Below are 72,089 nucleotides of genomic sequence, written 5' to 3'. Positions count from 1 at the left end.
TTCTCGATCATGACTTTCTTCGATTTGCTCTCTATAACATCTCATGCATTCAGGATAATTACCAGCACCAATAATATCAATATTGTTCTTCAATTCATCAAGTTCCTCTGTAAATCTTTCATTTTCTTCACGAAGATCACATTCAAGTGCCTTTGGCTCAGGAGTTACTTCAGTATCCTTTTCAGATGTGCATTCAACAGTTGCAGTGAAAGCTTTGTTCTCTTGATCCTTGGAATAATTAGAGCTATCATCATTATTTTGTTCTCTATTCTCTACACATTTCTGTGATTTTTGAGAAGGAGAATATGCATCTTTAGAAGAAATCCTTTTCTTTTGTCTTAATAACTTTCTAAATTATCGTGCGGCTGTATCGACACTACAATCCTCAGTTTTTGCATCACAAGAATTTTCTGCCGAAGAACTAGTCTTAGTTACAGCTCTAAGGATAATACCCTCTTCATTCTTGAATTGGTATTCAAGGTCAAAGATCTTTAATTTACCAACTAGAGCGATTCGTATCTTGGTGGTAAAGACTAGACCTGGTAACGGGCCGGGTTAGAGCCAACCCTATGCGGATTAGGTGGGTTGCGGGTTTCCTTAGGCCAACCCTAACCCGACCTGTTTAGCCTACGGGTCCGTATATCCCAACCATAACCCTAGGCGGGTTAGCTCAGCGGGTTGACGGGTTGGCCCTGGATATAGTAGGCGTCCAGTATTCCAACACAAAAAGACCAAAAAATAAAGGTGTGGGTGGACAGTTTCGAACCCAGCACTCCTGGATGGTGAGGTAACACCACGGCCACGGTAACAACGTTTTGGTTCGTGCTAAATTTTAATTAGTATTATAATTATTTAAGAATGACTTGTGTTGATTTATATATACTAACGTCCAACACCTAACAGGAAACCCTGATTCTTTTTAATCTCATTTCCCATCTCGCCTTACTTTCTCTATCACAGCGTTTTCTCTCCCTTTTTTATCCCTACATACGGATCTTCATTAATACACCTCTCAATTCTCAAGTATATCATCTCTTCTTTTCTATAAACAGATCTTGATCTACAATCATTCAAGTCTCAACTTGGTTTTTCTCACTTTTGTTCTTATCTCCATTACCATCTCAAATCATGTACGACTATGAACATGTCATATGTTTTTTTCTTTTTAAATTAATCAACATCAACAACCTTGCTCACTGTTATCTCGATATTATTGTGGTGATGTTGAATCGTTGATAATGAATCAATAGATGATTATCTTTTTTTAAATTGATTTCAATTTTTACTGATTTGGGTTTGTATAATATGTGAATAAAATCAATTAATTGATAAATTAAAATTATGAATCAAGGATTTTGTTTTTTAAATGTATATGTGACTGTCGGAATCAATTTCTTTGTTTTAGATCTAACATACTCGTTCAGGATTACAGTAGAATTTCTAATTATGGTTGGTATCGCATCCTTTTAAGAAAAATGAGCCTAAACCTTGATAAATCAGTGGTACATTTTACCCTAAATACCTAAACGCAACAATCTAAGAACAATGACGGGTTCGCGGGTTAACTCGTGGGTTAGGCGGGTTCAACCCGTTTTCCAGCGGGATCTCAAATCATCAACCCTAACCCGACTTGTTCAGTAAGCGGGATGAAGCGGGTCGGGTTTACACGGGTCGGGTTAGGGTTGACCCGCAGGTTTGAACCCTAATTTCCACCTCTAGTAAAGACTTTAGAGTTTTACACACAATATCTTTATCTGAAATAGTTTTTCCTAAAGCGTAAAAGGCATCCACTATTTCAGAAAGTTTTTGATCAAACTCATAAAAGGTATCGTCTTCATCCATACGAAGGTTTTCCCATTTAGAAGATAGGGTTTGACGCCTAGCTTCTTTTTCAGAGGCATTTCCTTCAAATACGATATTAAGAATATCCCAAGCCTCCTATGATGTTTTACACCTGGTTACATAATGATGGAGGTCTCGAGTTATAGCATGGATAATGGCGTTCAACCCATAGGAATTTTGCTTCGAAAGCAATTTTTCTTTATTATTGAATTCTTTCAATTCCTTTAGTCTAAACTCAGTGGTTGAGTTGTTGACCAGTACTTTTGGGTGTTCATACTCATCAATAACTAAAACCCAAGTGTTAAAGTCGTGAGATTGAAGAAAAGACTGTATAGCCATTTTCCACCATAGATAGTTTGAGCCATCAAACCCTGGAGGTACGTTAACTGAATCAACCATTTGATTCAAAACTTATAGGTTGGATAACGCCAAACACAGATTGTTAGATCTTTTCGTGTTGCCCGCTCTGATACCAATTGAAAAGACGAGGGTACCCAAATACACCACAATCTTTTGTTTCGATCACAACCTATACAAGACCCATTGTGTATAAACCTCTTGGAGCAACAATCACTCAAGAAATATTTCAACATAGTGTCCACTTGAAATAGGGTTAGTCCGAACTGGCCTAACACGTGAATAATTATATCAGACAAGTGGAGAAATCCAATAAACTTTGTGTGATCATCCATGGATATGAAATCGAGACAATATTACAACAAAGTGTTCACTTGATAATAGTACGATATAACCGAAACCTTATAAGATAAATATCAAGTGCCTAGTTAACATACAACTGTAATTACTTTAATTATAATATAAAAATAATTATAATGCGGAAATAAAATAAATCACACACCATAATTTTGTTAACAAGGAAAACTACAATCTTGTAGAAAACCCCGGGACCTAGTCCAGATTTGAATACTCAATGAATTAAGACGCTACAAAAACTAAACCTGCAACTTCGTGTAGACAATATTAAGTAAACTAAAATCCTAGGTACTCAGATTCATAAGTATTCCTGTTTTGATAATATCTAGAAGAACCGAAGTTCTCTATAGATATTTGTTTTGATAATATCTAGCAGAACCGAAGTTCTCAATAGATATTTGATATTAGATATCCTAGCAGAACATGTGTTCTATTAGGAGTAAATATAATATATCTTCTTAATGGTTCAATCTTTCAATCAGACAAGATTCCTTTTTATCGTATTCCAAACAGTAAAGGATAAACTTTTTGGTAACAAAACTCACTTTATAATCACAATACCGAAATATATGATATAAGCACAGTTGAGGATCTTCTATTTTTAAGACCTGTTACCAGATCCGAAGTTCCTCGGTTACAAGATCAAACAAGACAATGATTACCGAAATAATCAATCTTGATTACAAGGTTTATGATAAAATCACAAACTACTTGTTGATCTTAAAAAGGGTTTTGTTTGTTGAAAATAAGCAACCTCTTTAATCCCGTAAAATCAAGTCACAAAAAGTTACACCAAGATCAAAACACAAGAAAAAAAGTCTTCAAATCTTCAAAGTCTTCAATCTTCGATTTAATCTTCAAAATAAAAACCTGCAAAAACAAACTTGATTCCTTATAGATTTGTCGCACAAAACGGAGTCTGTTAACCATGGAAAATCAATGAATCTATCTTATGGATCTAGAATAACTTAGATCCGTAGAAACTTTAAATCCTTGATCTAGTTTGAGTGAGCCTTATATCAGAAGAGAAGGTTCTCAAGAATAAACAAACTAGGTGCAATCAAAGATTCAACAGCCGTTAGTCAATCAAATCAATAATCGAAAACTAAAATAACAATGCAATCACCTAGTTTCCCACCAACGGTACTAATAGATCTTCTCAATCCCAAAGAAGTCTTTAAACTGAGCGGTCGTAAGAGATGTCGCCTAATTAGGTTACTTTCCTCTCTGAATAGGCGGCTCCACCAGTAAATACACAACTAGGTAGTTTTGGTGTCTCTGAGGATTAGTTTGCTCGAAATGCAAACTTTGATATTTATAGACCAAGGAAGTTTGGGCACCAAGGAATTTCTAAAACCGAAAATATTCTCAAGATATGCAATATATTTCCAAATTCGGTTTCCACATATATATGGTATTTGACTTTTATTTGGTGCACATGTCCATAGGATCGGTTCCCAATAGCTAAAAACGTGTTGCACATGTTCATAGGATCCGCTCCCCAATAACAAAACTTGTTGCAATGTTCATAGGATCTGTTCCCCAATAACAAAACTTGTTGCACATGTTCATAGGATCCGTTCCCCTTTTGCACCTCTTACAAGGATCGATTCCCCTTTTGTGATCAGTTGTACCTCTTACTAGGATCGGTTCCCCTTTGCCTAGAGTTGGTCATACCAATTACAACAAATCGATCATACCATCTCAGGTGATTACTTAAGATCGGTATAAAAAGTCATACCAATACAAAAGTCAGGCCTTGTGAATAGTTTTACCAAGAACATAAATAAGTCATGAGCGGTTATACTAATCACACATATTGGTAGTTCAAAAGATATGCAATGAATAACAATACTAATAAGCCTAGCTATTTCCCTTTCGATTCAGAAAATAAGTTCATGAATTTACTTCCTTTAAACGAATGCAAAACATTGTTTCCTAGGATGAAATCTTCACCTCATACCCAAACATAATCACAATAGCTTTCAAATGGTTATGTCAATGTCATATATACGAAGTTCAAAGTATAAACATTATACTTAGTAATTCAATAAATTCCTTGACACTTAGATCATAATAATATAACTTTGCATGTTATGTTTTTAATCTAAAATATTTGAAAGACACAAGATAGATATGGAACAAGTCAAGTCATAGTTACTAACCTCAAGCTAAAAGATGATGTCTTTGTTGTCTTTAATCCATCTTCAGATCTTTGTGAGTAACTGGAGCACAATACTTCTATCATTTCTAGTCTAACCTATCAAAGTTGACTGTAGTTTACATATTAAGCGACTCGAGTTTTGGAACTAAATATGATAACTAATCTTGACATACCAACGCTTGGTGGGTTCAACCGAGCAATGCTCTAATTGTCTGATTGGTCAAAAATCATGTTCATGTCTCCTTGAAGGATCCAGGGTATGTTTTTTTTATTAACATGATCTGAAATTTCACTGAGATAGTCCTGGGCTATGTTTCTATTTGATGGGTAAGGACTGCCATAAAAAGAAGTTATTAACCACTTTTTTGATTCAGGGTTGGTCTGTACTAGGATATTAATCATGTTGATATTCCACTGGATTATTTCGAAATGAAATCCATTTATCCATGCTACATCTAAACCTCTTTCCAAGCCAACAGGGTTAACAATGTGAATGTTTGGGTAATCTTTTAGGAGAAATTTCACTAAACGTGGCTGAGACTTTGTTTCAGAGAGAAAAATAATTTCAGGCTTAGCAGTATTGATGATTTGTTGTAAATGGTTTTGGGTAAAAGGGTTGCCACAAACTTGCACATTCCATGCTATCAATTTCATAATTGATAAGAAGATTTAGAAATATGTTTCTATGGTTATTGTATTTCTATGTTCATAAGATACAGAAGTTTAAACCTAAGTTTTAACTAGGTTAAAAGCATGATAATTAATAAGTATATGAAGTATAACACAAGATTAACTAAAGATTATGTAGTGTTGAAGTAAATATACGAAAAAAATTCAAGTAAATATCAAATAATGTGTAAGAGATCCGAATTTTATGAGAAGTACCTGTGTCTCCTCCTGTTGCTTTGAAGGGGTTAACTCTGGGAATGGAATTGGGAGATAGGCACTTGTCTGAGCTTCATGTTCTAGAATGTTTGACCCATATTGATTAATTTTAAAAAGCTTTCCATCCACCGAAGGAAAGGAGCAAAAATTTTCCGATTAAGAAGAAGATATGAAATCTGAAATCGATATTTTAAAAGCTGATTTTGGCTGAGTTGCTGGAGTCTGAAAAGATGATGCAATGCAGATTTGATTATCAGGCTTTGATAAGGGGGAGACTACAGAAATTGATAGAGAGGATGAAGAAACAGAAATTGGGGATTCAAATGAATTCCTAGCATTTTAGAATAATGAAAATGATAGCCTTCTACCCACTAAAGGAGTCATGTACAAGGCCGGACCCATTCTGAAGCTCCGATTCAGACATTCTTGACTCTTCAATGACTCTGAAGGTTTCGGAGTTAGAAGATCGGAACGATTCATCTTCCAATTCGGGCAATGGAATAAAGTTCTCAGGGGAATTAAAAGGGAATGTTATTTTTTCTAAAACAGATGAAGATACTAGAGGGGATATCTTCATCAATGACAACCGGTCCTAAGACTTTATAAGATTGGTGATTAGCTTGAGTACAAATTTTATCATTCACATAGGTCCTAAAGATGTCATTAGAAGTTTCACGCACACCAGGCCGGTTAAGGTATGTCTCTACATGCATTGTCACTCCGTAGCTATTGAATTTGTCTTTTGGATTCCATATTTGAACTAGCACATCATTCAACCAGTTCATATCATCACTCGGGTAAGGTGAGTTAACTGAAATATCATAAATGTTTTCTAGTGGTCTACCATTGAGGATATCACAGTTAGCATAGGCAGTGACTACAAACTTTGGAAGGAATATTTAAGTAGTTAAAGTAAATGGAACTGACAGGATAATTTCCCACTTTAACTAAAAGATGATATATAAGAGGTTTCTCTATGTTCACCCAAACTAACACTCTTGCAGGCAATCTGGTGTTGAGATTTCAGAACTAGTACACACTTTATGACTTCTATGCTCATGCGCATTTGAAATGGTAGCCAAAATCGGGATCTCGTTAACTTTATCAGTGGATATACTTCCTTGCTATTTTACATTAGATAATCGGAAGAGGTACAAAATAGTTCGGTTTATAAGTTGGTTAAGTAATCGGGCCAAACTGTGCTTCCTAATTTGAACTTTATTAAGAATTTGAGGTTTTTGTATCAGATTTTTTCAGTATGGAGTTTTAATGAATCCCAATTTTGACTGTTTTTTTTTGTCAGTTTAGTCACCTTGGTATCCTTCCTATGTTAAGAATATTAGTTACACGCTTAACCCTAACGTTACAATAAAAAGATCTTAAAAGGTTTCATTTTCCCGAAGCATTTCCTCCCTTTGGAGAAGACACCTCTCCTCATCTAATCGATATGGGATAAAGGCTTAGTCTTTGGGGTTTGGGCATACCACTAGCTTATGCAAACTGGCATTCCTTGACCACATGCACCAATCTAATGAGTATCCAATGGAACAGAATCTGATTCTGGCAAGTGTCATGACCTCTATCATTCTGGCAAGTAATGAGTCCGATAATACAATTGGAATTTGAGCAACCCTGCGCAATATGTTGAAGAACTGCTGAAGTAGCTATGAATATCACTGCTTCGGGGGATTATAACCATGCAAAAACTCGAGTTAGTAATTGATATATCTGCAGCAATGTTTTGAAAAGGAACTTCACTGGGTTTTGTTTCTTGTTCAGAGAGTATATAAAGAACAAAAGAAAATGACCAATCAGCAGAAGTGACCTGCAAAAAAACAGAAGATAGATCTTTGGGGAGAGAGACAGTAGACTGCTTATAAGTCGAGTGACTCGAGTCAGTTTTGATCCAACAAGTAGGCCAAAATTCTACAAACAAACCCCCCCATAAAATTCAAAGTCCAATTTCAAACTTTACGAAACCTGTTTTGAGGCATACTGATTTTTTTCGAGGCATACTGAATAATGCCAAAATAAGGTCACTAAATAAAAAACATCATCACCCCTTATCTACCATTTTTGATAATGGCATAACCACCCTCATTTAATTAGTGTTAATTATTATGATTAGTTTTAATAATAATAATTAATCAGGTTCGTTAATGATTGACTAAGTTAAGTTGTTAGTTAGTTGAAAAAAATCTGATTTCTAAGTAAGAGTGGGTTTTTGAGAGAGGAAGAATAAGTGGAAAAAAATAGGGTTTCTGAGATTTGGGGATTTGAAGCGAAATCCAGAGGACGAATTCATTAATGAAGAACCTTCTGCTAATAATACACAGGTATACTCGTAACGACGTCTAATCTCTCTTTTTTAGCTCAAAAAAATGAAATTTTCCAAACTTCTTCGGAGTTCAATACTTGGTTCGGTTGAAATATAAGAGTCGAACTTTTCACGGGAAGAACAGTTCGGCATGTTCGATATAAGGTTCGGCTAATAATTCAAAGTTCGCCTAAAGTATATACTAAGTTCGGCCAATAACTAAAAAAGTTTGAGACACACAGTGTGATGTTCGGCTAAAACCTATACAAGTTAAATCAGCCGAACCGTATTGCATTAAACTCCGCCAAGCTTACATGTTCGGCTGAAAACATTAACAGTTGAATGCGACGAACTTCGTTGAACCCTAATTCGGCTGAAAATTGAATTACTAATTCCAGCCGAACTGATCTTCCACATAGCAAAAACAAAATAAGAAAATGTCTAAGTTCGTCTGTTTTTATCGCAAATTTTTGGGCCGAACCAACTTTTGATAATCAAAGAAACCCTATTCTGTCGATCAAACTAAGCAATAATGGTTAAAATCTAGATGGGTTTTGTGAAATACCTTCTAATATACATTATGGGGTGGTTTATGGAGGGGGTTCGGCTGTTGAAAATGGAAAAAGAAAAAGAAAAAGAAAGAAAGAAGAAAGAATAAGAAATGTGTCGACTGATTCTAGGTTTTGATTAGTTTTAGTTTAGAGTTTTAATTTAATTAAGCATATTTCAATAATTTAATTTATTTTAGTTTAAGTTCTTAATTAAATTGAATATTTAAGTAATTTAATGTAATTAGAGGGTAACCTAGTAAATTTGGTACGCTTAGACACCCCTTATAAAGATATCCTAGATGGCATCATCATTTAGTATGCCTCAAAAATATTGAGTATGCCTCAAAACAGGTTTCACTCACCTTCTTATTTGTCGATGTATTATGCTCAACTTAATCCATTCAAGTCTAAAAACTGATGGAAGAACTTAAACACTAAAATAGCAAACCAGACCACCGGAAATATGAAATGACTGTTTAAGCTTTTGGAATTTCTTCCATTCGGACAGGTAATAACTAAACTTGTGAAATCTCAAAATCCTAAAGTGTGCTAACTGCAGTGAGAGACTGCAACAACAACTATATCTTTATGAAGAAAGAATAAAAAGATTGATTCATCATTAGGTACTGCTTAAGAGACAACAAACATATATTTACGGAACACAGCTACATAGACAAAGCAATCATGAAATTCACATAATTAAACACCTGCAAGATGCACATTGAAGAGAGTAATAAGAGGGGGGGAAATGCAATACTGCTTTCATTACAACGTGCACAAACCATTAGATTTGAACTTCGTTCAATGCTTGATAGATCCATCCTCATCCTCTTCAATATCCCAACTCAAATCCTCATCTTCATCAGCAGTACTCAACCGTTTGCGCAATTCATCCCTATGGCTGCTACTAATAGTCGCTTTCTTCTCATCACCACTGCCAACATCTCCAATCTCATCCCAACCAAGATCTTCTTCCTCGGATACAACCACCTGACCAGAAATTCCTGAAAGTTCACTGGACTTGACAGATTCACCAGATTCATTTTTCCCTTCCACAATCACCTTTTCATCTGATTTCGTTCCAGATTTGTCATTACTTTCTGATTCTAATTCTTCTACTTTTCCTCCAGGTGCCATTTTCTCCTCAGACTCATTTTTGCCATCGACTTCCTCTGCAGGAGCCTTATCTTCACTCTTTCTATCAGCAACCTTCGAATTCTCAACCTGTAATTCTTCAACACTCTTATTCTCAGTTACAGCAATCCCACTCTGTAGTTCCTTAGTTTCTTTCTTCTCCAAATCTTCAGCAACTGAAGAATCCACCCTAGATTCGGATTTATTAGAGCTCTCATCATCATCAACATCCCAACTCAAGTCTTCCTCGTCATCCACTGAAATCGCTCTCTTTACAAGATTAGCTCTGGCATCTTCAACTTGCTTAAGTTTATAAACTCTAAAATAATACCTACTCCAAAATGTCTCACTATCAATAACGCTAGGAACAAGTTTCGAATAAATCCCTTCCATAACATTATTCTCGTCAAGTAAATTCTCGATCTCTTCACCTTTCTCTTCTAAATCAAATCCTAATTTCCATTTCTTAAACTCATCCAAATCAATTAACTCTTCCGTATAAGTATTCATATCATTCTGAATCGCATACACATTCGCTTCAAATCTACTACTATACGTTCTCGAATTCCTAATATTATTATTACGTTCTTGATTATTACTATCAAAATTATTCGATGCATTTTCGAAATCAGCAGAAAGAATGACACCTTTACCTTGAGAAATAATCTCAGCTGTTCCACGCCAAACCGATTCAAGTGATCCTTGAGCTACAGATGCTCCAGCTTCAATTGAAACAGGAATTTCTTTGACAGCACGACTAGCAACTTCACGAATAGCAACCGTTTCATTCTTTAATCCAACACTAAATTCTTCTAGATCTCGTTTATATGTTTGAATCACTGATTCAGATTTTGTCGTTAAAGTTTTCATTAATCCTCCAAAACTCCAAGTATTACCAATAGAAGAATCTGAGTGAGAATCGATTGAAGAATCTGATTGATCTTGAACATTTTCTTGTTTGGGTGATTCAGATGAATCATTTCTTCTGAGATCTGATGGATCGGATGGTTGTTGATCTTCTGAGAATACAGATTTGAAGAAATCCATAGAGAAAGGATCGGCTACAGAGAATACGGTTTTGATTGATGAAAGGGAGAAGAGAAAGCAGTGGGTAACCAAATGATGCCCTATTTTCTAATAGCGCCACTTATCATTGCTATGATGATCTATCAAAAGTAGGGCTGCACAAACCCGACTCAACCCACCGACCCAACCCACACCCGCCTAAAATTACCTACATCCGACCCAACCCATCTAGGAGCGGGTCGACTATGGGTCACAACATCAAAACCCGTAGTATTGTGGGTCGACTATGGATCAAAGCTTTCCTCACCCGACCCAACCCACCCACCCACCTAAATATTTCTTAGTTAATATCAACCCTTAGATTACCTATCCTAGATGAATCACAGCCGTTGAAGTAGTGATATATAATGCCTAAACCTAAATTGCTAACTTCACTTCAGTCTTCACTTCTTCAATCACTTCCTTGAATAGTCTTTTATCTTTTGAGCTTCGAACAATTGAACTCATTTCTTGTAATTTGTATGCACTTTGCAACTTTGCACCAACTTCTTACTTCTCTGGATTATAATTATCATTTGTTTACACTTGACTTGGGGTCAGTTCTTTAATTGTCATCTGTAAGAGTCTTAGGTTAGTCTGTAACTTTTTTTTTTGATGTAATGTAACTGTAATGTGTATTTTATGGTGGGTAACCCACCACCCACCGACCCATTGTAATGTGGGTCGGGTGAAAACCGACCCATTGTTATGTTGGGTTGGTTGTGGGTGACAACTTCTGCTACCCACCATCAGTGGGTTGGGTGGTGGGTGAGGCCAAACCCGGCCCAAACCGACCCATGTGCAGCCCTAATCAAAAGAACGCAGTCGGTGACTAGCCAATTTGTAGGAATGTGGTTAAGCTTCATATCGGCTAGATTTGGCTGCTCGATAAGACAAAAAGCATTGCAGATAAGAAAAAAACGTTGTCTATTTTTTAATATTACTTCACTCTAAATATATCTCACATGTGAACTAGTATCAAGATAATTTCGCTCAATGATTCAATGCGGAGAAAATCAGCTTTTCGCAGTCCGTCAGCGCAAGCAAAATGGTATAGCGTGGAATGTTCCACGTTATCTGCATCGAATGAAAAACCGCAGCTTGTCAGCGCGGAATTGTACAGCGTAGCACTTCTGCGCTGAATGAAAATACGTAGAGTTTGACCATTTTTTCCCTACACCTAGTTTACATCATCATTAATTATATGTTTATTTAATCATGTTCTCTCACACTCCCTTTACACCATCAATGAATATGTTTTCAAATTTTGAATTTCGAAATGTTTGACAATTTGATCCAACAGTTGTTTGTTTCAAATTTTGAAAATTTACCAAACTAAGTAATTCTTTCATTACTTTGCAAAACAATGTTACAATGTTTTTTGAAGAAATTTAAAAGGTACACTAAAATTAAAATTCTACTTCTAAAAATTGAAAAAGTACATTGAAATTAAAATTCTACTTCTAAATTAACTTTAAAATTCTACTTCTAAATAACATAATTTATTACTAATAAATCATTTTAATTTAGGGGATAGGTTATATGCCATTACGGACCAAAATTTCGTTCTTCTATTTTTTGTAGAGGGTTTTCTCTTAATCCTCTACTTCATTTATATTTTGTCGTAGGATCTTCAAGTCAGCTTCTCTCTGTTTGGTTTGTGCCAAGATTGTAGTGTTTTCCATGTTCTTTTTTAAGTACTTTTCCTCTGTTTCATACTTGGAAACGCTTGTCTTGCGCTTTGTCAAAAAGTTCTATGAGCTTATCCATTTATTCACCTGCTCTCTTCGATGCTTTAGCCTCACGGAATGGGGAAGAAATGAAAAAGAAGTCGAGTTTTGTTGATAAAATGGGGATTTTGGCTGCGCTGAATGGTTCAGGGCAGTCGCGGAATGGTTAGGCGCAGTCAACCAGTTTGACTGGTCATGCGCTGTTCCATTCGGCGAAAAATAGAAAAAAAAACCCGTTGTTTGATTTAGGCAGCCTCGTTGTTTGGTTCTGTGACTAGCATACTAGATTAGCATTTCCATGGGACTTGGGAGGTTACTCTAGTTGTCAATCTAGATACTAGATTAGAAGACCATAAAACTTAGCCTTAGAGCAAGCACAATGGCGAGGCCAGGCCAGGTTACTTTTATGGTTTTTGGATAAGCCTGGAATGGGACAACACCAACCACTATGGGATTTGGCTATCTGGATTTGGAATCTAAGTTCCCTCCTGCCTAGTCATTGGGGGAAACTGAATACACGTATTTTAGAAGAAAAAAATGAAAACTTATTTTATGTGGGAAAGTATACCTAAAAAGGTTACCTGGGGGGAACTGGTATTTTTATAGAGGACGGAAATGTGGTTTCGGACAGTTTAGGCTTAGCCACATCATGATATATGTGGCATGCTAAAGCTTAAGTTATCTACTAGAATATGGAGAAAGTGAGCACCATAATAGTTGTTCTTCTCCACATTCTGGAGATTAAGCCACAATGTGCTTACTCTTAACCAAAATAAGTATTTTACTATGGAATGGGAGCATCTTTGAAGCTCAAGTCAAGTCTTAAAAAGATTGACACTTGAGAGTTAAAGAAATTTTCTACTAGAAAAATCTACTTCAATAACAAGTCTCACTTATTACTTATTTGGAGTGGGTGTCAATGAGAAATCAAAGACAACGTGAGAACCAAGAAGTAGACCAAAAGCTACAAGTAGAGGAGATTAAGACTGGGTTTGGTAATGCTTTTATTTTTTCAAAAGCACTTTCAAAACCTATATATGTCAATAATTTTTGAAATTGGTGTTTGGTAAAAAAAAGTTAAAGTGTTTTTTACCCAAAACGCTTCCCAAATTCCTCAATTATCAAAAGCTAGGGAGGAGGAGCTTTTAAAAGCTACAAAAGCATAAGTTTTGCTCCCACCTAAATTTAATGATTGATTTATCTTTTTTGTCCATATTTTATTTTATAAATGACAAAAGTTACCCTTAAACTTATATACAATCAATTTTTTATTTCTTATATTTTAGTCTTTAAATATTATTATTTTTTATTTTCAAACTATTTCATTTCATTTATCAATAATAAAAATAAAAAAAAAGTATTAAATAAAAAAATATATTAAATAATTATTTAATGAATTTTAGTTTGATTTTTTTGTTTGAAAATTATATATATATATATATATATATATATTAAAAAGTGATTAAGTAAAATAATTTTTTTAACAATCATAATAATAGTAATAATTAGTAAATTTAATATTATATATATTTATATTGAATAGTAAAATAAATTAATTATTTTTAGAATCAATAAATTTGAATAAAACTATTTTCAAATATATGTCTGTTTTTGTCATTTGCTACAACAACAATGGTTGAATTTGATATTTTACCAAACACACTTTAACTGCTTTTTTAATCAGCTTTAACTTTAGTTAATATTTTACCAAACATCAAACTGCTTTTTTCTCACAGCACAGCTCAGCAACGCACAGCAGAAAAGTGCTTTTACAAAAGCTGCAGCAATACCAAACTAAGCCTAAGGCTGACGAATACCCTCTAAGGTTCACGGTCAAAAACACAATCCGGCATGTCCTCAGAGAGAAAAAAAACTTGCCTATGACAGCATCATGTTTCGTCTCGCGAAAAAGACCACTGATGGACGATCAACATACCCATTTCATCTATCGTGGGAAATGATAAGGTTGAAGAAAATGAAATACTGAAAAAGAAGATAAAAAAGAAGTGACGACAATCAAACATAAAAATAATAACACTTATATAAACGACACTATCAAGAATATAAAACACGGTTTAGTTAATTTTGTCTATGTAAATGGCGGTCCAGATTTATCCTCACAAGAGATAAATCTAGGGATGTAATCATTTGTCATAGGCGTTGATTGTGATTGGGATTAGAAATACATCTAATGGACAAAAATTATCATGTCATAATTCTTCATAATAAATACTCTATTAATTTGCCATGATAATATTATATTAAATAAATGTCAAATTAAAAACGATAATATATATATAATTAAACTAGAAGGCACAATTGGGGGATACTAAAAAAAAGAACATTATGAAGTAATTGAAGTACCCCTTATCCAAGTGTGTTTGGGGGATATTTCAAATAATATATTTTGATTAGATGAAAAAAGAAGGATTTTGGAAGATTTTTATGATATGAGAAAGTGCTTAAATTGATTTTAATGATTCCTAATTGTAACCTTTTGTAGACAATCAAACTTTTATCTATGAAAAAACCCAAACCAAATCCCAATTCAAACACTTAGTCAATCAAATTTTGCATTTACAGAGCTACAATCGGTATTTTATTCATCAGACAAAACAATACCGACTGTTAAGCCGATACTGTAATTCAAATTCGATTTTTTTTTATTTAAATACAATTTCAACTTTTTTTTATAACCTAAATGGTTTTGATTATCATAATTCGCGTCGCTACTCAATATGATTTTTTTGATAACCTAAATCAAAAATCATTGATCATGATTTGTGTGATTTGTTTGATGGAGAAGAAAAGTGAAGGGGGATACTAAAAAAAAATAGGTTTTTAGTTTTTCTTTTTAATTTTTATTAGGGTAAGGATATTATGGTTATTTCACACTTAAAAAAAGGACCCCTTCACCAAAATACAACCTCATTTAACTTTAAGTATCCCCCAATTGCGCCTTCTTATTCTACTAATGATTATAATAAATATATTTTTGTTAGCTAATACGGCTTAGTTTGGTATTGCTGCGAGCTTTACAAAAATCCTTTTCCGATGTACAAAACTGTGTCGATCTATGCAACAACAAAACAAGCTACGTTCTATGCCGAGCTCTGTAAGAAAAAAAAACAATTGAATGGTTGCAAATTATAAACTAAAGCTAAAACTATTTTCAAAAACAATCAAATTGTGTCTGGGAAAATATCAAGTTCAACTATAATTAGTGAGAAAATGACAAAACCAGACATATCTCTGAAGATTGTTCATTCTATTTTATTGTGCTTAAAATAAATTAAATTTTGCAACTATTAGAGTACATATATGTAATATTAAATGTACTAATTAGTATTATCATTAAAAAGTATTATTTTTCTTAACCACTTTTTAAGAAACAATAATTGCTTAATATTTATTGTTGATAAATTAAAGTTATGCAACCCGAAAGGTCAAAATCTCTGGTTGCGTAACTGTGAAAAATTTATATGAAAATGTAGTTTGAAAAAAAATAATTCTGAAGAATAAAATATAAATGATGATTTTTGTCAGTTATAAAAAGATGGGATAGAATTGGAAAATAAAATTTGAAATTAGGGTTAACTATAGCATTTGCTTTTAAAGCTTTTAAAAGCTCCTTTTCCTCCACTATTTAAAATTGATAGATTTTGTAAGTGTTTTGCTTAAAAAACACTTTATGAAATCTTTGGCAAACACTATGATGAAAAAATAATGCTATAAGTATGTTTTCAAAGTATTTTTTTTTAAGAAAAAAAGAAGTACCAAACTTAGTTAGATTGGCTAATAATTATATAAGTGGACCATAGTGACGGAGGCAAGTATTGGTGCACCGTGAGTAATTTCACATCATCTCACGTATTTCTTGATAAATGGTTTAACGTTATTTTTATTCAATGACGATGGATAACAAAGTTTATTGTTAGTAGAGCGTATTGTTATCAGGTTAGGTACTTAACGTTTTGACTTACTAACTAATCATGGTTTTATTATTTTTATGTAACGAATAACCTCACATCTGGAAGCGTAATGTCGTAAAATGTAATGGTCTGACCCTCTACCGATAATGTCCTCACTTAGCCACTGCGATCATCTGACAATATGGGGTTTTCAATGGTCACCGTTGTGGTCATCCAACAACAACTTCTCAGGAGGTCACCCATCCCAAGATTACTCAATACCAAGCATGCTTAACTATAAAGATTTTTCGCCAACTATGAAGCCAATGATGCTGAAAAGGTCTCGGTGTTAGGAAATGAAAAACCATTACTTATATTCGATTTGACGAATCCTACCTGCCGAGTCGGATTACTATACTACCAGCAACTTAATTTGGAGCCGTCCTCAGCTCCGAAATATGTTCAATCCTAGACTCTGGCATTTTTTTTCCACTCATGACACCCTTTCCCAACACAATCCGTCAAGCATACTCTTTGACCCTCGACAGATAATCTGTGGTCGACTCTAATACCATTTGTAAGGACCTGATCCTCCGCCAATACTGTCTCCACATAGTCACTGCGGTTATCCGACAGTGTGGGATTTTCAACTGACACTGATGGGGTCATTAATCAGTAGTGTTCTGGGAGGTAGCCCATCCCTGGATTACTCTCGCCCGAGAACGCATAAATACAATGCTTTTTTATCAACTATGGATCCAACTATGTTGAAAAGGCCACCATATTACGAAAGGACAAGCCATTACCTATATCCCATTCAGTGAACTCTTCTTGCCGAATTGAATTACGTACATAATATATTTTGGAGTTTTGGAAAAATAGAACTACATCATATGTGAGTAAATGGTTGTCATCGGAGATGACTTAACATTTTATAATATAATAACTTAAGTGAATGAATTAGCTTTTTATTATGTCATTGAAATAGTAAGAACATACAATATGCTATGTATTGTTGAGCCAATTCTGAGTTTTTACTCTTTGTAGACTATTCTTAAAGGGTAAAAAAGTAACAAGGATCCGAACACTGTTAATATCTACAAAATTATTCTTGAGACGAATGAGTTCAGGTGTTGTAATTTTGTTACAACTTACATAGTTTAATTTTTTGGTTCTGCTCGGTTGTTGGGGTATGCGGCGCAATAAACCACATATGTATAGCTAAGGATAGTCCCTCATGGATTAAAGAGGAATACATGTGGAGATTAATAAGCTTGGGCATACCCATACATAACACCGAGGCCTTTTAGTTAAAAACCTTCACACCTCTTATCACAATGTGGTCAAGTTGGGATCGAGGTTATGTGGTGGGGCCCTGAGCAGCGTCTGATGGTCCGTGAAGATCCTAACAATTGGTATCATAGCCCATGGTTGGGGATAGAACCGAAACGTAAAATTGATTGTGGATGTCACCCGGTTTAGGGCGCAAGTGGATTCAGACTTAAGGTGGAGTAGGCAAGGCCCAAAGTTGAACTGACGCTCAAGGTAGAATTAGTGTCTCACCCATTAACTCATGTGGAGAAGGGCTCTAGATCGGTAAGGAAATGCTCAAGGTTGAATTGGCGCTCTAGGTGGAGTTAGTATCCCACACATAAACTCACAAGTGTATCAGGGTTCTAGGTGGGCAAGGAGATGCTCAAGGTGGAGTTAGTGCTTTCCTTCTCATTAACTCAAGGTGGAGTAGGATTCCAGGGCGCATAGTGACAATAATCATGATCGATGGTCAGCATATACAGATAGTAATCGTATGGTGTGGAGACTTATTGCACCGGTGAAGTGGTTTAATCTCGCCAAGGTGGAGATAGTTGGAGTATATGGCGCGATAAAACACACATGTATAGCTAGAGATAGTCCCACATGAAAGAAAGAGGAGTACATGTGGAGCTTAATAAGATTGGGCACCTATATACGTAGCACCAAGGCCTTTTAGATTAAAACCGAACACCTCTTTTCCAAAGGTGGTCAAGTAGGGACATCATCGGTGCTATGTGGTCGGGCCCATAGTGGGTTCCTATGGTCCATGAAGATCCTAACATCGTTCACTGAAATAAGGAAGATGCAGAAAGGTAATACCGTTTCAAAGGATCGATAAGATATCTTTGTAAACTAAAAAACATATCAAATAATGTTTTTTTGGGGAAAAAATATGTAAAAATTAATTCCGTTATAATTTCATGGTTGTCTTGAGGATACAACTCGGGAAAGGAAAGGCATAGTATGGGAGAATGTCAAGGCGAAACATGTTAGAAAGGATTTGTGGAGTGAAGAATAAGAATATATATCGGGTTTTCCTATACTTTTGTAATGATAAAAAGGGTAAACTTGATATTAATGAATATTATATTTAATATTCATATGTCGGAAAATGGGTAAATAAATACAACTTAACGGCACGGATTAAGCCCTAGTTTAAACCACAAAAGACTGTTTATGCCCTTCAAAATTCGAACAGACACACCGGTATAAAGAACAAGCCTAAGCCTGCAAAAAGATACTCCATAATGTATGTAGCTTAACAACAATATTCCTTAAATAGTACCTGATAGGTATGTCATATAAGTTTCGGTTGGTTACTTGATGAATAATGTTCTCTTATGAATCCTAATGAAGTTCTTCATTTACTTAATTTACTTATACTTTGTCCGAGACTGGTTTAGTAGAAAATAACTCAAGAAATAGAGTTGGTCTTCTAATAATAAGAAAAAGTTTGACATACCAACATTTGTGGTCATTCAACCGAGCAATGCTCTAATATCCACAATTTGCATTATAATGCTCATATACTTAAGCTTTTCACCACAATGAGTTTTTATGGGTACAAATGTGAGACTATAATCTCACGAGAACTAATAAACGACCAATTGAATGTCTCAGCCAAGACATGCCCAATATCTGTATTTTGGTCCAACGATCATTTGTAATCCTCTTTGAAGTATTTGTTGGATCGAGTATATGAGGAAGTAATTCAAGATACTTCGTCTATTCCATCATTTTCCAATAAAATTTTATATTTTTGCAGATTTGCTCCCACATTAGTGACCTTGCATACGTGTATTTCTCCCAATTTAATAAGTGCATTGTGAGAGGACGAGAGTACCAACTAGTCCACCAATATTTTATGTCAACCTATAAATGACACACCTTGAATGACCTTATAGGGAAAAATAAAGATAAACAATATAATATGGAAAATAAGCAAGGCACTCATAGAAGATTTTGTTAACGACAAAAACTGCAAGTGCAACAAAACCTTAAACTTCGTACAGTTTTAAATACTCATTGAACTAATCACTTACACTTTCGCCTACTATGCGCGACTTTTTTGTAGTGGAGTTAAGTTTGCACAAGACCCTAACTGGATGTGCAAAACCGGTCCAATCTCAAACTGACCACTGATAAAAGCTCGGCTAAAGATTTTAACAAATCATGACCGTTGATTAACAGTTCAGTTGATGGTTTTGGAGTCTAAGCCGTCCCGATAAACACGTTTCATGCGAACTATTGATTAGTTATATAACTGTTAACGAATTAGGACTAGTCAGTTATTTGAGTGGGAGTCAAACATAAAATTGGACATTTCAGGACTCTACGGTGAAGATGGTCAGGATTCAAACTCATAGTAAAATTGAACTCATAAATATAAAATCAAAGAGTCATTTATATTCGAATTATGTTGTCAATATTTCTCGAAAGACTTCTTTTCAAGATAAAATATCAAAAAGATGTGAAACTTCCTTTGATTTTCAGAACATATTTTCATCACATCTACTTATACGCATTTTATTTTCAGTCAGTTTATTCATAATTCTCTTAACGAATTAGTAAACTAGCAGTACGCGGGGCTACAATCAGAAACATCTACTCTAGTCACTGAAGCTAACATCAACAACTATTTTTTTAGGAGCTTATGAAAACGCGAGGGTATAACAACCACACCCAACTATTTCATTCGGCAATCTGTATGGAATAAACTCCGATATAAATCTGAGAGAACCAAGTTACCGAGTCTCAATCAGAATAAATACTAAAGAGCTTTATCTCTTTCTCAACATAATCAGTAAATCAAATTAACATATAGAAATCTATGAACCTGATTTTTATGAGAATGACTCGGATGGTACCAAAGACCATTGTCCGAGTGTCAATCAAGTCATATCCAACAAACAAGGTCGGATTTATCAACTATGATTGAACTACGCACAACCTATGATATTTCAATTATATAAACAAAATATAATGCAGAAAAGAAATAACACAAATACCAGAAATTTTGTTAACGAGGAAACCGCAAATGCAGATAAACCCCGGGACCTAGTCCAGACTTGAACACCACACTGTATTAAGCCGTTACAGACTCTAGCCTACTACAAGTTAAATTCATACTGGAATAGTTCAGTCCCAACCAAGTATTACACTGATTAAGGTACACGTAAGAGTACCTTAAGCCTCTTAAATCCCAATAGAACTCTGCGCACTTGACTCCCTTAGATGATCTCACCCACAACTAAGAGTTGTTACAACCCAAAGTAGAAGCCTTATAAAAAAATTTGTCTCCCACAAATAAGTCTATTCTGGTTGTTGTTTCCGTCTTAAGATAAAGATCAAGGTGTACATGAAACTCAACTAATAATCCGGTCTTATACTCCCGAAGAGAAACCTATAAATATTAGCCACCTCACAATAACCTAACTGATTAACAAAAGAAGTTATTGCGGAATCATAAGAGTCTGAGACGAAGAACTGTTGTGATTACTTTTTATATCTTATCTATCGGAGATAAATCTCGAGAAAATCTTAGAGAATATTAAACTCAATACAATAGAAAAATTAAGATCAGAATATGCAACTACAGAGAAAATAGTTGGATCTGGATTCGTAAATCCTAAATGAAGTCTTTAAGTCGTTAACCCTAATAATGGTTTTAAGAAGAACTGTAAACCTGGGTTAATGGAAAATCGACTCTAGTTTGCAACTAGGACACATGAGAGTGTCTGGATTAGGTTTCCCAGATGTTAGAGTTCTCCTTTATATAGCATTTCAAATCAAGGTTACTTCCAATCAAATCTAAGATAGCTTAGTAACAAAGCAATTAATATTTGCCGTTAGATAAACTTCTGATTTAAGATTCAAGCTAAGTCTGATTAGAAAATAAGCAATCAACCTCCACCATTAAATGGTATTATATTGATACACACAAATGAAATATACTTATATTTATCTATAATACAAAACAAAGCTAGGCTAAGTTTGCCTGTGTTAGTGGTGGTCAGGATTTGTTCTGACAAAGATAAATCAAGGGTTGTGGTTCTGCAGACCACCCATTACAACTCGCACGTGTGGCGGTCCATATTTGTTCTTGCAAGATACGAATCTACGGCTGTGGTTGATCACGCCAGTTCACCTCCTCCCCACTCCCTTCGTCCGAATTAATGCTTATTAGTTTTGCCCAAATACCCTCTTCGCTTAAAAGCATTCTGTGATCTCAATTCCCATTCATTTGCCAATTAGTATTCTCTGATCTTCAGCTTACCAAAAACCTAGGTATTGTCTCAATCGACTTTTGTTCACGAGACACTATTGTTCTATATTCATTTGATTTTATTGAAAGATGGGAAATCCCACTGGAGGAGGAACCAGATCTGTTTGGATTTCTTTACATCTCTTATTTTAGGCCATGTTCTTCTTCCCTTCAAATATAAGTTTGAGATTATTAATTGATGTTTATATTCTGATTGACTATTTATATGAAAGTGCAGAATGAAGATTGGGGTTCTTTATTAGAAGTTGTTTTCTTCTCAAGTTTAAGGTATATCTATTCTTAAATTTAGTAACATGCAATTTTTTTAGTTGATGCCATTACAAAATTTATGGTTGATCTGTTGATTTTTGTATGTGTTGTATTTATCTTCGTGGATTTTTAAGTGAATAATTATTTTCCGATGAAACTCTTGGTTGTTGTTGGAGACTCAAACTTTCTCATAGAATTAATCCATTAGCCAACACAAACAAAAGACTGTGGTATCTGACTCTTTACCTTTTCTTACGTAGCTAATTCTCTCAGCAATAACGGAAGAACTCAAAGCTTTTTCTTTAACAGAAATCGCTTTTCATTCCAAATCCGAGTGTTGCCTAACCATCCATGCCAAAGTAAGTCTATCTATCAGCAACTGCTCTTATAATTTTTCAATTAGAGTCTCAAATCTTGGTATTTATGGCAATACTTTTTACTAATTAAGCTATGTTTATGATGTGACCAATTTCTTGGAATACCAGTTTCTTGGAAGACCAATTTCTTGGAAGAACATCCAGGAGGAAAAGATGGTATATTAGAATCTAGAGGTAATTGTTTTATGGAATTACTTTGACTTTAATTTTAAGAACAACTTTAGATTTTTATTGGGGTTTATTTATTGTGGTTTTTGTAATGGTTTGATGGACTGTTAAGATACTAGGATGTCTGGATATGCCTCCCTACTTCTTTGCACCAGCTTTTACGTGTGTGGGTTTCGTAATGGCTTGTTAACCTAATTAACATTCACTTTTGTTGATTTGGAAGATGATGTTCTTAATCTTCCATTAAAGGGTTTCCCATGTACAATATTGAGAGAAATCGTGAGGCTATAAATTGCTGAAATAGAGAGGAGAGAGACAAATGTGACTACGTGTGTGGTAATTACTTTGACATTCATCCTTGGTTTCTCCTTTCCGTCGTCGGTATACCTTCTTAACTGTTCCTCACGAATCGGCTAGCCATTGGAAAAAAAACAATTTATGTTGCATAGAAGGTAATTTACCACATAACCTCTGTTATCTTTTAGGGTTCCCTCTGTATATTATTTTTACAGTACATGGTTTTAATAATTCTGATGAAATTCAGCTTCGAACTGATCCAATTAGTGTTGATTTAGGTGAAGCAGTCCTGAATGAAAAATTTATAATTTAGTCGTTTAAAGTAGAAAACAGTGTCTAAAACTAATATGTGTTAGACGTATGATAGATGTGACTGTGAAAATCCCCATCAATGACATGACATGTGACTTTGTTTCATACCAGTCATAAAATATCTTCCTTTTGCGTTTCAAAATGGATTCACTAAAAACCAGGCTGGCTAATATAGTGATATGCACTGATCTTTTTATTCCATATTTGGGTATGAATTTACTTTTTTTTTGTTACTTGCTTAATCAAACCCGATGTTATATGCGATATAGTTCTTGGTTGTCTCAATTGTGCAAGAATGTTGAGTAAGCTGCGAAGTTGATGAGAAAGATAAGTGCAAAAGGTTTTTTGTATGATCTCATTACATACTCAAGGCTATCAGGAAAGTTGACAAGGAAAATATACATATATTGATTTAAGGATAGATTGGCATGTCGCTTCTCTCCTGATTTACTCACACACATTTTGATATTAAAGGTCAACATTGAAAAGAAAATAAAAACACTACTCTTTTGAAAGATAAACGGTCCTTAAAAGTCCACTTGCACAAATATTCGAGAGCCACTTGAAGCTAATGAACTCTATGGCCCTTTATGCGCAAAGATGAAAATTGATACTCAAAAAAGGTGGGGTCCTGTATTTGATGTTGAAATAACCTGCTGAGTGAGTGAATATAAATCTAATCTGTCCGGTCTAATGGGATTGAATATAAGTTTCAGCTGTCCAAAGGAAGTGAATGTAAATCTTATGGGTTGCTGCTTCTGTTGTGTTTCTTTCTATATTTACGACTCAGCTAAGTATGTATCTTTGGATACAACTCAAAGTTAGTAGGGTTGTGTTGTTGAGAAACAAGATGTCTTTTGGATCTTTAAGAGGGGCAGTTGAGTAGGAGAATAAGTACTTTGTCAGCAATTAGAAGTGAGAATAAACAAGAAATTTAAAGATCAATACTTTAGCAAAATTTATTCTTCAGAAATCCATTTGTCTTACTTTGAAGATACTGAAACTATTGAGTATGAATAGAAATGTTCTTTTTATTCCTTTACTATTACTGAGAAATACTGATATTTTCATTTGCCAGCAAAATCAGTGGATTCTAGGCATTGCTTGGAGGTATAGATATCAAATGTGGTCTATAAAAAGTGTAAGTGTGAGCAAGTGTATAACAATGTGACATCAAGCTCTATTTTTCGTCCAGAGTGAACCTTGAAACTCATTTTTTACGGCAAATCGAGGGTTGAATGTAACCTGTTATTTTATTATTATTATTTTGAAGCATCGATTTTTTTTCTATGATAACGTAATTTGTTGGTTACTTGCATCTTGAAATCTGGAACACATAAAAAAAGCCTTCAGATAGACTCGGATGACGATGAAGAACAGGAAAACCAGAACCATCTGCAAGTTTGGGAACAATACGAAGAGCTCTTACTAGATGCTCATGACACTATGACGGAGAATGTAAAGGAACATATAAAGGAAGCTGAAACCGAGAAGGAAATTGCAATGGTAGGATATTATCTGGAATAGCTACAACTGAAAGGACCACTATTTTAACGATGCACAAAAACTATGGCGGAACTGGATTAATAAGGGGGCATATGAGGGATCACAATATTATGAAGTTTAGGGTAATTTTACTGAAGTTTGATGACCATCTAAATTTACAGTGGGATTCTGTTGGTTTTATTATTAAGTTATTTAGACTTTTCTTAACAGTTCGTGTTTTTAGGGATCATATGTTGATCACCGAGCGTTTTTACATTATCAAGATGTAGTATCCGAGGTTAAATGTTAATGAATGTTTCCCCACTTGGGTTTTAGTTTGAGATTTTGAAAATATGCCAGAAAGTTTCAAAATGGGTGACAATATGACGTGAGTTTAAAGAAAAAAATGGATACGTATTGTTTGGAGTGCACACGGGGTACATATTCCAACGGAAATGGTGAATCCAATTTAAAGAAATTTATGTGTTCCTGATGGCTAAAAAGAAATAATTTCTTGTGATTCGAAGAATTGCAGTAACTATATATGCTCATGTAGCTACTGGCTCAATGTCCTACAGAAGGAAGTGTCTTACTTGCGTACCTTCCATGTTCTCTTAACAAGAAGCTACTCGATTAAATACTTACAAGATCTGTTTAAGTTAATTACAATGATGATATTACTAAGAACTCGCGTGGAAAAGGTGCATTATGATAAGATTACTCAAATAAATTCAGGATATGGTGAGAGACCCAATTGAATCAGAATTAACAAACTGTATAAATTTTTAATGGACATTGGAGGAGAAATGCTTCTGCCTTGCACTTCACCATCCTGATGCCTTGAAGGTTGGCTTAGCTTACCTTATGACCTTACTTACCTCACCTAGAAATGATAAAGCAGAGGCAATCTATGATGAAATCCTGGTGACTGGCAACACTTTGTACGTTTTCAGACTCAACAAAGCAATAACAAGCTAATATGAGGCTGTGACCAAAAAAAACTCACACTGGGAATTTTAGTGGTCCTTACCAATTACACAATATATCCAATGATGATAAATACATCTAAATTGGTGGTTGTCACATTGGTGTTCGAAGAAGAACTAAACATGAACCTAAAAAACCGAAAAATGGAACTGGGCCACTATTTCCGTCGAAATTTTGTTGGTCAGTGTTTCCTCTCAAAAAAAATTATGAATCATGCGCTGGGAATATTGAACCTAGGATATAAGTATTACCACTTGAAGTTTTACTGCCACCAATGCGTTACGTTGCCCACTTATTCTTTGAATAAGAATATCAGTGAGGGATTATTGAACTGGTGGGCATTGAGTATCATTAAAGAAAATGAATTGCAATGGTCGATGTGGGGAACAAAAACATTTTCAGTGCAAGGGTTTCTACTATTTGCCATCTGTTTTCATTTTCCTTTTTGGATTTTAGGTATAGACATTTAATATTTCATATGGATTACTTTTTAATGCATATTGGGATTAGTATCTAACCATAATTTGTCATTCTAAATATCAATCCTTATTGAAGGTATTAATTATCAACAGGTGTGGATTGGTCTTACCATGTTGTCATCTGGAAAACCATATATTGCTTCCTCATACTTATGTATGTTAGCAATTAAAAAACAGATCACACGTTAATAGCGCTATCTCTTCTGATTGCCTAACTCCACCTATTTTATGTAACTCCCACCTCTATTGTTATAATTGAAGATTATGAAATGACTATTCGAATTTTGAAACTAAAATATAAAGATGGACGATAACCATTGAAGTCTTTCCATTATAAACCATTAATGCCCAAATGTATATTTAAGGTGGTAGAAGAGTTGAGGTTTCACCTGAAACACAAAGTTATACCACATCATGGAAGCGCAGATAAAGCATTAGCTCATTATAATCAGTGAACCTAAATTAAACAGTGTTATGGAGTTAAGATTTGGTTTATCACAAAGATTATATTTCTTATGTTTGAGTAAATCTCCGGCGTTTAAATATTAAAAAACAAGGAAAAACAACATAAGGGAAATCCCTAGGATTTCTATGATAAAACCATATTTAATATACATCAGACCAGAAGGAGTTGATAAGTCTTAGGGACGAAATTTATACGATATTAAAAATGAACTAATATCGAGGCACGTGCCGTTACGGCACGGGTTAAGGGCTAGTATATGGATAAACCGTACCTAAACGTGTATAACCAGTTGGCTCAATAACAGTTAACCGAAGTTATCCATATGAACACTTTCAGTTTATCCATATTCATCTAATACTTCTATATCAAATATGATGATCAATCAATCATGATAGATAATCAAATGGATCTAAATGTGCTTTCAGAGAGGTTTTTCAAATGTTCACTATCTCATAGAAATATCCATGAACAATTTGAAACACATTCGGTTTGGTTTGTAGTTGTACAAAGTATTTACACAAGAACCAATTCATGAACATAATGCCACGGTTTACAAAACAAGTTCACATACCTTATTTCATTAAAGTTCCAGGGACTTTAGTTCGCAAACGAAACTGAGTTCATGAGTATGAATTGTCATACACTTACCGATTTTGGAACCTAACTATTGTGTTCGCAAACTGAGTACGCGAACCACAGTTCCGGGTCTAACCTAGTCTTATCGTTTGCAAAAACTGTTCCCAAACCACAGTTTCAGACTTTTCACAGGTAAGCCCGTCCGCAAACACAATATGCAAACAAGAGTTCCAGACATGAATTAGAACTTCACAGTTCGCATACTAGGTGCGCATACTGTGCCATATCCAGACATTGGTAGTAGTTCTAAAACTCTCATTCAATCACTGAAACATCCTTGGAAGACAACAATGGTAATCTTACGCATATCACTAGCTTCAAGTAATTTTCAAGTGATTAATCGATCAATATGAAACTTCCCAAGTTAACATCAAATGATTGTCTCACAAAAATCATGTAATATGTTCAAGGTAATTTTCACATGATCATATTGACTTAATATTTAGTTTACAACAAATAACTTATTTCTAACTAAACTCGTCAAGTAGATGATGAAGTTTAAGCTAAAGCTAAAAGCTTCCAACACATATTTCGAGAAAATATATGAACGAGATAAACTCAGCGCGAAATTTCAATTGTGTATAATGAAAAAGTCTGGTAGGACTAGAAAGCCTACAATTAAACTAACCGCAAGTATACGGTGTCTACTGTGTAGAACACGGCAAGCATGGATCGTTCCCACGGGGACTTGGTTATGAAGATGAAATTCTAAATTCGACTATACTAAATTAACCGGATGAGTGTCGAAACGACGAAATAGCTTGGTTTGTGAAAGATTTGAATGTAAAATGTGACAACAAAAGAGAAGACTTTAAAACAGTTGATGGTTGGTACTAGGGTAGTTGATTTCACCAGTCAATCTATACTAGATATTCAACAATGAAGTTGTTCTTTTCCCATATATTGAATCAGCGATGGAGATATGAGTCTTTCGCTTCAACAAAGGGATATCAATATGGAATGTTTAACATATACTAAGGTATTAATCCCTAGTATTAGATGTCTTATTACATCACATTTAATCACAGATTAATGAAATCAATTTAACATGAGTTGATACAACAACATACAATTGTTCTAACAGCCTAGGATGCATGACATACTAGGTGTAAGTTATATATTGCAGCTTAAAGATTAAACATTTCCTAGTTCAATAAAGCATAATAGGAACAACATCAAAACATGAATATCTAGCAATAAATTAAGGGTTTCATCTCAACTCTAGCAAATTCATTGAAGCAAGAAAAACCTAATTGATTTGTTTTTCAACCGATCTCTTCTAGAACCCTAAGAGCAAAAGGAAACTAATTAGAGTACTTCCTCTATTCTCACTGCCTCCCATCAATTACACAACATAACCCCTTTTTATACATCCATTCCCCTTTATCATCAATCTCTAGAATCCATAAATACAATAAATTTTATAGAGATTTCAAGTTCTTGAGACTCACCACTATAGAAGATTTCAAAATACATAATCATCTCACAACGGCTCCTGAATTTGTCTTCATGCCTATTCATAGTAAGCTTCTAACGGTAAATTGATGTGAAACTATACTAGGGTTTGAGATAAATAGAGAGACAAATGGAGATAGAGAGGGAAGGGGGTTAGGGATGTTTTCTATTGACAGAGAAGGTATTGCTGCCAGGTGGAGAAAGAAAGAGATTGATTTTATAGTTCTGATGTGAATTTGTTAATGGTGATGAAAGGTTTCTTTGGGTGTTAAGCACTCAGACCAGGATCGGTAAAAGATAATAAAAGTTTGACCTGGTATTTTTGTTTTCCAACCGTGAATGACTCATTTGGCATGAACATCTTTGACGTGTGAGCTTCAATGAAAATAATTTGTTTGCCACTTTAACCAAAGTCACATGCCTTCTTTTGAACTCCAATTCTCATTTGAACACCAAGTCCTCTCTGATATTTCCCTTTGTATCAAACCACTGCTTTCTTGCTCACCATTTACTCAACCATCTACAACACGGTACAAAATGAGAATACTCCGACAAAAATACCCATTAAATGATATATGCACAAAATACAAGATTTGTCATAAAATAGAACATTAAGACACTAGTGATGTGATAAAAGACAACAAAATGATCTATAAATCTGCATTATTAGGCACCGATCACACCCCCAAACCTGAATTTTGCTCGTCCTTGAGTAAACAAAAAACTAAGAATAATCCTACCTATACCACTGTCGCTGGTATCTCGATTGCATTTAGTGAATGTAATAAGGTTTTTAAACCACTAAGTGTCCCTAGTGGACGAGTTGAAGTCTCATGAGGGTTTGCTTAGAACGTACCCACAAAGTTCTGGAACAAAATATAAGCTCAAATTCCATGAAATGTGACACTTGTATCACAAGTTTTATTCTCAACAGTTGGATATGTCAATTTAGCTTTCAATGGCACAATTTCAAAATAGCACACATTATTTCCACCACTTAGATTTTTCTTAAAAACATCTAGGAGTTCGAGTCTTTAGCAAGTCTCATCAATATTCTGGATGGTTGCCAATCTACTAGACTATGCAAACAACGGTATGCAAACTTGATAGATTGCACAAGTACATTTTCAGATCAGTTGTTCAAAAAGTTTCAAAAAAATAAAATAAATCGAACTTCATATGTTATGGTGCTATAAACCAGGAGTACCTTATCATCATATCAAGAACCCTAAAATATGATACATGCACATGAATCAGAAATCAAGATAAATGAGCTTACTTTTTTTTTTTTGAAATGTTATCTATTTACAAGATTCAAGCATACCAAATCACTACAAAGTTCATGTGATATCTACTCGCACCCCAAACCTATGTTAAACAGTGTCCTCAATGTTTCTAAGGATTCACAAAGTTATAATATGTCATGACTTTAATGAAGAGAAAGAAGAGGTTATAGAGTACCAGATCCACCAAGTGTTGTCAAACTAGACAGTTGAGTGCTTCGAGATCACACAACAAGGTAGATATCACAAAAACAGAAAGTATATACAACGGATAAAAAAAACTAATCTATCAAACTGAAACCGAAAGAAAGCAAGAGAAATAAAAAGGAATTCTAAACCTGATATGTACAATGGACAACTAATTCAATCCAGATAGACAGGGTCTTCCAGATCGGTTGTTTCAATTTCGGGCGGAATTGGTTCAAGGAATGGCTTTTGTCTCTGCCCATTGACCTTGAAGACGTTCTTCGTTGCTACATATTCGAGTTCTACAGCTCCATGAGGGAATACTGCGTGCATCAAGAACGGACATGTCCATCTAAAACGTAATTTACCTGGAAAGAGATGTAAGCGACAGTTGTACAATAACACTTTATGTCCATGTGTGAAAGACTTGCGCAGAATGCGCTTTTCATGAAACACTTTCATTCTATTTTTGTAAAACTTAGCACTATCATAAGCATCATTCCTCAGCTCTTCCAACTCGTTGAGTTGAAGTTTCCGTTGGGTAACTGCCCTATCAAGAGAAAAGTTAAATTTTGTTTATAGCCCAATATGCACGATGTTCTAACTCAACTGGTAAATGACAAGACTTACCATACATAATTCTGTAAGGAGACATGCCAATAGGAGTTTTATATGATGTTCTATAGGCCCATAAATCATCATTCAATCGTAAAGATGATAGACGCATTTATGTGTTTATTTTGATATCGATTTTCTATATTGTTAGTACCCATTTATTTTTTTTTGAGTAACAATTAGAGAAGGAGAAGAACTTATTATTGATAAAGAGGCATTAGCTATTACATTCATACAATGTTCTTTATGTATAGGAAAGGGAAAACCTAGTCATCTAATGGACCGCACATTCATGGGCCATAGGCCCTATAACACCCCCCCTTGTGTGGTTCAACAAGACAGCCTTATACACAGTGCTTCACATATAGTGCTTTGAATGTAGTTCTTCAAATGTCGTTCTCTCCTTGATGACTTGTGCCGCAAGCAGTTTCCTAATTAAAACTTTAACAAGGAAAAACCCAGTGGGACAAAACCTTGGTACATCTCTTCACGTGTAGTACTTCACATGTTGTCTCGTATTTTACATATAATTCATCACATGTAATAAGATCTTTAAAGATCGTCGAGTCTGAGTTAATTATCTCCTTAAAACTTCGTCAGGCTAACCCATAGGGGGAAAACCTGAACTAAAGAAAAAGAGTACAATATTAGGTAAACTTAGAACATAGTTGGATGCGTATATGTTGCCTCATTAAAACCTTGAAGAAGGGAAAAGATTACAACATGACAGATGCAAGTAAAGGTGATCTGTTACAGATGATCACTTTGCTCCGTTGAAGTTGACTAGTTGCTTCACAACTCCGCAAAAAATCCTCGTGGGAAAGACAATATCCTTAGCTGGGAAATTACATTCCCAGTGTTTGTTGTTGTCTCATTAAAAACCTCGCCGAGTAACAGAACCCTGTGAGAAAAAGCAACCTCGGTGAAGGAAAATAGTTCAACACACTATTAGATGCTCCCCCTGATGTCAGACAAATTTTATTAGTCTAATGCAGTCAAAAGAAGTTTATCACACTTTACTTTGGTGACTTGAATGTTAATATGACCTTGTTGTTGATTCTAGAAGTTACGTTGCTTAACAGACTATTGCGTTTCATTTCTTTGATTCAGATATTTTCAGCAATATCAACGCGATCTTTATGTCTTCAACGTTCAACATAATTGATGATTTTAGTGTTGTCTCGCTAAAATTGTCGAATAACAAAACTCTTTGGAAAAAACTATTCTCGATCGAAGGGAAAAAGAGTACAACACAACTTCAAGTTCGAAGTGAAATATGTCGACATCATATCCTTGGATCCTCTCCCTGATGTCGGCATCTCCCCCCGATTAATTTCAGAGTTGTTCCAGACAGTTCCTTTAGTCATGTACTTTTCGAAACTGAATATCGGTAATGACTTAGAAAATAGTCTATCATATCTAACCCCTGATTACTTTCGTTAGAGAAGAGATTACTGTTCCTTCATAATCTACAACTTTTGGATTGCATTTTCATTAGCATTCCTTTTTATGTCTTTGCAGGAATAAAACAAATTTATGTCAATGGTTACTTTTAAGTACATGATTACATTCATTGTACCATTCAAATGACGTTGGGTTGGCGCTGAGCTATATCTAGTTAAGAAGTTCCATGAGGATGCAAAATTTTATCGAGTACATTATTATACTAAGTACAACAATGCGTATATTGTACTTAGATATGGGAATTTCATCTCCCAACACATCTTTGTCATCTTCCTTTAGAAGAAATGGTCACTTACTTATATTTAAACCTCGACTAATCATGAGAGTGCTATCAGGATGCATGTCTTTGTTAAATTGCATGAAAACTTTAGACTTATGCAAACTGGTGGAATAATATACCACAAGCTCAGTATTCGGTCGAGCTTTCTCCAGATTTTTCATCACAAATTCAGATCTCAAATAGCTTTTAAGGTTTCTTATTACATCAAGAATACCAATCATGACTGTGTCATCGACATAGATAGCTGCAAGCCCAAATCAGGAACTTTCTTGTGAATACGCAATGAAAATAACTTACTTGTCTATCCCCTCCAAATCAAATAGTCACTTAGATGGGTATACCACATCCGCCTGATTGCTTCAATTTATAAGTGTGCATTATATCTAACTGTAAACGCACTCTGTGTTTTAGAGTCACTTGATTTGGGAAACAAAAGTATATCAAGTACTTTTGTAAATATCTGATATCTCTTGATTCTTTCAGAGATACGTAATAACCACATATATATGCTACATTTTCAAGTCCTTTTGAAATTACCAAGCTAACTAAGTAGCGGAATGCTATAACGTTCATTACAAGAGAACAATTTGAGAAACCTCGCGCCACAAGGCGAGCCTTTATCCTTTAAAACTGCTTTCTTCTCATTGTGCTTTGTGACAAATTAATCATGTATGTCCAATGGGATTTACACTTGGTTGGTTAGTACTACCACACCAAATACCTGTATATTTGTCAAAGAACCAAGTTCTACCTGGATTGTATAGGCCAAATATGCTCTTCGTTGACATTAAGCAACAAGGAGCTTGGATCGATGTTATCTTGATCTATTTTCTTAAGCAAGTGTATATGAAATTAATCATAAATATGCTCGCATGATCTTTACATTGACTTGTGAACATTCTTATAATCCACTTGGGATGTCATTATTCTCTGGAATCATTAAACTTTGGAGCGCGTTCTTCAGTTTGATTCATGGACATATTCAGAGATAATCTTATGAGATGATTTCTGATGATATAAATAAGTTGTTCCTTACTCACCTACTTCCTTTCTAGGTGAGGATTAATCGAACCAAGTGGTCTCTTCAACTTCCTTTATGGAGCCACGACCTTAACCACACTTCCACTAAGTGTAGTTGCAACACCTTAGTTTATGGTGTATTTCCCTTATTGAGGATTTGTAACCTTGCGCAGGTAGTTTTGCAGCTGGTATGTGTGATCTCATCACTTTAGCGACATCAGTGTATATTCTGAAAATCGATTATTATTTGTCACTTCACGTTTACATTTGTGGAGTACATGATCAATATGAGACATAGTGGGAACACACCACGACAATTGCTGTTGTTCCCTTAGAAGATATTTTTTTCTTATCTCCCCCTAACGACGGGAAGATTGTCTCATTAAAGTGATAACCCGCAAATATAGCGGTAAGAGATCTCCTTCCAAATTTTAAAATGTGGATAATTAGTAAGTCATCTTGATGACCCATGAGCACAAATTTTAAAAGGTAAATATTAAAAAAAAAAAAAACATGAGCCATCCATTTTAAGAAGAAATCAAAAGCTTCTTGGATATGTATTGAACACATTAAAAAGTACACTATTTGGGAAGTGGGTGATGGCACTTCCATAAAAATTTGGGAGGTAGATGGTTACCAAGCGTGGAGAAGATTCTAGCAAAATATGTTCGTAAAGGAAACTCAAACATAATACTTGTGTCACAGTTAATTGACAGTGACACTAAAAGGTGGAATATTGACTTGCAAAATTCTGATTTTGAAAACTCATTGGATAAGAAAATTTTGAATATGAGACTCTACTTAACTAAGAATGGAAAACTGACAACAACAACAACAACAAAAAAAAAAAAAAAAAAGATAAAATCAGATGGACCCTGACTAGAAATGGAGAATTTTCAGTGAGATCTCTGTATGCTAAACTTCAAAACCAATCTGGTTTAGTTTCTACCAAAATTAAAAGGTTCTGGAAAGGTTTATGGGGTATGGAAATACCCCAGAAGATCAAAATTCATCTAGAAATGTCTACAAGATACATTTCCTTCAAATCAGAAGTAGGGATCAGTAACGGAAGTCGACAAGAAATATGTGTTTTGTCAGCAGGCTGAAGAGTCCACTTGTTTTTTTATTGTGTCTATGCAAGAACGGTATGGAACTTACCTCTTATGCCTTCACAGGGAGTATATTCCAACTCAAACTCAGTTAATAACTATTTCCTAGATATATACAATGAATGGATGAAAGGGGATTTGGACTCAATCTCAATGGCCTTAGCTGCCGCTAAATTTTGGTTTATCTGGAAAGATATGTGTCTTAGAATCTTTGAGAACAAAAACAGGATCCCAGAGAAATTAGCATTAGATGTAACAAGATATTATGATTATTGGCATCCAAGAATCCTGAACACCGTAGCACACTAATGTAGAAACAAATTGCAGCCTCAGATTTATTGGACATTTTCATCTGTCAATACTTATAAACCTAATTGTGATGCATATTGGATATCTGCTAAGACTGATGTTGGTTTTGGCTTCATCATGTGCAACTGGACAGGTACGTTCAAAGGGGAAGGAATGGGGAGTTGCAAGACTTCCTCAGCTGAAGAAGCAGAAGTTGTAGCCTTGCTACAAACAACAAGTTGGACCCAAGACAGTCAATATCGGTTGTATCGGACGATATTATAGGTTTTTATCGTGTATCGGAAAAAAAATTGTACGATATCTAAAATATCGGCGATACAAGGATTGGACGATAAAAACACTCGTATCGGTCGGTACAAACCAATATATCGGACTCACCGGTACACTTATAATATCGTCAAGGGTAATTTGGTATAATAAATAATATATATATATATGAAAATTTGTAAACATAATCCTTTCTCCTAATCATATTCATCCTCTAAGAATTTTCCAAGTATTTCATTTTTCTTAATGATGGTGGAATGTGATTGAATTTTTATTGTGAAGCTTTTGATCTTGAGAATTAATGCATCATATGACACCAAGTTTTTAGGTTGAAACATTTATAAATATTTAAAATTATTGGTCTTAATGATGTATCACCGATAAAAACCGATATAATCTTTTGTATAGGTGTATCTCGGCCAATACGATACTGATACACGATATTAACCATTTTGGTTGGACTATCACAAACAATCCGCAAAGAAAGGTCAAACAAAGGGGAGGGAAGGAGGCAATCAAGCAACTATTATGTACTTACAAGGTAAGGAAATAACAATCCAGTGGCAATGTGTAGCAACTCCAAAAGGAAGTTAAAAAGATGGCAAAACAACTAGTATCTTTTGGGTGTTTTCAATTTGTGGACAGAAGAGAAAACAAAGTAGTTGATCTCTTGGCAAGATAAGGAAGAAACGAAGTTCAAGTGCTTTTTTGGTTTCATGGTGTACCTATGTTTTTAATTCCAGCAATATCCTTTGACACTATCAAAGCTTATGATATCTGTAATACTAATTCCGACTTTATATCCTTAACAATAGAGGTTAATCGTATAGAATCAGTCATTGGACGGATAACTAAATCCGAGTCAGTTCCAAATGACACTGAATCTGCAGATTAGTTTTCTCTGCAGTGATATATTTCCTTATTTAAAAAAAAAAAAAAGTGCAACCTACAACCTTTTAGGATTTCTACCTCGTTATATTATTAATTTTCTGAACCAAAATAGAGTTGGCCTCACCAACTTTGTCACCAAAAGGTATCATTTCCTGTTTAACTAGTAATGTTTTCCTATCAAAAAAAGATAAATATATAGTAAATTAGCAAAGTTATGCATATATATTTTCCAAATTTCATTAAGTTAAATATGTAAATTTAATTAAGTTGGACTGTGAGAAAATAGTATAAAATTACAGTTAAAGATAGCAACTAATAAAAGTCAAATCAAACATTCAGATTTTAACTAACAACAGTTAATACAAAGATAATATACCAAATTTATTTATTTTACCAAATATCTTTATGTTTTTTATATAAATCACTTGGCTAACAGTAGATTTAAAGATATAAAAAGAGATACTCAAAATAACATTTTTCTGACTTAGTTCTAAGCAAATCAAACTAAGCTCATAGAAATGCATAGTCAAATGATTTCAAAGAGCTTATTAGGTTTGCTTCTTAGGACTTGTTGTCTGTTCTTGTTTCTCTTGTCTGTAACAGCAGCAAAATCAGCCTCTTCAAAAGTCAGGGTGTTCGACGTCAGGAAATATGGAGCAGTTGCTGATGGCAAGAGCGATAACACCAAGGTAAAAATGACTCCAAAAAAACACTATTAATATTCCATCAAACATATACGGATATTTTTCTTTTCTTCATTGTAAGAACCCGGACAAATGTTGATCATTCTATAAAACAATATGCGAATGATGTTGATTTCCCTGGACATTGGAATCTGCAGGTTTTCCAACAAGCTTGGAAAGAGGCATGTCAATGGAGAGGAAAAGCTAGGATGTATGTACCAAAGGGAAGATACATGGTGGTGGGACCCATGGCATTTGTTGGTCCATGCAAGGGTTATATGATGGTTCAAGTTCAAGGATCATTGATAGCACCGTATGGTCTATCAAAAAATAACGAGGATAGCTGGATTAGATTTCAATATATAAACGGTCTCAGAATCTTTGGTGGTGGCACGTTTGATGGTCAGGGAGCCTCAGCTTGGAAGTATAGGAAATGCACCCATAATTGCAGAAATCTTCCCGTTGTACGTATCCTTTGTTTTATTTTGATTCATTAAGCTTGGAATTTATGCATCCTAAAACAGATTTGGTAGACGACCTCCTAATTGAACAATTATGAAGAGTCGGTCAGGCACACCTCTTTTGCCTCGTTTAATTGGGGCCCCTAAAAACAATTAGGGGTCCCTGCACTACAGGATAAAAAGGTCATGAAATAGTAAATATGGGTTATCCCTTATCCCATCTTTTTTTTGAAATGGCTAAACTATCTCTAAATGATTAGTGTTAGTGATTAATTAAGTTAAGTTAATTAGTTTGTTTAAGTTAAAATCAGATTTAAGAGTTAAAATTGGGGGTAGTGTTTTTGTGTGTTGAGAAGAAGAAGAGGAATTTTTGTGGGAAAAGTTAGGGTTTTTAGAAATGAGTGATTGTAGTGGAGGAAATGATGTTGGTGAAGCTTCAAATAACAAACATGATTGTGTTGAAGGTGAGATTGTCTCAACTAATCCTATGGATTGGATGTTTGATGAAGAGATGTTAATAGAGGAAGCCATGAATATTGGTGCAAATGAAGATCTCATTGCTCAAAATGAAGGAACCAACCCTCAAAATGAGGAACCCCAAACTCAAAATAATCAGGTAAACATTTTATACCCTTCGATTTGTGTGTTTGTTGCTCCAAGTGGTCAAATCATCCCCACTATGGAACAACTCAGTATAAGGGTCGTCAGAGTCGGGGGGTGTATACCCAAACGACTCTGTGAGGTCGTCAATATATTGACACTATTAATAACGACTCAAACCTGCAACTTTTCCAGTTTATGAAAAATCGTTAGGGTAGTGTGATACAGATTGACGACCCTTTTTAGCTAGGTCACCCAGAGTCGTTATGTTTTTTGGTTAACACATGAACGACTCTAAAACCAAAACTCCCTGTAAAAATGTAACACTTAGGGTCGTCATATTTGTAGTCATACGAAATGACGATCCTACCTAGCCATCGCAAATGTTATGAAGGGTCGTTAGGTGTCGTAGTAAAATGGTGTAACGACTCTTCCACTGGATTTTCATAATTTTTGATTTGATAGAATCATTTTATTGAATCGTAAAAGACATATATCTTACATAGCGTTGCGTTGAAGGAAATGAAATACAATAGATAATAACGATGTACTTATACATTTAACCAAAAATGGCGTAATTATATATAGTGCCTTCCAAGATAAAGTAGCAATGGTCGAACTCAAACTTTTTCCCACGAAGCACCTCATATCGCCCATACGCCTTCCCCAATGACGAATCCGACGAATCATTATCGGGGTCTCTTGGTTCGTCGATGGACAAGGGTACCTCATTCGGCTTTTTTCCTCGGAATGGACCGGCATTCAAGTATCTGGTGTGTCAGGGAGGTTTGGAAGGAGGAGTGGGCATGTGTTTCTTGTCTTTCTTTTTACTACAATGGTAACACACACAAAAAAGGAACAAATCAGTTGACTATTTCATGCTATCAGAACAAGGGTCGTCACCTTATTCTTTAAAACAGAAACGACTCTAATAGAAAATATGACGACACTAACAAATAATGTGACGACCCTATCAATATTTTGGATAGTGAGTATTTCTGTTTTGCAACTAGGGTCGAATATATATATTGACGACACCTCCAGTTTTTAAGACAGAGAGACTGTTCTTAGCAGAATTAGGGTCGTCAATAGATTCGATTACAGAGGTAACGACCCAAATCTAGGGAAAAAAATTGTAGTAGCAGAATTAGGGTCGTTAACTTAAACATCATATAGCTTAACGATTTTTAATAGAGTTAACATGCATATGAAGAATCGTTAGGGTTTAAGAAAATATAGAGTAACGACCCACTCACTGTAACTGAAAAAAATCGGTTCCAGACCTCAATTTCACAATCAAGACTCAAGAAAAAATCAAAACAAAGGAAGGTCTTAGTTCACTTACTTTCTAATCGGCGCCATTTCTTCTTCTAATTCTTCCCGGCTTGTTACTGCGGTCTTAAAGTTTTTCGTATCGACGATTACGACGATGAATCGACGAATTTTTTTTTTTTGTGTGTCGTTAATGGAGGAGAGGGGGAGGATTCAGGTGGGAGAGGAAGGGAGGGGAGGAGAGTAAACTGATTTTGGTTTTAAGGTTAATAGGTTTTTAAGTAGTATGGATAAAATAGTATTTTCACCACCTTTTGGAATCTCCTAAAATTTTTGGTGTGGGTATAAATTGGTCAGGACCCCTAATTGTTTTTAAGGGGCCCAATTAAACGAGGCTCTTTTGGGGTAGCGGATGCAGTCCTTCCTGACACGACACTATAATCACCGCCATTGACTGGAAAGTGAATGGTTAAAACACGTCCTGTTGCTACTAATAAAGAAGTGGCGTGTTTGGTATAGTTTTAACTGATGAATAAATCGCAATTTCTTCTATTTTTCAGACATCCTACCCTGAGATATCTCTGGGGCCAAATCTAGTGTTTAGAATCTTTTTTTGACGTTTTGTTTTTGCAGTCAATCAGATTTGACTTTGTGACGAATGGATTAGTTCAGCGAATACGTTCAATCAACAGCAAAGCCTTTCACATAAACGTATTTGGTTGCAAGAAACTGAAGTTCAAATTTCTTGAAATTACTGCACCAGACGACAGCCCCAATACTGATGGGATTCATATGGGACATTCAAATGAAGTTACTGTTTATGATTCCCATATAAGCACAGGCGACGATTGCATTTCGATAGGCCCTGGCAGTTTCGATACTTATATTTCTAAGGTTGTCTGTGGACCTGGACATGGTATAAGCGTTGGCAGTCTCGGCAAATACCCCAACGAAGAAGATGTCGTGGGTTTAATTGTAAGGAATTCTACGTTAGAAGGTACTGATAATGGCTTAAGGATCAAAACTTGGGCTCCTTCTCCTCCTAGCATTGCCAGGAACTTTACTTTTGAACATATATTCATGGATAATGTCCACAATCCTATCATCATTGATCAAGATTATTGCCCATCGGGGTCTTGCGGTATCCGGGTACGTATTTATGCCATCATTCTTCGTAGAACTACTCGGTAAAGATATTGTTAATATGTACTAACAAAATAAATTTCCCTTTTCCCAACAGTCTCCTTCCCAAGTTCATATTCGCGATTTAACTTTTAAAGATATATGGGGTACATCAGGAACAAAACTAGCAGTGGATCTCTCTTGTAGCAGTCGAGTACCATGTCGGAATTTTAAGCTCCATAATATCCATCTATCGTACAAGGGTAACAGTCGAGTTTCAACATCTTCATGTTCAAATGTCGAGGGAACTTCTTATGGCCACCAGATCCCACCTTCTTGCATTGCTTAAGTATTTTTTTTTCTCTTGGAAAGACAAGTATACATGTCATAGATAAGTAATTGTTGAACTACAAACTTTTTGTTGAACTAAAACTGTAGAACTTGGGATTGGTATTCCATAGACTAGGTCACTAGAGACTAGTGACTGATCATTTATAAGTTGTACTCTGTGTCAAGTATTTTCCATATTGAATAACATCTTCCCATCCACTAAACTACGTAATTTTGTTCATCATTGTGCATAGCCTGCCTACACAGCAGTAATTGCATTTTCAGCTGTACACAATTAGAAAAGCATATGGTATTTATCATTCGTCTAGCAGAAAACAAATTCAGTGCACGTCAAGGGTTACAAAACAAGCACAATAAAGTTGGATGGCCAGAGATGCTAAAATGTGTTTCATACATTACATAACCAACAGAACCCTAAAACTCAGACTTCAACCCATGGTTTTAAACACCTGAATTGCATAACATGGTAGTTTTATAGTCATGCAAGATCAACTGCAGTTGCATAGAATAAGCACATGGTTGTCACTGTCTTTTAGTAACCTGTATCAATGCCAGCCTTTAGCTTCTTAGTTGGCACAGTTATAGGATCTAAACGCAAAACCTCTGTTTACCTGAATTAACAACATTGAAGGACACTGATCAAAACAAATAAATTAGACATATTGAATTCAATTATTGACAACCTATTTAATACACCCAAGATGAACATATATGTAATTGGTTAATCACCTAACTAGCCCATTATTCCCTAAAATTTTATACCCACAGAAAATCCGAACACCTGTTGCATGTTTGTTAATATGCACAACTTACAAAGAAATATATTGAATGAATCATTTGTAAATCATAGAAAAATGTGTCAAAAAGTCTAGAAGTGATGATCCATGGTCTGCCAATAACAAAAAGCGAAGGAATAGGAGAAAATGCATACCGTAGATCACTTAATAGAGGCATCACACGATATTTGGCATGCGAGATATTCTTTCAATTTCCTTAATAATAAGCTCCTTTTCCTCTTCAAACTGTTCGTCTTCGTTGCCTAATATGAAGGAAAAAGTAAACAGATATTGAAAAGGACCCTAAAAGGGAAAAATAACAGGAAATAATACCATTGAAAATTACAGCTGGCAGTCAATTACTAGATATGTTTGAACATGACACAGATTTTCTTTCACCATTTGAATCTACAACATATATAGTAGTACCTTTACCAACGGATAGATTATGAAGCAGTGCTAGCAATCTTTCATGGTTTTTTGCCAAAATAACAATTATATCGCGTGGCTTGTTGGGATTAGCAACAAAGACCTGAAAAACAAAACACAGCAAGTAAAATAAAAATTAGGAGTCAACCAATCACTATTAGGTAATAGTGTGATACGACATTTTTGGAGCTCAAAAACCACGTGCACGAAACAACCTCTAAACTGATAGAGCAACTGCTATGGAGTCATTTGACCCCCAAATGCACCATTATCATCACAATTGCAATGTGATACAACAAGAAAAATAAACGGAACCTCGGCAGACTCTTGCAATTGCACTGCACCATTCACTTCACTGGACTGCTAGTGTGCTAGTGCAAGGAAATCTCATTTCACATCGGTTTTGCACTTCAACCACTCTAGAGTTCTTCCTCATAGGAGGGTTATGGACGCCAAGAATAGGTGAACATCATTTATCTGTCCTTGGACAATGAGGAGCGGTTACAAATCCATGGCAGTGTACTAATTTTAATCCTTAGGCAGTTACAAGGATCCCTATGTTGAATGTTATCTGTTTTGTTGTCCTCCTTTGTCCACTGATCAAAACGTTGACCAGTGATCAAAATGTTGACCAGTGACTGATATCAGAATGCTGGGTTAATCTAATCGAGTTTAGTGTTGCCTTTTGGCTTTGGGAATCTAGTAATTGTCAATGTACTGGAAAGCAATTTAGCTTATACTTGCAACTTAAGTTTTCATATGAATATACTATGTATTTTGTCCAAAAATTTTATCGCAAGTAAAAAATGTTCCAGCCGAATACAAGAGATGCAGAGAAAAGCGGAAAAAAAACACCTTAAAGATGTGGAAAGCAGAAAGCTGGATGTTTTTGCTGGAGTCCTGCAGAATTTTACAACTTCAATAAGTCCACATACAAAATTAATTTTTCCAATATCAAAGAGCTGGAACTTTTCGAAATTTACTAGATGAATAACCGAAACATCATATTACCCTCAGCAGTGTCATCATAACTTTCAAATAGCGAACTTCTAAGATGTAACTTTTCATTATATGGGAATTTGGAGGCTCCAAAAGGAATTCTTAGAGAAGCTGAGAGGCAACACAACAGTAATTAACTCTTCTAGTCTTCTTATAAACTAAATTAAAGTACAGTAGAATTAAAGAAAACAGAGTCCCAACTAACCTTCAAAGATTGTCGTCTTGTTACATAATTTGGGGATGTCAAGAGTTTTTCATATAGCTCGAAGAACTGAAAGTTATTTCCATACCAAATGAGACACAGGAATGAAAGCATCATAACGCGGAGTATTGAGATCAAGATAAGAGCCTTTTGACGGATTTGTTATAACATAATTATAATAAGCATAGAAAAGAATATCACTAACCTCTTCGTAATGGGCAGTCAAATATTCAGAGACAGCAGTTTCATGTTTAGTTAGCAATTCCTGCCATTGGTTGTTTATCAACATCAACTCCAGAGAACAGAAAACACAAGGCCTTCATCTTTTTATTGGAATGTGAACAAGATATAAATTTTGTAAATAGCAGTATAGACCTTAAAGGTAGCAAAAGCATCAGATGCAACATCAAAGTTAGGCAGCTCCACGTACTTGAAGAACAACTCAAAGCTTGTTGATTCCAATATATATCTGAAAGATCACTACAAAAATCTAAGAAAATGAAAATTCAAGGATTGTTTGTCAATTAAGAATACTCCACGGAAGAGAACGATCTCGGAAATAAAACAGACCAACACCCACAATATTAAACAGATCTGTGAACACAAATAGAATCTTAAAGCATGAACGAAATTCTGTACTGACCACGAAACAACTAATCAACCAATATTGTTTTTTTTCTTCCTCCAGCATTCTCAGTTTTGATCTTCTATTCACAACATACATGTCCAATCTTTTACTATGAGTAACTTAAATAGTTCCGTTTCTTCTTATTGAGCCTTTGATGCAACTATTTGCAAGACATACTATACACTCTTCATATATTTAATTCAGAGGAACAAAAGGGGATAAGATAGAAGCAGCCTAAGTTTCAGGGGCCTGATGTGTTAGTTCATGAGCAAAATAATATCTCTTACTTTGAGTTTTTCAACACAATTCCAACTGTTATGTATGCTACAATAAAACTGATTGAAGTAAAGGTCACAGCAGTATCAAGAAATGCAGAAATTGAAAGGCATAACTTCTTACTTTGCAAGAGTTGGGAATTTGATGCACTCCCGCAGCATACTCCCACAATTCAAAGCTATGTCTTTGTTATCGTAGCTGTTTTGAGAACACCACAATAAGTATAAGGAACAATCTTGCACTCAAGAAATATAAATTCTTCAGAAATTACAGTAAGTGTGGGGGTATCTTGCAGTAAAATAAGGCGATAAATGCAATTAGTGAACAATCTTGTCCAGTTCTCTGAATTCAGGGGAAATAGACTAGTTATATACTATAATCAGTATAGTTCCAGGGACAGCCAAATATTTATCTTTGAATAGGTATTCCTCAACAAAACCAGATGGTCACATAAATCCTCACCCTGAATACCAACTGCAATAAGCTTTGTTCGACTAACTTACATATAATTAATGTATTGAAATAGGAACTCACCAAACCACAAGGAAATCTAGTAGCTCCAAATGATTCTCAATATATTCCACACAGCAATAACTAGATCCAACCATTTGCCTAAGCAAAATGCACCAGCAATGCGCTAAATCTTTTCTTGCCTAAAATAAACATAATTATGTAAGTTAAAAACACTAGATACAGGAAACATGTGACTAAGAACAGTTTTGTTTCTTACTTCCCAACCCAATATAGATAATTTGTGAATGAAAAGGCCAAGAACATCCTCTTTACAAATCTCAACCGCTATTTGTGACACGTTATCTGGATTTGGTTCAACCTCCCCATCTCCAGAAAGAGCTTGTTTCACAGCAACAACGTTCTTCTCAACTTCTTCTAAGGCCTGTTTTTGAAGAAAACATATAGAGATCAGCATCGTCGTCAAAGAGAATGCAAACCACACTAATCACAGCTTAGAACAACAGCACTTCCTTGTACTCTCCCTCCTAGAAAGCACTGGATATTTTAACGCACAAGTAACCAACAGTGTCTGATTATCAAACACTCACACTCTAACGGATGAATTATGATAAATTGTCACAACAGTATCTATTTAAGAAATGTTTGGCCAGTTAGAGGAGGCCCTCTTGCGGTGACTAAACAAGGTGATTCCTTTTAGTCACAAAACAGTGTACCCTAAACCAGAAGTAAGTACAGAATCTCTCCGATCTCTAGCAATTCCCACAAATGGAAGCAGTTTCTTTTTTTTGTTTTTTTGATGAACACCGACTATTATATTATTAAGCTGAGAACATTATAGGGGATGATCGGGATACAAGTCGAGTCCATTCGATACAGAATTAAAGATTTAACATGACTTTGCCTAACTTCAGAAGAGACTCTAGTTTCCTTTAACTAATATATCTACTAAGTCTATAAAAGGTCTTGGAACATTCTTGAGCAAAAGGTTGACAAGAAGAAAGGTTTTAGGCCCACCAGTTGATGGCAGATTTAGAGCCAAAACAAGCTGCAACTAGTTCATGTGCTTCGAAAACTCAAAAAGCTCAACACGTACACAGAATCTTTGCCCTAATTACCTATCCGAAAATGAACACATACATTTCTTTTCACTTATTCATTACATTCTTCATATCACAAACAAACATTTTATTGTAAACACGCTAAGAAACACCTATAAATGTAAAGATTTATATGATCAATGTCGAAAATTGAAAATCAAATTGGACACCCAAAATAAGATCAAATCATGATTAACATAGACAACGGAAACAAATAAATCTAATTTTGAGCTGAGAAATTGAAATAAAAATCTGACCTTTTCAAGGGCTTTAACTTCAACAACAGTTTTGGTGTCCAGAGCGACGAGACTATCTTTGATTGCTTTGACAAGCTCTGTTGGAGTTTTAGGTCTTGAAGGTTTGAAGAAAAAAGACATGACTTAGGTACTAGATCACTGATGCTTCTCCTCTTTCTTTTCTATTTAGATTTAGTTTCGTCTTTCTCTTGATACAGACAGAGAAGTAGGTCGTTGATTCATTTTTGGCCATTTCAATGATCAGTGATCTGGACCGTTAGTTGTGAATAAGATTAATCCACTGTTTTTCAATTAAGGGGACACATTTATTACTCGGATTGAATTTGGATTCTCACTTTATTTTTCTTGGGAGTTGTTGTATATTCAAAAAGAAAACAAAAAATCTTAACGAACCGGGCATTGGAACATTTTAAAAACCGTTTAGACACAGGTAGGTCCCACAAAGCAGGCCTCCTGCAAATTCCAGAAGGTCAGGCCCAATCGATGTATCTGTCCGATTTTTAATCTGTTCAGTTGCTCAGTACGTGTAGAACGATTGTAAAAAAAATAGGCTCAGTCAGTTCCGTTACGATAAGTATTCTCCGATATTCGACGGAGTCTTAAAGATTCTAACCGATTTCGTTTCGTTAAGATTATTGATATTTATATCTTCGATAGTTTTTTGTTATCTGATAGAAATTTCATAACCTGTTTTTATTTTAAATTTCACTTTGAACACAAAAAGTTTTCGATTCAAATTTCAGTTTGAACACAAAAAAGTCACACACAAATGTTCCAAATTTGTAGTTTACATGTTTTTGGAAAAGAAAACACAAAAAGAAATGCAAAAAAGTAAGATCCTTGGACTGAAATTTGAATTGGCTGCAACCTGCAATCTTCCTTAAGCAACTTCAAAGTATATGTACATATGTATTTGGTGAAACTGAAATGTGTTAGACTAGATTTAAACTTCTTTCTTGGGGTACGAGTGTTGACCCGGTCTGCGTGTTATGCAATCTTATGCTTGAAGATGACTTTCATCTTTTATTCTCTTGCTGCTATGTTGTTACCACCAGCGCTGGTATGTCAAGTTAGTTGTCAAATTTAGTTGCCAAAACGTATTCTTGATTTAGTTTACTAAAGTTAGTTTCGGACTAGATTAGATCTAAGAAGTAGAGTATAGAATCAAAGCTATCCTTGAAGAATGGAGAATAAAGATTATAAGAAGACATCCTTAAAGAACTTCATTAAAGGTTAGTAACAAATACTTGATTATATTGTTTACTTTACCTCTATATCTATCAAAACAAGTGCTCACTCTATGGAATAACTCTTATGAAGGTGAATATACATTTATGTATATGCTTGAAGAGTTTGAGCTCATGAATTTAATGAGCATGACCTTTATCTCTGTAAAAATTCTTATGTTGTAGTGGATGAACATATGAATTCAACGGGCCAAGAATCACTCAATTCAGAGTTATAACGAATAAGTTATGGGTGATATAGTTGATTCGTGAATAGGAAAAGGGTACACAAAATTTTTCAACGGTACGCGTACCTTCTCACATACCTAGGTGACTAAAACCCTATTTTGCCATATACTTAGGTTTTTGTCTTCTAGACAAGGTAGCTTGGTTCCCAAGCTACCTAGACTTGGTCATTTTCATGTAACAATACAACCTATCCCTTTAGAAATTGTGTTTGGTCATATAAGGTTGTTTTCCATAACTTTGTTCTTCACGAACAAGTGTGAGGATTCATAAGACTTTACTTGGGGATCGTAAAGCATAGGGAATCTACCTTCTTTGATAGTTTCAGTTCCTGTTCCTAGGTGTTTTTTATAAACCGTAGAATTCATATAACAAGATACCCTTAGTTGTTTACAAGTAATCTTGTGAGGAAAACTGAATTAGGGTTCACGATTTCTATTAGAGCGTAGCTTGGTATGTCAAGTTTGGTTGTCATATTTGAAAAGGCGAGGGTCTAACAACCACACCCAATATTTCGCTTAGCAATCTGTATGGACTAACTCTAATATACTTTCAAGATAATCAACTAGACAGTCAGACTCAATCTTAAGAAAAGTATATCAAAGAGTTATATCTCAATCTCTCAATTCAATCTGCAATCAAACAAATAGGGATTTGCGAGCCAGATTGAATATAAGAAATAAATTGAACGATATCAAAAACCAATATCCAAGTGTCAATCATTTTAATCAACAACCAAAGGTTGGATTCACAATTGATTAAACTCACACAGCCTGTGATATTTCAAATATATAAAAAAATATAATGCGGAAAAGAAATAACACAGACACCATAAGTTTTGTTAATGAGGAAACTACAAATGCATAAAAACCTCGGGACCTAGTCCATATTTGAACACCACACTGTATTGAGTCGCTACAGACACTAGCCTACTCCAAGTTAACTTCAGACTGGAATGTAGTTGAGCCCTAACCAATCTCACGCTGATCAAGGTACAGTTGCGCTCCTTACGTCTCTGAACCCCATTAAGATTCTGCGCACTTGATTCTCTTAGCTGATCTCACCCACAACTAAGAGTTGCTACGACCCAAAGTCGAAGACTTGATAAACCACTCTGTCTCACACAGAAAAGTCTATTGAATAGATAAATCTGTCTCCTACAGACATACCTATGAGTTTTATTCCGTCTTTTGATAAATCAAGGTGAACAGAAACCAATTGATATACCGGACTTATATTCCCGAAGAACAGCCTAGAAATATCAATCATCTCACAATAATATTAATTGTATGGTAGCGAAACAAAATATTGTGGAATCACAAATGATGAGACGAAGATGTTTGTGACTACTTTTTATCTTGCCTATCAGAGATTAAATCTCGAGCAATTCTTAGAGAAGATAGTACTCAATCACGATAGAAAACAGCAAGATCAGAACATGCAACTACAGAGAAAATAGTTGGGTCTGGCTTCACAATCCCAATGAAGTATCCAAGTCGTTAACCTGCAGGGTTTTTGAATAAACCTAAGGTTAAAGGAGTATCGAATATAGTCGCAACTAGTATCACACAGGAGGTGTGGGGATTAGGTTTTCCAGTTGCTAGAGTTCTCCCTTATATAGTCTCCAAATCAGGGTTTGATAGCTTTGGAACAAAGCAATAAATATTCACCGCTAGATGAAACTTGATCTAAGAGCCAAGCAGGGTTTGCTTGAAACCAAAGCAATAACTCTCCACCGTTAGATGGACTTAGCTTGTTACACACAAATGGAATGTACCTTCATTTAGATATGAATAACCATACCTAAACGTGTACACTAGGTTGGCTCAAACAATAGTTAACCGAAGTTAGCCATATGAACACTTTTATATCAACCTTATTAATCTTAACCACAACTAGTTCAAATGACTCAAATGAAACTAGTTATAGAGTTGTTCAATTGGTATATTCTCATAGAAGTATACAAGAGCACAATTGAAACAAAATCGGTTTGGTTCGCTCGAATCAATTCATGAACATTATAGCCACGGTTTGCAAAAGATTGCATTCCTTATTATATAAATGTATTTTTTCATTGCAAAACTGATTCTAGAACTTCACCCACTCAAGTATGCAAACGGGTACGCATACTTAAGTAGCCGGACTTGGACTGTGTCCGATAGTATGCGAACGGGTACGCATACTATCACACATCCAAAACAACAGTTGAATTAGTACACGTATGGGTATGCATACAATAGTTCCCGGACTTCAACTGAGTTCGCTAGTATTCGTACGAGTACGCATACCAAGGCTCCCGGACTTTACCTGACCTCGCTAGTACGCATACGGGTATGCATACTATACCGGTCTTGGATCAACATATATGCAAGTACGCATACTATTTCTATAATCCAATTATGGTTAAGTGTTCTAAACTCTATTTCAATCATTGAAACATTCTTAGAGGATGACAATAGTTGTTTTCACAAACAATTAGCATCAAAGCAATTTTCGAGTTATTGAAATAATCAATACGAAACATTCCAGGTCTATATCAAATGACTCTCTCACACAAATTATGTAAGATCTTACCAGGCGATTTTCATATGATCATCTTTTGACTTTCGTCAAGAATATAAGATGAACTTGGTTAAAGCGAAAGCTTACCAAGACATATTTTGAGAAATATGTAAGCGAGTTAAACATAGCTCGAAATATCAAATGTGTATAATCGAATACTATAGAGCTATATGACTTTTGTCTCAATATAGGAGATAGAGTATAAATAGACTTTCCGAGTGATAGATGAGTTTCAATCTCCACATACCTTTTATTGATGAAGTTCCACAAGCTCTCCTTAGTAGTTCTTCGTCTTCAATTGATGAACGCCGTGAAGTCTAAATCTCAACTACACAATTTATCCTAGTCCGAGACATATATATAAGTAGACTAGAAATCAAGACTTATAGTTTTGATCACTAAACTTTACAAACAAGCTTGAGATAGCAACGCTTGCGAGTTCGACCGATCAGTGCTCTAACAATCTCCCCCTTTGTCAATTTTAGAGAAAAACTATCAATACATATGGATTACAAAATAAATAAACTTTGTAACTTCTCATCCAAATGATTGATCTCCTTGGTTCTTCAACATTACTCTAAATCTTCGTCACCTCTAAGTACTCCAGTGATTTTGAACGTGTTCAACTCAGCATCATAGTTTTTGAAGATCCGTGGCCATATCAATGAGAAAACAGTTGCTCTCAATCATTGTTATACAGTGTCATAGTATTATTACACAGCATCAAAGTTCAATTGTATCACAACTTTGACAACAATACTATGGTGATATGTATCACTCCCCCTTAGTCAATACTTCTTCTCACATGAAAATCATTCCCTCTTACGTAATGATCCGTAAACCATATGTATTTTTAGTGTGAACTACACATTAATTCTCCCCCCTTTTGTCAATATAAATTGGCAAAGGTACGAAAACTAGTGGGATCCTAATGAAATTTCCATAAAGATACTTCATGACCAAAACAGAACGTATCATCTTCAATGTTTTTAGATTTATTTATTTAAATTCTAAGTTCTTGGAAGATGATTATTTGAAATTTTAATCTTTATGATTTTATATATTGCAAATTGTTATGTGATATGTTTTTTACGTCCGTGAACCTGTGACTGTCCCATACTTGCTCAAAAGTTATCTCTATTATGTCGGTATGAATGTATTGATAGAAAATAGAATGAACTTTTGACATTACAAAAGTTAAAGCCTTTTATGTCATTGTTTTGATGGAAGAAAGGATAAAACTTTTATTTACAAGGATTAAGTCTATTATATGTCATTATGCAAATAGTGATGGAAAATAGAATGAATCCCTGTTTATTCCGCAGTATTGGTCGATCTCCGATCCACATCTTTGTGAATATTTTGTGTTGCTCCGTAAGATTCCTTATGTTTGAGCATGACCAACTAAATTTATTATTCTCTTTTGGTTATTTTAGTTGTTGCTCCGTAAGTTCTCTTATATCGAGCATGACCAATTGAATTGATCACGTTATGGTTAATTTGTTTCTGTATTCCAATTAAATTAATCGTGGGTTTTCTTGTGATTAATTTGGTTGTATTTTTTCGATTGCATTAATCACGGGTTCTCTTGTGGTTAATTTTATGGGTGTACCGAATGCCCAGAAGCCTACAGCCTGCCATGTACCGCCCGGGTCCGAAGGAGCCCATGGGCGCCCGACAGCCTGTCATGGGCTTGCCCGGCCTGCCCGATAATTATAAGTGGGCGGACCCGGGTTTTTGTTCAAATATTGGAGTCCGTCCTGTTAGCCTGCCCAGTAGCCTGTTTAGTTACCCGACTTGCATTACTGGCGATAGCCTGGAATAAAGTTTTCTACTAGTGTGATGGATTTCTCAAGAACTTAAATTTCATACTTGAACAATTTATTGGGGTTAGAGAAACTTTTGAATTACATTTCTCAGTAATGAATATGAATTACTTGAACTATCATTTGAACAAGTTACAGATGTATCATCATTCATCAAGCCATAAAACAAACCTATATACTTTTTAAAATTTTGAATTATCTCTTGGGACCGAGGTCTGCGCTGTCCGACCTGTCCTAGCCTGTATTGTTTCACGGGTATGGACAGGCCATCGGCATTAAATTTTTGTTATTTCCCGGACCGACATGGCCTGATAAACTTAATGGGTAGTATGGACTACAAGCCCGTCTGGCCCGGCCTGTGCTATAATCGGGCTTGGGTTGGTCTGGCCTGCCCGGCCCGATGTACACTCCTAGTTAATTAAATTGAATATTATGGATTCAAATTCATGATTTCATGTGATTTGGTTATGTCCAAAGAAATTCTTCTTTTCTTGTAAAAGCAAGGTCGCCTTTGTTGTTCTTTCGGGAATGACATTTTATGGGGGAGAGTTCATTTTGAACTTGTGCTTAATTGCCAAATATTTGTGGGGAGTGCGGCTGTGGAATATTGGGGGTTATCTAGTATCTTTATAAACTCCTTGATGAATACATTTAGCTTTGGCTTTATGATGGCATCTAAATAAGTTGATATGGTGTTCTCTTTTGGTTATGAAGTATCTCTTTGAAAATTTCATGAGGATCCCACTAGTTTTCGTACCTTTGCCAATTTATATTGACAAAAAGGGGGAGAATTAATGTGTACTGTGATACTAAAAATACATATGGTTTACAGATCATTATGTAAGGGGGAGTGGTTTTCATGTTGAGATGAAGTATTGACTAAGGGGAGTGATACATATCACCATAGTACTGTTGTCAAAGTTGTGATACAATTGGACTTCGATGTTGTGTAATAATACTATGACACCGTATAATAATGATTAAGAGCATTTGTTTTCTCATTGTTATCGCTACGGATCTTCAACAACTGTGATGCTGAACTTACAACCTTTAGGATCATGGAGTACTTGGAAGTGACGAAGATTTCGAGTCGCGTTGAAGATGCCAAGGAGATCAAGCATTTGGATGACAACTTACAATTTATATCTATTTTTTAATCCATGTGTTTTGATAGTTTTGTCACTAAAATTGACAAAGGAGGAGATTGTTAGAGCACTGCTCGGTCGAACTCGCAGGCATTGCTATCTCAAGCATGTTTGTCAGTGTTAGTGATCAAAACTATAAGTCTTGATTTCTAGCCCATTTATAGATGTCTCGGACTAGGACATAGATAGTGTAGTTGAGCTTAGATTTCACAGAGTTCATCATTTGAAGACGAAGAACTACTAAGGGGAGCTTGTGGAACTTCTTCGACAAAAAGTATGTGGAGACTTGAACTCATCTATCACTTGGAAAATCTATTTATACTATCTCCTATATTGAGACATAAGTCGCGTTAAGATATAGTTTTCTCTATACACATTTGACATTTCGAGCTGATTATATCTTGCTCACATATTTCTCGAAATATGTGTTGGTAAGCTTTTGATTCGACCAAGTGCATCTTATATCATGAGAAAATTTCCGAGTAACATCTTACATGATTTGTGTGATACAATCATTTGATGTAGGCTTGGAATGTTTCGATAGTGATTATTTCAATATCTTGAAAATTGCTTGGATGCTAATAGTGTGTGAAAACGGCTATTGTCATTATACAAGAATGTTTCAATGATTGAAATAAAGAGTTGAGATTTGAGAATGTAACCATGTTTGGATATAAGCATATATAGTGTGTTCGCATATTAGTGTATAAATCCATAAACCGGGAGCCAAGTGTATGCATATGTGTGTATACGAAATTGGTGAAGGAGACAGGTTAAGTATGCGTACCCGTACGCATACTGGCGGAAGTTTTCGAACCGAAAATTTTTGCTGAGTTTGGAAACTAAACAAACTCAAATCTGTTTACTTAAGTACGCATACCCGTATGCATACTTAAGCTAGTTACTTTGTCAAATCGGTATGTTCATGGACTTAAACATTTAAATCATAAGTAATGCAATCTTTGCAAACCGTGGCTATAATATTCATGATTGATTCAAGTGAATCAAACTGATTTGGTTTCAATTGTGTTTTCTATAGCAATTGAACAACTCTTTAACTAGTTTCATTTGAGTCATTTGATCTAGTTATGGTTGAGATGAATAAGGTTGATATGAGAGTAATCATATGGCTAACTTTGGTTAACTATTTGTGAACCAACATGGTGTACACGTTTACGTACTGTTACATAAACCTAAATGAGGGTACATTTCATTTGTGTGTAACAAGCTAAGTTCAATCTAATGGTTGAAAGATATTAGCTTGGTTGAATCAGGATTTTCATCTAACGGTGATTATTGAATGCTTTGTCACCAAGGTAACTTGGATTGCAAACCCTAATTTGAAAACTATATAAAGAAGAACTCTAGCAACTGGGAAACCTAATCCCCACACCTCATGTGTGTTACTAGTTGCATAACTAAAGCCAATTCTCCTTTAACCTTAGGTTTCTTATGGATACCCTACAGGTTAACGACTTGAAGACTTCATTGGGATTGTAAAGCCAGATCTGATATTGTTGTTTCTATCGTGTTGAACACAATTGAAATAATTGGCTCGATATTTTATATCTCCGGTAGGCAAGATAGAAAAGTAATCATAAACACTTCGTCTCATCGTTTGTGATTCCACAATAACTTGTTTCGCTAGTCGATTAAGTTTATTGTGAGGTGATTGATAATTATATGTTGTTCTTCGGGAATATAAGTCTGGGTTATCAATTGGTTCATGTTCACCTTGATTTATCAAAAGACGGAACAAAAACTCTTGGGTATTTCTATGGGAGACATATTTATTCAATCCTATAGACTTTTTTGTGTGAGAAAAATTTGTCTATCAACTCTTCGACTTTGAATCGTAGCAACTCTTGGTTGTTGGTGAGATCAACTAAAGGAATTAAGTGCGAAGTATCCTGCTGGGATCAGAGACGTAAGGAGCGCAACTGTACCTTGAATCAGTGTGAAAATTGATTAGAGTTCAACTACAGTCCAGTCCTAAGTTAATTGGTAGTAGGCTAGTGTTTGTAGCGGCTTAATACAGTATGGCGTTAAATCTGGAATAGGTCCCGGGGTTTTTCTGCATTTTCGGTTTATTCGTTAACAAAATTTTGGTGTCTGTGTTATTTCTTTTCCGAATTATATTTTTTTATATAATTGAAATATCACAGGTTATGCGTTAAGATCAATCAATTAGAATATCCAACCTTTGGTTGTTGATTTATGATGGCATCTAAATAAGTTGATATGGTATTCTCTTTTGGTCATGAAATATCTCTATGAAAATTTCATGAGGATCCCACTAGTTTTCGTACCTTTGCCAATTTATATTGACAAAAAGGGGGAGAATTAATGTGTAGTGTGATACTACAAATACATATGGTTTACGGATCATTATGTAAGGGGGAGTGGTTTTCATATTGAGATGAAGTATTGACTAAGGGGGAGTGATACATATTACCATAGTATTGTCGTCAAAGTTGTGACACAATTGGACTTTGATATTGTGTAATAATACTATGACGCTGTATAACAATGATTGAGAGCATTTTGTTTTCTCGTTGTTATTGCTACGGATCTTCAACAACTGTGATGCTGAACTTACAACCTTTAGGATCACAGAGTACTTGGAAGTAACGAATATTTCGAGTCGCGTTGAAGCTGCCAAGGAAATTAGGCATTTGGATGAGAGGCTGCAATTTCTATCTATTTTGTAATCCGTATGTATTGATAGTTTTGTCACTAAAATTGACAAAGAGGGAGATTGTTAGAGCACTGCTCGGTCGAACTCGCATGCGTTGGTATCTCAAGCATGTTTGTCAATGTTAGTGATCAAAAATATAATTCTTGATTTCTAGCCTATTTATAGATGTCTCGAATTAGGACATAAATAGTGTAGTTGAGCTTAGATTTCACAGAGTTCATCATTTGAAGACGAAGAACTACTAAGGGGGAGCTTGTGGAACTTCTTCGACAAAAGGTATGTGGAGACTTGAACACATCTATCAATTGGAAAGTCTATTTCCACTATCTCCTATATTGAGACATAAGTCGTGTTAAGATATAGTTTTCTCTATATACATTTGAGATTTCGAGCTGAGTATATATCGCTTACATATTTCTCGAAATATGTGTTGGTAAGATTTCGCTTCGACCAAGTTCATATTATATCTTGAGAAAATTGCCGAGTAACATGTTACATGGTTATGTGATACAATCAATTGATGTAGGCTTGGAATATTTTGATAATGATTATTTCAATATCTTGAAAATTGCTTTGATGTTAATAGTGTGTGAAAACGGCTATTGTCATTATAGAAGAATGTTTCAGTGATTGAAATAAAGAGTTGAGAATGTAACCACGTTTGGATATCAGCATATATAGTGTGTTCGCATATTAGTGTATAAATCCATAAACCGGGAGCCAAGTGTATGCATATGTGTGTATACGAAATTGGTGAAGGAGACAGGTTGAGTATGTGTACCCGTACGCATACTGGTGGAAGTTTTCGAACCGAAAATTTCTGCTAAGTTTGGTTTTGACAAACTCTTAACTAGCCACCTTTAGTATGCATACCCGTACGCATACTGGCGGAAGTTTTCGAACCGAAAATTTCTGCTGAGTTTAGAAACTAAACAAACTCAAATCCGGTTGCTTAAGTATGCATACCCGTACGCATATTTAAGCTGGTTACTGTAGATGGGGGAAAACGAGTCGCTGTTTTTTTAGGGAAATGAAGAGACGAGCGTGTTGTCGAGACTCCTCAATCGAGCAAACGGCTTAACCACATACAGATGCACTGCAAAGGGAGTGCTTAGATTCGAGAGATAAATCTGTAAGACTCCGTCCTAAACCAAGACAATGGCCGTTCCAGAGTCAATTCGGTCGCAAAGAGGAGATGGGTTGATCCGTAGGAGGGAAGCTGAGAATTATGTGGGATCAATGATGATCAAGGATTGTGGATGTTTTGAAGGTTTCCGAAATTTTGGTGAACTGATGAGTTCGAATAAGTTTTGATGGATTGATGAATTCTTGAGAGTAGTTACTCGAGAAATTCTGTGTATACAATTGCTAATATCTAATGATCATTCGTCGTACGTTTTCTCTCAATCATGGATCCAGATACTTATTTATATTGTCATAGTTGTGAACACCTTGATCCCTGTAAGTTTGACGGTTTCTTGAGAGAAAGAGTGGGAAAGTGGGAGATCGTGGTGAAACCAGTTCCAGATTGTGTGGAGACTTGGTTGATCATGCACCCACTACTTTGCTAACTATTTCAACCGTTGACTCGACTTACTCACATTTATCGTTGTGGATGAATCCACGTGTTGTAGGCCGCCAGACCAAAACCCTAATTGATATCCCCCAATTTGACGTGATTGATGTCTCACGAATCGTGGAGTCTGCATGACAGACGTGTATTAGTGAGTCAGTTGTTGACTGATTAGACAGTGAGTCTAGGTTTTGTTGAATCGAGCATGAGTGATGGATGCTCAGCAATTCGTGGATCGAACATGTAGTTCTCTGAAATGATGTCAATATTTTTGATTAAGTGATGAATTATTGACTAGTATTCGAGGACTGATCAGGTATTGCTCAATTTTGGCGAATTACTGAATATTGAGAGTTTGACGTGCAGCTGAGCAAGTATTGCTCAATTCGAAAAATATGTTGGTAATTTGACGAGCAACTGAGAAGGTATTGCTCAATTCGACAAATTACTGAATGTTGATAATTTGACGAGCAACCGAGCAAGTTTGCTCAATTCGACAAATTACTGATAAATTACTAAATATGGATAGTTCGATCGATATTTGAGCAACTGAGCAAGTATTGCTCAATTCGACGAATTATTTATTGGTGACGTGACCCAATAAAATATTAAAATATTGGTGGATTACCAAATATCATATGATTAATTCAGATGTTGGTTGCTGAATCAACATGAATTCATTAGTGATTGAATCTTGCTCAGAATGATGATTCATAGAGCATTTATTCGAAACCCTAATTTCAGATCATAATTGATGAATCGCTGAAAATAGGTCATGAGTGATAGAGGGACCACATGGGATGATGTGCGTCCATGTGGTTCCCAGTGCTCGAGTGAGCATGCACCAGGGTTGTCAGTTGGAGGGTTGGTGAAAGAATGATGATTAAATGTTGGTTTCATCATTTATTGAAATATTGTTGGGTTCAACATTAGGTGTAAAACCTAAGTATGAAAGATGGGGTACCGACCAAGAGAGCATGGGACCGGATCTTGGTGGTCACGGGACCAGTTGTTGGTCGTTTGAGTAATCCCCAGGTTGGTTGGAGAGAGTTTGGGCCCAATATGAGCAATTGAGCAAATTAGGTCAGAATTATGAAAATGTGTGGTACCGGCTTTGTGCAAGCCATAGGGATGACTCTGGTCGGTCATGAAGGCATGCACGTGTTTCCGTGGTGTTAGTGTCTCCGTACTGAAAGTTTCAGTATTTTCTGATGTGCGGTCGAGCAACATTGTGGATTTTCAGAAGAGTTTCATCTTGACTGAAATTCTTGATTTTTGTTGGAATGAGCATGTATGCTCAGTTGATCAATATTTTGTAAATATTAAAATAAGAGTATTTTAACATTTAAAATTACCGTGAGAGGCTAGCCAGTGTGACCATGTTGGCTTTTGGTTTTTCATGATTCGAGCAAAATTTGAGAAGTTATGACGAAATCATGAGTTTTGCTCAAACCAAGGAGTTTCATGAATTGAGGAAAATAATAATTTTAAAAGACTAGGGATTGCAAGGTGTGGGACCGATCACGGCTAGGGCATGGACGGCCGGCTATGTTTCTCGGTCCCGCACACCTTTCCCTATTTAATAATATTATTTTTCATGAATCCGTGAAGTTATGGAGAATCCATGAGTTTTTGTTGAAACGGAGGAGTTTCATGAGATTAGGGAATAGTATTATAAAAATATATGGATTGTGAGGTGTGGGACCGGCCACGGCTCAGGCATGGCCGACCGACTAGATTGCCTGGTCCTGCACACCTTTCTCTATTTTATAATATTATTTCATGAATCCATGAAGTTATGGGAAATTCATGAGTTTTGCACAAAAACAAGGAAATCAAGTTGCTAAAATCAAGGAGTTTTCATGAGTTCATGAAAAATAACAAAATAGGGCAAAATAATAAAAGAGGCATGGGACCGGCCACGGCTAGGGCATGTCCGACCGGCCGGTGGGCCCGTCCCCTAGGCGCTTCTTATTATTTTATTATTATTTGTTGTTTTCTCCAATTTTGCGTAGGATTCCTCATCCGTCCATGTTTTTGGATGCTCGTTTGTGCATCCGGGTGCTCAGTCGTGCATCATCGTCGAGTACACTTGCACCATTTTGTGGGGCTTACTCAGTGATGGTCCAGATGCCCGATTGTTGAGTATTTATTACTAATTTATGAAATTCAGTGGAGAATGATTCATGAAGCTAAGTAATAAAAGTGAGTAGTTTTTTATTATCAATCCATAGGATCAGCCGTGGATTCGACCATGAATTCAGAATAATAAAATGAGTATTACCATTCCATGAGATCGCGGATTCGACCATAGAATCAGAGTAATGGTTTTATTACCATTTCACGAGATCAGCTGTAGATTCGATCATGAAATCGGAGTAATAAGATAGGTGGTGATATTACCATTTCATGAGATCAGCCGTGGATTCGACAATGAAATCGGAGTAATATCTATTACCATTTCATGAGATCAGCCGTGGATTCGATCATGAAATCGGAGTATTACATTTATCTATTACCATTCCACAGAACCAGTCGTGAGTTTGACCATGGAATAGGAGCAATAAGATAAGATAGATTATCTTCTAGGAATTCAGTGGTGAATATGACGTAGAATTTAATCTCTTGTGTATAGTCAGTGAATCAGCGAGTGTTGCCAATGTCCCGAAGACGTTTTTCCCTCCCAACATTTCATGTGTGTAGGACCGCCTGAGTCTATACACGGACACTCTACATAGTCAGGGAACAGTGAATGTCTCCGGCCTCCTGAAGGCGTTATTGCTCTCAATCTTACGGAGAAACGCCCAATCGTTCTTCTATGTAGAGGCGAATTCCTCTATGTAGTCAGGGAAAAATGAGTGTCACCGACATCCTGAAGGCGTTAAGCTCTCAATATTACGGAGAGCCGCCCAATTATTTTATTCTACATAGAGGCTATGATGAAATGCCCAGTGTCGAACGCTCCGGAGAGGCCTTTCGAGCGACATATGCATCATACTTCGTAAAACACGAATCGTCCGTGTCAGAAACATGCAGTATCATGATTTTACGGTTTTGACCTTTGTTGAAAATCCACCATCAACATTAAGTCCCCTGCTTAGTGAGGGACAATCATGTTCCGTAGTAAGCACTAGATGGTGATTTTCAATCGACGAGAGATTAGTGGTTGAACTCAGTCTACAAAGGCATTCTCAGAATCTCTAATTTACTCCAATGACGCCATATGCGAGCAAATGTTTGGGTGGAGACCCTGGTAATGTGATAGAGCGTCATCCCGTGAGCATGGAGAGATGATTCACTGCTGATTTGAGCGACCGAAGGTCTAGTTTTGGTCGGTTTAGGATTTACGGGTTCGGGCCCAAAAAAGGAAATCCTTATCTTATTAGGTTTTTGGATATAAATTCATATAAATGAGAAGAAACCCTTAAAAAATTTATTATATTTTTTTTTTGCTGTATATTTGATGAGTTGTTGAAAATTCCAAGGACCCATAGTTGCATGCATGCGTAGGTTTTATGAAAATTTGTTGTTTTGGAAATATGTATGCACGTTCGTTCGATAGTTTAAGAAACGAGCAAAAGTCCCTAGTATGAAAGATATATATATATATATATATATATATATATATATATATATATATATATATATATATATGTTGTGAATAGATGATGTTTAATTGCAGTAGATAAAATTTTGTTTATGAAGTTTTCATGAAAATAAAATTTATTTTTCAAAGCACTGGGTTCCAAATATTTTAGGAATGCTCGTACGTTCGCTAGTTTAAAGCAATAAATAGTAACCCATGGTATTAAAGAGATTTTTGGAACATACCACCTTATGATAAATTTTGTTTGTGAACCTTTGAAATTTTATTTGGAATATGTGGACTTTCTCAAAAATAGAAAAGATGCTCGTCTCATAGAAAAATGCTCGTTTGAGCAAAAATAAATTTTTTTTTTTTAAGAAAAACTCACGTAATTTTTTTTTTTGAACCGCACGTCAGCTTTTTTTTTTAATGAAAAATCAAAAAGCAATTTTGAGCAATTGTTAGAGATAAACAATTATATGCTATGATTTCATGAATTTTTGACATAAAATCATGGGACGTTCACACGAAGAAGTTATGTAAACTGCTCATAGTTTTGTGAAAAGTCATTGTTGTCTCTAGAATGATAAGTTTTGCTCGTTTTCGTAGGTTTTAAGGAGTGAGCAAGTTTTCGAAGTTTCGTGTCATCACTAAAGTCTAGTGAAATCGTAAAATAGGTAAGAGTTGAGGATTACCATTTTTGTGATTGCGAGCATCTTAATTATGATTTGGTTCTGTTGTGTTAACAAAATCTGAATGTGGATGTCATAGTAATTTTGCAAGAATGCCTGATTTTCTCAATAATGATGCCTTCAGAGATGACGCAAGTATGGATGAGGTCTCCATTGATGAAGAACGGGAGGAGGAAGCACCTGGAACCAAAACATTCCAAATACTAAGGTTTCTTTCTTCGTGATTCAGCATGTTCGTCATGAAAAACGTCTCCAGTCCCAAGCATTTCGTCTCCTGATAAATCCCAGGGGTGTTACTCAGAAGAAATTGGTGACTCCTCTAGCAATTATTTGTTTGTCTTCAGCGGAGACAATTTTCTGCCTCGATCATAGAATTTAAGCTTTCTCGTCGACCCTTAGAAAATTTCTCTGGATGGGCAAGACATATACTGAGTTTTCCCCACGTTCGAGGTATGCTGGACCGTGCACAGGTGACAAGAGCTATTCAGGCATCTGGAGACCTGTTTATTTATCATGATGCGCGAGGTATAGTGGCTCTGATGGCTCACTGGTACATACCAACTCACACTTTCATACGTAGAAGTGGAGAGTTCACCATCACCTTAGAGGATGTTGTTCAACGCTGTAAAGTCCCCAGTCGTTTCATTGGTGAGCTGTCGAAACGTCCTTCCCCACGATTTCTTCTTATCCGTGAAACCAGGATCATCAAACAAATGTTTGTTACTTCATTACAGAATTTTGATCCGTCAAGTATTGACGGTCTTCGATTTACTGCTGCTGGGCAAGCGGCTCACGAATCTAGTGATGAAGAAATTGATGTAAGTATTTCTTCACATAATCGATCATGATATTTCATGAGTAAGAGTAATAATAATCATGGATATATCCAGGAGGACATTGTTGCTGAGAATAAACACGGTTATACCATCCATCCACCATCAAGTGGTGGTGAGCAAGAGAGTTCCCAGGTGTCAGGATCGGAAGAAAGTAATAATGCTTCTGACGTTGATGTCGACCTAACTAATCTTCTGAGCGCCCCCGGATGAAATAGGGATACGTTCCGTTACCGATGTGCTGCTATCAAATCTTCAAGGACTTTGTTCCAAGCGACATCCTTCGAACTTTCTTCTGAATCTTGGACTATCGTATGGAATGAGATGTGGTAAGAAGTCCCCAGTTATACTTCGGCTTGATCCGATGTCATGGATGAATATGTGAATGTATATTTGTGGCGTGCTCTTGAAGTCTTCGGTGTACATGTACGGCTTCGTGTTGAGAAATTCATGCGGCTCGTGAAACTTCGACAGTGATGATGTTGAAATCAGAAATAACCTGGTTGAGGGGAGTGAAAGCGTCTCATGCTGGTAGTCCCCATGTGTATCCTATTTTTATTGCATCGCCTTGAATCTACGTCCACGTGATTTGATACAAGCTTATCGTAATCTTCTGGATGTGACGTTGAGATGCTCAGGATATCGCATGGACGAAATATCATGGATAGCGAAGATGTAAGAATGAGAGAGTTATGTCGTTTATCATGGCTCCCTCTGTTTCTTCAAGAAAATATTTCAACCGCGTTTCTGGAGTTATCTCATGAGTCTTTGATGGTCGTCGATGGACTGTGAAGAGAAGTCCCCAGTCGCATTTTTCTTTCAGCATCTGAAGTCGTTTTCCTCTGAGCAGGCTTGGGATCCTCCGCAGCCTCGTAAAGTGTTGAAGGCGTCTTCTAGACAGAGAGGTGATGATATTCTTGCGCTGCACCCTTGAAGAGTAGATGAACTTGTTGCGGCTATGGCCTTTTGGTTGACTGTGTCTTCTGAGCTTTGACAGTGAAGGGATTCTGTGTATATCCTCAGTCCTCAAGTATGTTTTACATGTTTCCATCTTTGTAGTGATTGCTGCTGTGGTGAAGCTCTGGCTGGTATCAACAAATGAGCGGCAATAATTCTTGGTATCAGATGTAATCAGAAGAGACTACATTGTCATGGTAACAAAGTAGGTTGGCTGGAATTGTTATTGGTTGGAGTTGTACGGGCATCCGTGGAAGTAAAAGATTGGCTGGATGTGTAAGCGAGCAAACTGCCCATGACTACGAAGATTGGTTGGTTTTGATCATGATCCTTGACATGGGGAGCGTGGTGGTACGACCCTTTGCAGGAAGAAGCGTCGTTAAAGCAGCTTCGGCTCTTGTAAAAGATGTTGAAACTTAAGAAGCCTAATGTTGAAGCCTCGTCTTCGGATCCTGGAGAAGCTTATGGAGAGAACGCTGAAACGGAGCGGCTGCTGGAGAGAGCGTTGAAGCGAAGCGGCTGTCGGATTGATCGTTGAAGCGGAGTCGCTGCTGGAGGATGTTTAAGCGGAGCGGCTGCGTTAATCAGTATGCTGTCAAACTGGACACCCTTCAAGCGAACAATGCTTAGGAGTCCCCATTTCCATCTAATAATCGTGCTTTCCAGGAGAGGTTGGGGTTTTGGAACGAATTCTCTAGTTGGAAACAGCTGCTTCTTTGATGCAATGCGGTTGAGGGCTGCAAATATGCCTTGACGTTGCGCCTTGGGGAAACATAAAATCTCACATAAATGTTTCATCATAGACTGCACGATTTTACGGGCGAAGTTCCCAGAAATCATGCATCTCCTGACAGGGAAAAGAGTCTTTGTGAACTTAGGGGGGTTGCTGATTTTTATTTGCTTCGATTTTGGAGAAGTCGTTCCTGATCTTTTCGTATAATGAAATTATATTGTTGATTCCCTTCAACTGGGCGTTCAAGAGCAACGCTGGAAAGATGCAAGCTGCTGGCGCAGGGAAGATGCAAGCTGTTAGCGCTGGAAAGATGCAAGTTGTTGTAAAGATGCAAGCTATTAGCGCTAGAAGGATTCAAGCTGCTAGCGCTGGAAAGATGCAAGTTGTTAGCGCTGGAAAGGATGCAAGCTTCTGGCGCTGGAAAGATGCAAGTTGTTAGCGCTGGATAGGCTTGGTATGGACGCTGGCTTGGCATGGACGTTGGCTTGGATTTGGTATGGCGCGGACTGTCGGTTGGGCATGGCGCGGACTGTTGGCTTGGCACGGCGCTGGCTTGGCGTGGCGCAGACTTGTTCTTGCGGGCCTAGTTGCCTCTTTCCATACGTAGCTCAAATAGGAAATCATTTCCTTATTCAAATTCCAAAAGTGTTATGCATATGAAAGGGGTTGGCTCTCCTTTTTATCTCGTATCTTTGTGCTCACGTCCTGGTGTGAGAGGTAGCAATAAAGTGGGCAAGCATATTCCATCTATGTACTCCAGTGTTTCTCTTTCAATTTGTTTTATTGTTTTCTTGTGTTGGTGCAAACCCTATCCATAGGTATGCCTTCCATAAATCTGTAGAAATATTGTTCTTCTGAACTGGTGTAAACCCTAGCCGTGGGTATGCCTTTCATAAACTTGTATAAACACTTCGTAATAAACAATTCCTCTTCGAATATCACCGTAGTAACGTCGGCTACCTCATGAATAGTGACGGGTAATCATTATTATGAAAAGTAGGCACGTAGGGGTAGGTGACTTTTTTTTTTTTTTGAAAGGCAAACAAAGCGCTTGGTTTATGGTTTTGATTTTCTGGATTTTTGGGTTGATAGACAAGTATTACCCCTGAGGGTTTTGTATTATTATTTGGAATGAACTGTTTTAGAATATTGATGTTTTTGGTTATGAATATAAGTGGCATGAGTACCCTAAGGAAGTCATGGAATTGTGAATGTTGTGCGATAGTAGAAAGCATGAAACATGGGAAAAATGTGGCTATCGGTTTTTTATCTCCCCTGTGAAGATTTGAAGTAGTAGACCATGTATTTTGTCTAGCAAGACTTACTCGGTTTTTCGGATCTCCTAATGAAAAGGAATCTCCTAGGTGTAAGACCGAGTTTTGTGGGAAGCACCGCCGTGACTGTGGAAAGTCCCCAGTCATCCCTTGTCGTGTCATGACTGGTAACCGGGCCGTTTGGTAACTGAATCGTCGATCCCTGGGCGGGTCATTTGGATTCTACCGTCCTGACATCTGGGTCGAAATATGAGATCGAGGATTGAAAGTTGACATTGTAACCGAAAGATCAATCTCCCACTGTGGTCGCCAATTGTTTGAGGGTGAAAACGATTTCTGCTGATTTCGGGCGTGTGGGTGAGAAACGAGTCTAAACCCTAAACAATGTACTGCATGGGAGTATTTTTAGATTCAAGAGATCAATCTATACAAATCCGGCCAAAACCAAGAAATGGTCGTTCCAGAATTGCTTCGGTCATAAAGAGGAGGAGAAGGGTTGGTTTTGGAGAGGGAAGCGAAGAGAGTGTTGAGACCAGAATAGTTGGTCCTGGAAGAGTAGTTGTTTTGTGACTTGCATCAGAAAGTGGGAAGCTAACAGATGGGAAAGCTAGCAAACGTTTTTTGAGTGTTGTGTGCTCCTGACCAGAACTTGTTGTTCGGTAGAAATAGGTAAGACCTATTTATACAAGTCGAAGTGAAACGTACTCTGGTCTCGTAAGAAATGGAAAACAGATGAGTAAATGGGAGGAGGTGGTAACCGGTAACACCTGGAATTGATGTTCCATAAAAGAAAGCGTTTTACCATTACTCCCTGTATTTACTAACCGCCTCATCCTTATGACACTGTCTTGTAACGGGCGTAGTGTACGCCGCACGCTGTAAACCGCCAAACCAATACCCAATGAGCATCCCCCAGTTTGTGACATGTGTTGATGTCTCGAGTGTTTTCGTGGAAAACATACAACATGTTGTTGTTGTTTGGCAAGTTGAGCTTGGGAGACTTGCCGGCTCGGTGGTGACCTTCGACGATCGAAATTTTGCATCTTGAGAGGAAGAGTAGCCGTTGATTATTGCAACCCTTCGTTTGGTAGCCAGTGGCATGAAAGCATGGCCGGCATGGCTTTAATATGGCCTAGTTTAGGCGTGGCCAAAAGCTAGGGTTTTGGCACTATTTGGGCGCGACCAAAACTTGGGCTTGGCGTCGAGCCAAAAGGTTTCCTTGCGTTAGCTGGTAACCATGGACAGCTAAGATCTACGTCTTAGATGGAAATGTGGCCGACGATTGTTGCAAGCCTTCGTTTTGGAAGCCGTGAAGGGAAGGACGGCATGGTATGGTTTAGGCGCAGCAAGGTGGCTGGTACGGCATGCCATTGGCACATGTGGCATGGTCGGCATTCCTTGGCGCGGTTTATGCGTGGCCAAAACCAAGGTTTTGGCGTTGGGACAAAGGTTACCATGCGTTGGTTGGTGACCTTGGACGGCTAAGATTTGCATCTAAGATGGAAGGATGGCCATTGATTGTCGCACGCCTTCGTTTTGGAAGCCGTGAGGGGAAGGCCGGCATGGTATGGTTTATGCGCGGCAAGGTGGCTGGCACGGCATGCCATTGGCACATGTGGCATGGTCGGCATGCGTTGACGCGGTTTAGGCGTGGCCAAAACTAGGGTTTTGGCGTTGGGCCAAAGGTTACCATGCGTTGGTTGGTGACCTTGGACGGTTAAGATTTTCATCTAAGATAGAAGGGTGTCCATTGATTGTCGCACACCTTCATTTGGGAAGCCGTGAGGGGAAGGCGCGCATGGTATGGTTTTAGGTGAGGCAAGGTGGCTGGCACGACATGCCATTGGCACATGTGGCATGGTCGGCATGCCTTGGCAAGGTTTAGGCGTGGCCAAAACTAGGGTTTTGGCGTTGGGACAAAGGTTACCATGCGCTGGTTGGTGACCTTGGACGACTAAGATTTGCATCTAAAATACAAGGGTGGTCGTTGATTGTCGCACGCCTTCGTTTTGGCAGCCGTGAGGGGAAGGCCCGCATGGTATGGTTTAGGCGCGACAAGGTGGCTGGCACGGCATTCCATTGGCACATGTGGCATGGTCGACATGCCTTGGCGCGGTTTAGGCGTGGCCAAAACTAGGGTTTTGGCGTTGGTCCAAAGGTTACCATGCGTTGGTTGGTGACCTTGGACGGTTAATATTTGCATCTAAGATGGAAGGGTGGCCATTGATTGTGACACGCCTTATTTTTGGCAGCTGTGAGGGGAAAGCCCGCATGGTATGGTTTAGGCGCGGCAAGGTGGCTGGCACGGCATGCCATTGGCACATGTGGCATGGTCGGCATGCCTTGGCGAGGTTTAGGCGTGGCCAAAACTAGGGTTTTGGCGTTGGGCCAAAGGTTACCATGCATTGGTTGGTGACCTTGGACAGCTAAGATTTGCATATAAGATGGAAGGGTGGTCGTTGATTGTCGCACGCCTTCGTTTTGGCAGCCGTGAGGGGAAGGGCGGCATGGTATGGTTTAGGCGCGGCAAGGTGGCTGGAACAACATGCCATTGGCACATGTGGCATGGTCGACATGCCTTGACGCGGTTTAGGCGTGGCCAAAACTAGGGTTTTGGCGTTGGGCCAAAGGTTACCATGCGTTGGTTAGTAACCTTAGACGGTGAAGATTTGCATCTAAGATGGAAGGGTGGCCGTTGATTGTCGCACGCCTTCGTTTTGGAATCCGTGAGGGGAAGGCCGACATGGTATGGTTTAGGCGCGGCAAGGTGGCTGGAACGGCATGCCATTGGCACATGTGGCATGGTTGGCATGCCTTGGCACGATTTAGGCGTGGCCAAAACTAGGGTTTTGGCGTTGGGCCAAAATTTACCATGCGTTGGCTGGCGACCTTGGACGGCTAAGATCTGCATCTCAGATAGAAGGGTGGTCGTTGATTGTTGCAACCCTTCATTTTGGCAGCCAGTGTCATGTAGCTGGGCCGGCATGGCTTTGGCATGGAATCGTGGCTGGCATGGTTTTCCATTGGCAAGGTGGCGTGACTGGCATGGTTGGCATGCCTTGGCGCGGAGGTGTGGCTGGCACGGAATGCCATTGGCACATATGTGCGGCTGGCATGGTTGGCATGCCTTGGCGTGGAGGCGTGGCTGGCATGGTTTGCCATTGGCACGGTGGCGCGGCTGGCATGTTTGGCATGCTTTGGCGCGGAGACGTGGTTGGCATGGTTTGCCATTGGCACGGTGGTGTGGATGGCGTGGTTGGCATTCCTTGGCACGGAGACGTGGCTGGCATGGTTTGCCATTGGCACGGTGGTGCGGCTGGCATGGTTGGCATGCCTTGACGCGATGTGGCTGGCACGGATTTCCATTGGCACGGTGGTGCGGCTGGCATGGTTGGCATGCCTTGGAGCGATGTGGCTGGCACGACTTGCCATTGGCACGGCGGTGCAGCTGGCTTGGTTGGCATGCCTTGGCGCAGATACGTGGCTGGCACGGTGGTGTAAGAATTTAGGGTTTGGTGTACGAAGGTGATGTCGGTCAATACTAAGGGTTCTACCGTGGAACATGACACATATATATGTAAAAAAAATGTACCCTGGTAATTCTTACATAGGCGTGTTGAATGATTCAATAAATGCGCTAGTGGTCCTAGTGACGTCATGTCAGATGTAAGGTTTTACAATTTTAACCCTAAGCTAAAAACCACCATCAGCACCTGGGTTTTCAACTAGGAAATTGCCTGAGAGTTAGCCTGACTTATTCTCTTATTTTCTTCTAAACCTTGAGCAACAAATTGCTGAAACTGCACAGTGTTACGAGTTAACAAAGCAAGAGACTCTTCTAAACTCATAATCTTCTTATCCGAAGGGTTCTGAAACTGTGCCGGAACTGAAGGATTCTTAGTATAGCCAAAACCTGGGGGAACCTGAGAGTTACTAGACTGACCTTGATTCTGGCCCTTAGACCAAGAAAGGTTGGGATGGTTTCTCCATCCAGGGTTATAGGTTTCTGAATATGGGTCAAACTTCTGACGGGTATCAAATCTAGTGTTGTTATAAAGAGCATTGGCTTGCTCCTCAACAGTATGGCCTTCCCAAAAAGGCTCTATTCTACCACTATTACCACTAGAACGACCTAATTCTAAGGCTTCTAACATTTTGGCTATGGCTGCTATTTTAGCATTTGACTCATAAGATCCTTCTACCCTATTGACATTTCCTCTACTTCGAAGGATTTTTTTTTTGGGTTCCCTACTATTTTACCATTATTGGGTCTTATCGGCGATTTCATTCAAAAATGTCATCGCCTCATCAACAGTTTTATTCTCAAACCCACATGTGCAGAAGGACTCAACCATGGTTGTTGTTGAATAATCTAAACCTTCATAGAGGATCTGAACTAATCTAACCTTCTCTAAAACATGATGAGGACATTGAGATATTAAGTCATTTAACCTTTCTAAAGACATATATAAATATTCTCCCTTTTGTTGAGCAAAAGTACAGATTTGTGTCCTAATAGACGATGTTTTGTGCCTTGGGAAAAACTTCTGTATAAAGGCAGATGTAAGTTGGCCATAAGCTTCAATTGACTCAGAATCCAAACTATACAACCAAGATTTTTATTTTTCTTTTAAGGAAAAGGGGAATAACCTAAGTTTCAACGCATCATCACTAAGGTTTTTAATTTTCAGAGTACTACAAACTTCCTCAAATTCCCTAACATGAAAATAGGGGTTCTCATTATATTTTCCTAAAAAGATCGGGAGCATCTGTAAAGTCCCAGGTTTGAGTTCATAATTTGCCTCGATTTCAGCTAACTTGATACAAGACGGACGAGGGGTTCTAGTTGGGTTTAATAAAGCTTTCAAAGTTGCCATTTCTGGCACTACCAAAGGGACTAGGAGTACTTTCTTCACTAATTGTCAAGTTTTCAAAGCTGAAATTTCCAAAGACAGGGCTCTCAAAAATAAGAGTCTTCGAGCTCCCCGCCTTCACAAGAAAAACTACTAGGTTTGTCACTAATCAAACGACCTAGAGTGTTTCTTTTCCAAGCCCGTTCTCTAATGACCTCGGGCATACACTATAAAAACAAAAACAAAAAGAAAATTCCTAAAAGGAAGGGAATTTCTATGCAAACAAAAACAAGGTTGAATCCACCACAGCAAACCTACTGATTTCTAGCAAACAAAAAGCATGATGGATCCACTTAGATTGTTTCTAGACCAGCTTCTAATCATTCGAAAGGGAATTCGTTACAATTAAAGCAAACCCCTCTGGAATCAGTCTGAGTTAAAGTAAGTTGAATAGAGATGAGGGAAGCTCAGTGGAGCTTTGATACCCAAGGCCTCACCGTCATTACAAGGCGGCGCATTCAACTCACAGAAACCATCATGAACTTCGAAGTATGCTTAAAAGAGTAACCAATATTTTTCGAATGACTTTCCTATTAAGCTCGTTACCTTATCGGTCTCGTTCTAGTCACTATTTTAAGCTTAGGTTCGCGTTTGGTTTCGTTTTCCTAAAGCGGGCAAGAAGAGAACGGTGATGAAATCCGAACCCTTATCTTGTATGGACAGGACTTACCCTTTACTAAGAAATTAAAGCAGCCGTATTCAGTTCCTCGACATATATGCAAATGAAGGAATACAGTAAACCCGCTGACAGGGGATTCGCCGGTGTTTAGATAAACTTACCTCCCGTACCAGACGGGAGAAAAACTGTTGTAGTCGACTCGGGCCACGACTCCAATGTCATGTACGTGCAAACAGTTTAATATTTAATACTACCCTTCGTAGGGTTTAAAAATCAAAGAATGTCCTAATGTCCAAGTCCAAAGTCCAAATAGGGAAGTGCAAAAATAAAAAGAAAATTACAAAAATAGAGAATATCCTAATACAAATTCTAAAAACAAAAAACAAATCAAAAAGATAAAAACAAAATCTAATAAAATTTGCTCTCTTTTTATTTTTATTATTTTCTTTCTCTCTTTTCGCTTTGTCTTTAACTTCAAATCTTTAAGTATTCACCAAAAGCTTTGGCAAATTTTTTTCGCTCCAAATTCCAAAATCTGTAGTAAAAAGAAAAAAACCCAAAAAAATGTAAAGTAGAACAAATAAATAAAAATCTCAAAAAAAAAAATCTAAAAACTCTAGCCTAAAGACAAGTCCGCGTCGGCGGCGCCAAAAATTGATGGTATTTTTTAATGATGTTGTAGTAAATGATTCGTTGAGACTTGTGAAAACAATAGATTTTAGACTTATAAAACTTAAAAAACTAAGAGAACTTAATGCAAAATTGATTTCAAGATATTAAAAATAACCAAGACACTGATTCTACTACTATACATGAATGAATGAAGGTAAATAACCCAAAATTCTAATTGTCTTTTAAGTCCCTTATTTTCTTAACTCACAAATAATCAGGCAAATTCTCAAATATCAATTGTATTCCCTAAGCATAGATTATCAATTGACTAAACAAAGTATAACCTATCATATTGAATCACAACTATTTAAGAAAATTATACAAACAATTTAAACTCCGCAAAAGCAGTGATTGAGTGAATTATAAATTATAAATTAGAGAAAATAAAATAGTTACCAATTATTCATGAGTAAATAGCTTCATCATTTCCTTGGTTGTGGGAGAATTAGCTCATCGTCTTGTTGGAAACACACTCAAAAGTTGATTTCATTGCTCAAAGATGGTTTACAAATGATGAAATGGGAGAAAAATTAATAAAATCGGGTTTGTAACACTTATGTTTGTTACAAACCAGCTGTTACAGAGAACGATAAATGAAAACTGTCACTGTCACTGTATCTATACGACCCACTAGTGTTTGTCGTTGTCACTGTTGATGAA

The 72,089-nt window shown here is 36.6% G+C and overlaps 3 protein-coding genes, 1 long non-coding RNA gene and 1 other non-coding gene across 5 annotated transcripts; 3 read left to right on the top strand and 2 right to left on the bottom strand.

Annotated features, from left to right (window-relative positions):
• Positions 1 to 9,058: 9,058 nt before the first annotated feature.
• Positions 9,059 to 10,737, bottom strand: LOC113350149 (protein DOS2-like). The gene has a single exon (XM_026594239.1). It carries the CDS (start codon positions 10,652 to 10,654, stop codon positions 9,275 to 9,277), a length of 1,380 nt encoding a protein of 459 aa, XP_026450024.1. The 5' UTR covers positions 10,655 to 10,737; the 3' UTR covers positions 9,059 to 9,274.
• An 11,105-nt stretch (positions 10,738 to 21,842) lies between these two features.
• Positions 21,843 to 22,712, top strand: LOC113354354. The gene is made up of 4 exons (XR_003361833.1): positions 21,843 to 21,914; positions 22,130 to 22,179; positions 22,422 to 22,520; positions 22,647 to 22,712. It is a non-coding gene; the product is annotated as an uncharacterized LOC113354354 (long non-coding RNA).
• A 14,013-nt stretch (positions 22,713 to 36,725) lies between these two features.
• LOC113352561 (exopolygalacturonase-like) lies at positions 36,726 to 40,893 on the top strand. The gene is made up of 4 exons (XM_026596372.1): positions 36,726 to 36,936; positions 37,089 to 37,394; positions 39,897 to 40,412; positions 40,504 to 40,893. The coding sequence occupies exons 1-4, from the start codon at positions 36,766 to 36,768 to the stop codon at positions 40,732 to 40,734; spliced, it is 1,224 nt and encodes a 407-aa protein (XP_026452157.1). The 5' UTR covers positions 36,726 to 36,765; the 3' UTR covers positions 40,735 to 40,893.
• A 108-nt stretch (positions 40,894 to 41,001) lies between these two features.
• On the bottom strand, positions 41,002 to 46,124 carry LOC113350148 (calcium-binding protein 39-like). The gene is made up of 11 exons (XM_026594238.1): positions 45,875 to 46,124; positions 44,777 to 44,941; positions 44,581 to 44,699; positions 44,170 to 44,244; positions 43,518 to 43,611; positions 43,348 to 43,407; positions 43,146 to 43,211; positions 42,797 to 42,841; positions 41,942 to 42,044; positions 41,668 to 41,775; positions 41,002 to 41,347 (listed from the first exon to the last, which is right to left on the bottom strand). Exons 1-10 carry the CDS (start codon positions 45,992 to 45,994, stop codon positions 41,690 to 41,692), a joined length of 933 nt encoding a protein of 310 aa, XP_026450023.1. The 5' UTR covers positions 45,995 to 46,124; the 3' UTR covers positions 41,002 to 41,347; positions 41,668 to 41,689.
• A 23,514-nt stretch (positions 46,125 to 69,638) lies between these two features.
• Positions 69,639 to 69,745, top strand: LOC113354775. Its single transcript, XR_003361994.1, has one exon. It is a non-coding gene; the product is annotated as a small nucleolar RNA R71 (small nucleolar RNA).
• The last annotated feature ends 2,344 nt before the right edge of the window (positions 69,746 to 72,089 follow it).

The sequence above is a fragment of the Papaver somniferum genome, chromosome 2, assembly GCF_003573695.1.
Source record: "Papaver somniferum cultivar HN1 chromosome 2, ASM357369v1, whole genome shotgun sequence".
Classification (NCBI taxonomy): domain Eukaryota; kingdom Viridiplantae; phylum Streptophyta; class Magnoliopsida; order Ranunculales; family Papaveraceae; genus Papaver; species Papaver somniferum.
The sequence above is the reverse complement of the archived record's forward strand: the minus strand, read 5'-3'. Positions and strand labels throughout refer to the sequence as shown.

What these genes read in the sequence shown, in the direction of transcription:
- LOC113350149 (XM_026594239.1), bottom strand. Translation starts at nt 10,654, where the DNA reads ATGGATTTCTTCAAATCTGTATTCTCAGAAGATCAACAACCATCCGAT.
- LOC113352561 (XM_026596372.1), top strand. Translation starts at nt 36,766, where the DNA reads ATGCATAGTCAAATGATTTCAAAGAGCTTATTAGGTTTGCTTCTTAGG. An exon ending in GCAAGAGCGATAACACCAAG is followed by an intron (nt 36,937 to 37,088) that starts GTAAAAATGACT and finishes TGGAATCTGCAG; the next exon opens with GTTTTCCAACAAGCTTGGAA. An exon ending in ATTGCAGAAATCTTCCCGTT is followed by an intron (nt 37,395 to 39,896) that starts GTACGTATCCTT and finishes TTGTTTTTGCAG; the next exon opens with TCAATCAGATTTGACTTTGT.
- LOC113350148 (XM_026594238.1), bottom strand. Translation starts at nt 45,994, where the DNA reads ATGTCTTTTTTCTTCAAACCTTCAAGACCTAAAACTCCAACAGAGCTT. An exon ending in AAATTCCCAACTCTTGCAAA is followed by an intron (nt 43,612 to 44,169) that starts GTAAGAAGTTAT and finishes GTGATCTTTCAG; the next exon opens with ATATATATTGGAATCAACAA. An exon ending in ATGCTTTTGCTACCTTTAAG is followed by an intron (nt 43,408 to 43,517) that starts GTCTATACTGCT and finishes AACCAATGGCAG; the next exon opens with GAATTGCTAACTAAACATGA.